This window comes from Lactuca saligna, chromosome 6 (assembly GCF_052625555.1).
Source record: "Lactuca saligna cultivar CGN05327 chromosome 6, ASM5262555v1, whole genome shotgun sequence".
Classification (NCBI taxonomy): Eukaryota; Viridiplantae; Streptophyta; class Magnoliopsida; order Asterales; family Asteraceae; genus Lactuca; species Lactuca saligna.
Genome location: NC_136422.1, coordinates 154,915,633 through 154,987,721, shown reverse-complemented (window position 1 = coordinate 154,987,721; position 72,089 = coordinate 154,915,633). Strand labels below are relative to the sequence as shown.

The 72,089-nt window shown below is 39.8% G+C and overlaps 1 protein-coding gene across 1 annotated transcript; it reads right to left on the bottom strand.

Moving 5' to 3' along the window:
- Positions 1–35,856: 35,856 nt before the first annotated feature.
- Positions 35,857–36,375, bottom strand: LOC145003048 (uncharacterized). The gene has a single exon (XM_078962208.1). The coding sequence runs from the start codon at positions 36,373–36,375 to the stop codon at positions 35,857–35,859; it is 519 nt and encodes a 172-aa protein (XP_078818334.1).
- Between the last annotated feature and the right edge of the window lie 35,714 nt (positions 36,376–72,089).

Here is a 72,089-nt window from a genome sequence, read left to right as displayed (position 1 = left end):
CATTGTAAGGACAAAATTTTCCACAATAAAATAAATTTTGATTTTATTTATTTATTTATCCTTGCAATGGCGTGTATGAAAAATTGATGTTTGTTTCTATTAGCAATAATGGATTTGATTCTTAATTATGTTATTTGTGGAAAGGTCAAGAATTTACTAAATAGGGAAAGTTTCTCATCGCACAAGTTTCAATTGGACAGAAACTTGGAATCATACAACTTGGTTGTATGATGAATGAGAAATTTCATATTTGGAAATTAGACTAATTCGTTGACAAAGTGTCAAGTGAAGGACTAGGAGATCGAGTACACAAGGTTGTGTGTTGATCAAGTCCACCACAAGAGTAACAAAGATATTTGTCATGATTTACTAAGGTTAAGTAAATATGATTATACTTATGAGATTAAGTGTAATTCTCAGTTAATTGAAAGAGTTTCAATAAATAGCAGAACAAATAAAAAAGAATCAAGTAGGCAGAAAGATAAAAGTTTCACTATTCTAAGAAGAAGAGAGAGTACCTTTTATTATGTTTTATGATAGGTCTTACTGATTAAGAACCACATCTCAATTGATCCTCTAAGTGAGTCTTAGTGCAATTGTATGTCTAAGAAGAGGAATCGAGAATTGAAGAAATGGTTAAATCAAGAAGTCAATCATACTTCGTTCCAATATCAAGTCTTAGAGTTATACTCCAAGATTGTGAAATTGAGTAACAAGTCTCAAGAAGGTTTATAACATTCATCAAATGTGGAATTTGGAAAAAGGTTTTCTTGTACATTTGAAATTGGAAAGTTGTGATGTCTTGGATAAGACAAAGACCAACTAGGACCAATTTTGTAAAGTGTTTTGTCTTGATAAAAGCTATACTAACTGTTGAATATTTTTTTGTCAAGAAATGTTTATTGACAATACAATCTTATATGTTAAGGAGTCAGTGGGAGTTTTAATGGTCTTGAAAGGTTTCAAGAACAAATCAAGAATAAACCTTACCAATCATCACTAGCACACGACTTGAGGTTTATGACATATCGTGTTGACATTATTTTGTTTCTGTGCCATTCCAATTGAGTTAATTATGGACATGATTTCTATGAGTTCTCATTTGAACGCATAAAAGGCAAGCACCTTGATCAATGAAAAGTACATTGATATGAAAGGGTGAGCTGCTTAACTACTTGGAAGATATGGTGGGCACTCGTGTTACCATAAGGCAAGAAATCAAGATTAAGAAAGTTCAGTTCATATGAGTTTGGATTTGTCGCAAAGTTTGGTTTTGACAAATTCACATGGATAGGAACACATACACCATAAAATCTAAATGTCATAAGATTCCCTCCTTCATGAAAATGACTATGAGGAAATGCTTTCACTAAGAGAGATTTAAAGAAAATAGTGATTGTGAAAATTGTATTCTCGAATTCGATTATAGTAACGGTATCCCTTTCCATATTTTGAATTGTGAGATTTGGCAATTAGTCTGAATTGTTTAGACACACATATGAGCTATCTAAGGCAAAGGTGTATAAGTTTAAGAAACTTAGATAAAGGATTATCAAAGCATTAGGTATTAGAAATATGAACTTCAGAAATTCAATAAGTATTGTTTTCTAGAAGTTCAGTTGTTTTCTAAAACATGTCAAAGCTAGTGGGAGCATAAGTGTTATGCTTATATGATAATAAAAGTGTGAGCATAAATGTTGTGCTTGTATGATTATTAAGGAAAGTATTGCAAGTTAGCAATATTAATTATAGAAAACAAGAGATATACTTTGCAAAGTCGTAAGGGTTGAAAAGTTGTTTTGCTATAATCAAGGGAGAGAATATTGTACTTCGTTTCAAAATCTAAAGCTTAGATTGAGAAATTTTAATAAATTTAGTCAAAGGATACATAGTGTGTTCTTAAATTTCGATTATGATTACGGTATCCCTTTTCATAGTTCGAATTGTAAGAACGAGACACATAAAATATTATGGCAGAAGATTGATAAAGTATCATATCTTTATGTAAGACATTATGCATCGTGTCCTATACGCTTCGGGTATAGGATTGATTGCCAGTGCTCTTATATTTGACCATTCTAAAATTTTCCAAATGTCTAGCATATTTAGAGGGAAAAAGGACTAGAAGCAGTTTTGACTAAAATAATTAAACAGCTATCAAAGGATGATCCAAAGCTCGCTGAGGATTGGTTGCTTGTGAGTAGTTGGAAGTATGGTATTGGATGACATTATTATGAATAGATAAGATTCTATTAAGAATGAATTGACAAATATGGAAATGTTTCCATATTGGGAGTTGGATATTGAGAATCTATATCTAGATTAGAAACTTTTATGCAAGAAGGATGTTAAAATGAATGTACTTTGAGTGAGAGACATCATACCTATAGTATTGTTTCTGATAGAGATTGACCAATTCTTGATGATTTTGAGCTATGACTTTACGAAATAATCATTGCATAAAATGTTAGAATCTAGCATAAGTAAAAAGAATTTGATATTCTTGTACTTATGATAAGGATAGGGAGTTGTGAAATGAGTATGATTGGAAATGTGTTCATTTGATCTATTTCACAAAGTAAGGACCGTAGGTAAACATTGTGTGCATGCTGAGAGCATGGGACAAGCGTAGTAATAATTCAAGTAGGAAGTTGATTACCCGAAACAACAAATAATGAGTAATCAATATGGTGAGTAAATAAAATGTTTTATTTATACCCAGAGTTTGGGGTCCATATGCGATTAGTATTATTCTTGTGTTTCATTTTGCATGTTTTGACTTACTAAATAATTAAATTGGTCTAGAACAAACAAATTATTCGAACGGACCACAGTCGTTCATATACTGGAAGTAGGTATGAATGAAGGCTGTCGTGAATTGGTGTGTGGATTGTCTAAAGTGTATTAGACATAAGCAAATGTTTTCTGCAACATTCATGAGTGCTTATGAATATGACTTTGAGCATTGGATTAAACCCACGCTCACTTGGATTACTTCATTGATTTTATCACGAGTGATTCGTGAGACGATAATATCTTATACTCTTGAAACCGAGATGTGTGAGTGGTATCTTGCGAGTCGGTTACACATTGACAATATGTAAACGCACCAGTAACTTGGTGTCATTAAACATATTGTTTTGTGTGATTCGGTGAGTGGGTGCAAGCAAGCATTGAATCAAAGTTTATCCATTCCTTTTATCCAAAGTGGGATGAAAGCGATATATGTGGGCCACTCGATGATTTAGTGATGACACCCTAAGCGCTTGGCCAAGCCAGGACTAATTTGATGTGTTCAATTGTAGTCTGTTGCCAGTCATCATAAATCGGAAATCGGGAAAACAATATAGATAGAATGATTTCAATCCATGTCTTAGTCTATACGATGTCTAGAATGGAGGAATATATGATCCCTTATCTAAAGGATACGCTTCTGATTAGATCAGAGTTGACAGTAGCTTTTGAAAGCTATGATTGCGGATCAGGATCTGAAGTCATACGCAGAATAGTTATTAGACTTATCCAAGTGGGAGACTGTTGGATTAGTGTCTAAATCCATAACTATTTTGGTATGTACTTGACCCGATGGTGCATGGTCCTTTTGGGATGCCTTCACCAAAGCAACTTGATAGGATGAATAATAGAGAGAGAGGAGTAATTATGATTTAATAATATTTTATGAAAATAATATATATTAAAGGAGAAATCATATTGTTTAATTAATATTAGTCAATAATTAATAAGAATTAATTTTGTGGCTAAAAGAGATTAATTAAATAAAGGGGACTAGAGTTTAGAACCGTTAATTGTGTGATAGTTGGATATTAGGCTAATGGACTCCATAGAGGATGGAGTGGACGAATTCTATGGAGAAACCCATTAGAAATCGTCCAAGGCCTCTAAGGAGGGAGTCTATGGGTTGCTTAGGGCCTAAGCAATCAAATTAGGGTTTCCTTGTTAGATAACTCTAACAGCCTCACTATTTAAGGACCCCCTAGGGCACCAAAAACGTGGCCAACTAATTCCTTAGGGTTTCTACACATTTTTGGGTGCCTCCTCTCTTATCATTCTTCATCCTCTTGCTCTTGGTGTTTGTGAGCCATTAGAGGAGTGACACTTGTGACTCTAAGCTTTCTAAATCCATTACAAAGGAGGATTTGAGATTGTTATTGCTACATAACAATCAAGGTAAGATCTAAACCCCAATCTTATGTTAATATGATTAATTATATGCTAGATCTAGGGTTTATAGCTTTGGATATTCAATTGCATGTTCATTAGACAAACTAGATCCAAAAGCTATTAGGGTTTGCATGTTCACCATAGGAATGATGTTTTGATCATAACCCCTCATTTATGCCGATAATCGAATTCTCCTAGAAACTATTTGTCCATATACCCCACAACAAAATGGGATTGTAGAATGGAAGAATGTATACTTACACGAAGTTGCTCAGGATTTAATGGTTTAGGCAAATGTTTCATCAAGGTTTTGGGGTAAGTGCACATCGACGGCCTCTTATGTCATAAATAGGATATCTTCGAAATTGATAGTAGATAAAACACCATACGAGTTATTATATGGTTATAAACCAAATTATGATTACATAAGGGTTTTTGGTTGTTCGGTTTACTATTGAAGCACAAAAACAAAAGGTGGCAAATTCAAAATTAGAGGAAGACCAAGAGTGTTTGTGGGTTATCCACATGGAACAAAAGGTTACAAAGTTTATGACCAAATCCGAACAAAATCATTGTTTCAAGGGATGTCAAGTTTGCTGAAAATGCTTTCCCTTTTTCATACAACTATGAGTGCAAATAAAGAAGCAAGTAAGAGTAAGACAGAGGTTCCATATGATGCTGGATATATATGTATTGAACCAAGTGAAAATAATGATGAAGAGTCAATGAAAAAGGATCAAATGATGATGAGCCATCAATTGACTTCACAACTGAAGAAGAAAGACAGTGTTAGGACGAAATTATTATCAAAAGTGAAATTGAGCATGTTGAAACGAACACGAATCCTCATATATAATGAAGGAGATGTAAATGAAACATCTCAAAAATATGACCCAAAAATTTTGTTTTTAAATAATGATAAAAGTCATAACACTGAATGTCATATAATAAAACCATACGTCGGGTATCTCAAAAGCCATAATAAAAATGTCATATCAAGAACTGTATCAAATCATATCTAAGTATCTGAACAAAACTCCCAGGAATAAAACTAAAGTTGTGGTGTGTGCGATGCCATCAACCCGAGCCCTTCCCCTTACTTGCAGAAGTACTTGAAACCAAAACTAAAACTGTAAGCATGAAGCTTGGTGAGCTCCCCCAAACTACCACATACCATACAACAACATATAAACACATATTGGGCCTTGCCCTCTACATCAGACCGAAGTCCGGAAACTATATCGGACCGAAGTCCGGAACTAACCAGGGCCTTGCCCTCTACATCGGACCGAAGCTCGGAAACTGCATTGGATCGAAGTTTGAAATTGACTGGAACCTTGTCCCCTGCATCGGACCGAAGTCCGGAACTAACTGCATCAGACCGAAGTCCGAAAACTGTCTGAGCATAACATAGCATGGCATAAACATATCAACTAGCATGAATACATCAACTACATACTGCATTGGGCCGTAGCCCGGAACACATAACACATAAATCATGTCTAAGCCACGAAGGCATCAAACATACTAAAACTGCATCGGACCGAAGTCTGGAAACTACTACTAGCTAAACGGGCCGGCATGGTGGCCTTAGACCCATTCTTACTGGAAGGAAACTCACCTCGTAAACTGGCTGGTGAATGAACCGCTCTGGAAACTGTCTGTTGTTTCTCACATATCTCCCGGCTACAATTTCCATAACACACTGAATCAAATACTGATAACTATACTGAGGGTAAAATGACTACTTTACCCCTGGTCAAAGTCAACCATATTGGTCAAAGTCAACATACAGTTGACCTGACTCGTCGAGTTAAGTCACCAACTCGTCGAGTCCTCACCCTCACTTCTTGCTTCTGATCGCTACTACTTGTCAAGTTTGGCGTAGACTCGACGAGTTCCCCTTCTATGCTATCTCTTAGTCAATCTGCATCCGAATCGCCGAGTTGTATGAACAACTCGTCGAGTCCTCCTTCAACGTATGAACACTCTGGCTGTGACTTGCCGAGTTCTATGAACAACTCGTCGAGTCTGATCTAGAGGTATGAAGACTGACTTGGACTCGCGATTCGACTCGCCGAGTCCAAAGAATGACTCTTCGAGTCGCATGCACGCAATTACTATTCAGACGATTCTACTCAAAACCAACGCATCCAACTGATAGATCTGGGCTCCTAAGGCCTGGTTTGCACGTAAAGGTTCCATCTTTACGTGCACATATACTCCTAAAAAGGTTTATAGGCTTAAGATGCATAAATAAGGCTAGATCTAGGGTTTATATGCAACAAGGTTCAATAAAGGCATTAGATCTGAGCTTCTAGAGCTCATTTATGGATAAATCCAGTGGCTATTCAACCCATTATGATCCCAATACTACTATCAGTCTTGGAGGTGGATAAAGATGGCTAAAATGGGGTTTCTAATAGAAAATAATCATAGAAACAAATTAGATCCGAATTGTACCTCAATGAACTCTGGATCAGGTTCTAGATCCTTTCTCTTCTCCTTCTCCCTGGTCTTTCCTTCCTTCTCTTCTTCAAACTTCAAAGAACAAGCACACAAACACTCAAATCACAAGGAGAGGATTAGGGTTTGGTATAGGATGCTCTGAGGGTAAATGAGACTAGCTTGGGGCACATAACATGGTTTAAATAGGGTGCAAACCCTTGAAATTAGGGTTTCTTCCAGAATGGCGGACTCGCCGAGTCCAGGATATGGACTCGTCGAGTCGCCCACTTACACGTGCTGGAAATCCCGCCTCTACTCGACGATTCGGGAAACAGACTCGTCGAGTCCCTCTTGAATACTTAGAACAATAAACATTAAGTAACATACCAGAAATGGGGTCGTTACAACTCTCCCCCACTTGTCTCAGACTTCGTCCTCGAAGTCTGCTGTTGCTGCATCTACGAACAACTCTGGATAGTGCTCCCTCATTTCCTCCTCTGCCTCCCACGTCCACTCAGATCCCTTCCGGTGTTTCCACTACACCTTTACTAACCGAACAACCTTGTTCCCCAAGGCTTTCGCCTTCCGATCCATGATCGCTATGGGTTTCTCAATATAATTCAGGCCGCTATCAACCTGAATGTCCTCCAAGGGTACTACTGTTTTATCATCCACCAAGCACTTCCTTAGCTGAGAAACATGGAAAGTGTTGTGGATCTGACTGAGTTCTGCCGAAAGATCCAACAGATAAGCAACACGTCCCACCCGGGCCAAAACCCTAAAAGGACCGATGAACCTGGGGACCAACTTGCCCCGCTTCCGAAACCTGATTACACCCTTCCAGGGTGATACCTTCAGGAGGACCATATCGCCCACTTGGAACTCCAAGTCTGAATGCCTCCTATCGGCGTAACTCTTCTGCTGACTCTGCAATCTGCAGTCTGCTACGAACCTACTGGATCAACTCTGTCGTCTTGAGCACCACTTCGATGCTCCCAATGACCCTCTGACCGACCTCGCCCTAACAAATCGGGGTCCTACACTTCCTCCCATAGAGCATCTCGAAAGGAGGTCGATCAATACTCACATGGTAATTGGTGTTATACGAAAATTGCGCTAACGGAAAATACGTATCCCAACTGCCACCGAAGTCTAGAACACATGCCCGCAGCATCTCCTTGAGAGTCTGAATCATTCTCTCGCTCTGTCCGTTCGTCTGAGGATGGAAAGCGGTGCTAAAATGGAGACGAGTACCCATCTCGTCGTGAAACCGCTTTTAGAATATGGAAGTAAAACGGACATCTCGGTCTGACACCACTGAAACAGGCACTCCATGTCATGCCACCACCTCTCGCACATATATATTGGCTAGCTTCTCAGCCGATATGCTCTCCTGGATCGGTATAAAATGAGCACTCTTTGTCAATCGATCCACTACAACCCAAATCGAATCTACTCCACGTGTGGTCCTGTGAAGTTTAGTGATGAAATCCATAGTGATATCCTCCCATTTCCACACTGGTATGTCCAACGGCTGCATCTTGTCGTGAGGCCTCTTGTGCTCCGCCTTAACCTTCCTGCAGGTCAGGCATCTTTCCACTTAACAGGCGACATCCCACTTCATGTAGGGCCACCAACAGTCAGGTCAAAGATCCCTATACATCTTCGTCGCCCCTGGATGGATGGAAAATCGAGACTTATGGGACTCCTCCATCAACACCTGCCGCACTCCGCCCCAGTACGGTACCCATACCCTCCCATGAAGGGTCAACAATCCTCGGCTATCGTAGTCAAAAGAAGCTACTCGGCCCACGATCCTCTCACACTTCTGCCTCTCCTCCTTAAGGCCCTCGGCTTGCGCCTCTTTGATTTGCTCCAATAATGGAGTAATCACTGTCATCCTCAAACAAATGTCTCTGATCGAGGCTGCTACTGCCTTGCGGCTCAAAGCATCGGCCACCACGTTGGCCTTCCCTGGGTGATAAAGGATCTCACAATCATAATCCTTCAACACATCTAACCATCGCCTCTGCCTCATGTTCAGATTCGGCTGGTCCATGAGGTACCTCAAGCTCTTGTGATCATTGTAAATGGTACATCGGACCCCATAGATGTAATGTCTCCAAATATTGATGGCAAACACCACTGCCCCCAACTCCAAATCATGCGTAGGATAGTTAGCCTCATGAGGCTTCAACTGTCTCGAGGCGTAGGCTATCACACGACCTCGCTACATCAACACTGCTCCCATACCTGTGATCGAGGCATCACAATATACTACGAAATCCTCTACTCCTTCTGGCAAGGTAAGAATCGGTGTCTCGTACAATCTCTGCCTGAGAGTCTCAAACACTACATGCTGCTTAGGTCCCCAACGAAACACCACCGACTTCGTGCTCAGTCGGGTGAGTGGTACTGCTATCTTGGAGAAATCCTGAATGAATCTCCGGTAATATCCTGCCAAACCTAGGAAGCTCCGAATCTCGGATGGAGATCTCGGGACCTCCCACTGCATCATGGCCTTGATCTTGGCCGGATCTACCAAAATACCCTTCTGGTTGACGAGATGTCCAAGGAATTGCACCTCACGCAACCAGAACTCGCACTTGGAGAACTTTGCGAAAAGTATCTCCCTCCTCAAAATCTCTAGCACCTCTCTTAGATGCTCCTCGTGCTGCTCCTGAGTCTTGGAATACACCAAGATATCATCTATGAATACTATTACAGACCGATCTAGCATTGGCCTGCACACGCGGTTCATGAGATCCATGAACGCTATTGGAGCGTTGGTGAGCCCAAACGGCATCACCACAAACTCATAATGACCATATCGGGTCCTGAAAGCAGTCTTCTGCACATCCTCTTCTCTAACTCGCATTTGATGATACCCAGAGCGTAAATCGATCTTGGAAAACCACGATGCTCCCTGCAGCTGATCAAACAAATCATCTATCCTCGGAAGTGGGTAACGGTTCTTCATCGTTACCTTATTCAGCTCCCGGTAATCTATATACATACGGTGCGGCCTGTCCTTTTTCTTTACAAAAAAAATCGATGCACCCCAGGGCGAACTGCTCGGCCTGATAAAATCCTTGTCTAGCAGCTTTTGTAGCTGCGTAGATAACTCCTGCATCTCCGGGGGAGCCAACCGATATTGTGCCTTAGCTATCAGAGCCGCACTAGGGATTAGGTCAATCCCGAACTCAACCTACCTCTCAGGAGGTATTCTTGGGAAATCCTCAGGAAATACATTCGGGTAGTACCGTACCACCGGAACATCATCAACTATCGTCTTGCCCTTCTCCCAGGCATCCAGAACATAAGCAACATAACCGACACAACCCTGTTGAAATTAACGCCTCTCTCTCACAGCTGTACACAAAACCGGTCCGCGTTGTGGCCTCTCGGCATGAATCACCAACTCTCCCCCACAGGGAGTGCGAACTCTCACTAACTACAGCTCATAATCTATCACCGCCCCATTGGGGCTCAGCCAATCCATGCCTTCTATAACCTTATTCCCTCGTATGGGAATAGGGATAGGGACCAAGTCCACTGGAAACCGCTCATCGAATAACTATAGAGAACATCCTTTATGTACCCTTGCGACCCTAACGGTCCTATCAGCTAATATCTCAACCTCAAGTGGACAATCTAGCTCCCTAGGAGCTCTGCTGAACCTCTTGCTAAGCGCAAGAGAGACGAATGACCCGGTAGCCCCCGAATCAAACAATAATGTAGCTGAAATGTCGTTCACTGAGAACGACCCTATACAAAACATATAACCATAAGTAACAATCAATAATAAATGCAGAGTTAAGGGAAAAATACATACCCATCACCACATCAGGAGTCGCTCGCGCCTCCTCTGCTATTAGCGGAAAAGCCCTACTCTTTGCCACCGACGTCTCAAGTCGGCCCTGACGGCCATCTGTAATCCTCAAAGTAGCAGGAGCAGGTGCTGACACCTTTCCTGTAGTAGCTAAACTCGGACACTAGGACTTTTTATGTCCCCTCTAATTGCAATGGAAGCAAATCAGATCTGATACCGCAACGACGACAGTAGTGGCTGCAAAATCTCTGCTCATATGCCCAGTTTGACCGCACTTGTAGCAGCCGGCACTCCCTGCCTTGCACGCCCCATCGTGCAATCTCCCACACTTTCCACACCGAACGTGGCTCTGCTGACTCCCAGCTCTGTGATCTGAACCCTTGGGTTTTTTTCCCGCTCTCTCTCTCTCTCTCTCTCTCTCTCTCGCCCTAGCAATCATGTCATCTAGGGTTTTACAGCTGGACCGGCTCACAAACTGGCAGATATCACTCCGCATCATCTCATGATAATAAGCCTTCTTCATTTCCTCATCAGCCGCATACCGAGGAACAAGAAGAGCCCTCTCCCTGAACTTAGCGATAATCTCCGCCACTGTCTCTGTAGTTTGGGTAAGATCTTGAAACTCACGTGCTAACTGCTACACCTCAATAACCGGTGAGAACTCGGCTCTGAACCTGGTAGTAAAGTCTGCCCAGGTCATGGCATCCAAAGCTGCGTCATCCTCGATGGCATGACCAATTTCCTCCCACCAATCCCGTGCCCTGTCCTTCAGAAGACAGGATGCCAATCTGACCTTATCCCCTTCGGTACATTAGCTAGTGCGGAAGGCGTTGGCCACGTCTGCCAACCATCTGGTGCTCACTATAGGGTCCCATGCCCCGTGATAATCCGGAGCCCCGCATGCCCAGAACTCCCTAAAAGTAAGTGTGCTTGACCCCATCATGGCCGCCATCTGAGCACGGAAGGTGCTCAACCTCTCATCCATCATCTCTAAGATACCCTCCTTGATCGAACCGAAGATCACAGGAGTTTGCTCAAGTATGGTGCGAGTAATCGCTGAAGAGAGAAACTCCCTAGTCTGCTCATCCAACTGCCCGACCTCCGGGCCTGATCCTGATCCCCCTCCGACACCTGAACTGCCGACTTCCTTTCTAGGGCGTAATACCACCATTCTGAAACACAACATAATAAACGTCAGGAACACTGATATATCTCGAGGAATCACTACTACCACAAGTTTCCTGGTCTCATCTCAGCTTTCCTTGATTCGAGTACGGATCCTCTGCTTTCAGTAGTACGGGCCCATACTACCTTCCACATATATCCGTACTTTCCTCAAGTACTGCCTTGACTCCACCAAGTTACTATTACTGCTAATAATCTCTACTGCTCCCATCCTAGGCTTGCCCTAGGGAATTCACTGACCATACCCGATTTAGTCCTCAGTTGCTGAAAGCCTCCTTGTGATGCCAATTAGCCATCACCTGAATACCATCACATGCGGCGAGGCTCAGATAATCCTTCAAGTAAAAGACTTGTCCCTACAACGGTTAGACTCAGACAAGAGTTGCGCAATAGGTCCAAGTCTAGCACTATGAGATTATATAACCATGGTCACATGTGACGTGACGCATTCACCTAATGGCTAACACTCATCACTCAGATTCCCACAAAGCACAAAGCAAGCATCATTCAGACACATGAGACTACTCAAGCAATTCTATCCTCAAAAGGGGAAATTGTAGTAGCATACAATGCTATGCTCATGATATCAGGCATAACCTAAATAGGCTATCCTACTGTTGACTACTCAATGCTAGCATGCAATTCTTATAAAGCTGAAACACATAAAGCAGGCATATAAGGCATCTTCCTATATCCTCAGTCCTATACTAGCATGCTGTTCTACTGAAACTGAAATTGAACATTAACTCATACATACTGTTGTATGGGTAATTTGGGAGTACTTACTTGAGCTCGGCTGATCGCATGCGCCACACCCTTTTCTCTTTTCAAAGTTCTTTTCTTTCTAAAATTCTTTTTACTTTTCTAAAACTCTTTTCTTTCAAAAAAACATTTTACCATTTCCTTAGTTTGAGTTCAGACACACCCAGAAGTGTGCCCGAATCCCTTAAACCAAGGCTCTGATACCAACTTGAAACATCCCAAAAAATACGACCCAAAAATTTTGTTTTTAAATAATAATAAAAGTCATAACACTGAATGTCAGATAATAAAACCATACGTCGGGTATCTCAAAAGCCATAATAAAAATGTCATATCAAGAACTGTATCAAATCATATCTAAGTATCTGAACAAAACTCCCAGGAATAAAACTGAAGCTGTGGTGCCGAGCCCTTCCCTTTACTTGTGGAAGTACCTAAAACCAAAACTGAAACTGTAAGCACGAAGCTTAGTGAGCTCCCCCAAACTACCACATACCATACAACAACATATAAACACATATTGGGCCTTGCCCACTGCATCAGACTGAAGTTCGAAAACTGCATCAGACTGAAGTTCAGGACTAACCAGGGCCTTGCCCTCTCCATCGGACCATAGCCCAGAAACTGCATCGGACCGATTTCCAGAACTAACTAGGACCTTGTCCCCTTCATCGGACCGAAGTCCAGAACTAACTGCATCAGACCGAAGTCCGGAAACTGTCTGAGCATTACATAACATGGCATAAACATATCAACTAGCATGAACACATAAACTGCATACTGTATTGGGCCGTAGCCCGGAACACATAACACATAAATCATGTCTGAGCCACGAAAGCATCAAACATACTGAAACTGCATCGGACCAAAGTCCGGAAACTACTACTAGCTAAACGGGCTGGCATTGTGGCCTTAGACCCGTTCTTACTGGAAGGAAACTCACCTCGTAAACTGGCTGGTAAATGAACCGCTCTGGAAACTGTCTGCTGCTGCTCCGGTATCTCCCCGGCTACAATTTCCATAACACACTGAATAAAATACTGAGGGTAAAATGACTATTTTACCCCTAGTCAAAGTCAAACCTATTGGTCAAAGTCAACATACAGTTGACTTGACTTGTCGAGTTGGGTCACCAACTCGTCGAGTCCTCACATTCACTTCTTGCTTCTGATCGCTACTACTCGTCGAGTTTGGCGTAGACTCAACGAGTTCCCCTTCTATGCTATCTCTTAGTCAATCTGCATCCGACTCGCCGAGTTGTATGAAAACCTCGTCAAGTCCTCCTTCAACGTATAAACACTCTGGATGTGACTCGTCGAGTTGTATGAACAACTCGTTGAGTCTGATCTAGGGGTATGAAGACTGACTTGGACTCGCGACTCAACTCGCTGAGTCCAAAGAATGACTCACCGAGTCGCATGCATGCAATTACTATTCAAACAATTCTGCTCAAAATCAACACATCCAACTGATAGATCTGGGCTCCTAAGGCCAGGTTTGCACGTAAAGGTTCCATCTTTACGTGCACATATACTCCTAAAAAGGTTTACAGGCTTAAAATGCATGAATAAGGCTAGATCTAGGGTTTATATGCATCAAGGTTCAATAAAGGCATTAGATCTGTGCTTCTAGAGCTCATTTATGGATAAATCCAGTGGCTATTCAACCCATTATGATCCTAATACTACTATCAATCTTGGAGGTGGATAAAGATGGCTTAAATGGGGTTTCTACTAGAAAATCATCATAGAAACATATTAGATCCGAATCGTACCTCAATGAACTCTAGATCAGGTTCTAGATCCTTGCTCTTCTCCTTCTCCTTGGTCTTTCCTTCCTTCTCTTCTTCAAACTTCAAAGAACAAGCACACAAACACTCAAATCACAAGGATATGATTAGGGTTTGGTATAGGATGCTCTGGGGGTAAAGGAGACTAACTTGGTGGCGCATAACATGGTTTAAATAGGGTGAAAACCCTTGAAATTAGGGTTTCTTCCAGATTGGCGGACTTGCCGAGTCCAGGATATCGACTCGTCGAGTCGCCCACTTACACATGCTGGAAATCCCGCCTCTACTCGACGAGTCAGGCAACAGACTCATCCAATCCCTCTTGAATACTTAGAAAAATAAACATTAAATAACATACCATAAATGGGGTCGTTACAGTAGATTTTGACCAGATAAGAGAAAAAAGAAATAGTCCAAGACCAAAACACTTAGAAGATTACGAAGTGAACCTCCCTACATATATAGACCATTTGCAACCCACTCCATGTCAAGAACACTCCACGGTATATCCTTTGGCCAAATTCGTTTATTTTGAAAAGTTTTCAATATCTCACAAAGCCTTCATGGCAAAATCACTTCTAATGATGAGCCAAAGTCTTTCAATCAAGTTACGCATGACCTAAATTCGAGAACTGGAATGCAAAGGGAAAAAAAGCTTTAGAAGAAAATGAAAGATGGTCCATTGAAGAATTACCAAGTCGCAATAAACCTATTAATTCCAAGTAGGTTTGCAAGATAATGTACAAGCCAAATGGTGAAATTGACAGGTACATGTCCTGACATGCAGCAAATGGTTTCACTTAAATGGAAGGAGACGATTATCATCAAGCTTTTGCACTGGTTGCAAAGTTGGTTACTTTAAGGGCTCTCCTTATTGTTATTGTTGTTAAAAGAGATTGGATCATCCACCAGTCAGATGTTGACAATACATTCTTACATGGTTAGCTTAATGAAGAGGTTTACATGAAGATATTGGAGGGTTATAAGAAAGGGGGAGTGACCAAAGCATGAATGTTAAAGAAGTCACTTTATCTTAAACAAGCTTCAAGAAACAGGTACCAAAAACTTATTATATCTATCCTCATGCCTATCATTCTCTCTTCATATACAAAGAAAGAAAAGTCATCATTTCTATCCTTGTATATATTGATGACCTTATCATAATGGGAAATTACCTACATAAAATTAAAGAAGCCAAAGTTTCCTTGACAAGCAATTCAACATAAAGGATTTGGGACCTTGAAATATTTTCTGGGTATAAATGTTGGAAGGAAAAAGTATGGTTTAGTTTTGAGTCAGAGAAAATATATTCCTGACATTCTTGAAGATATCAGAATGTTGGGATGTAAAACATGTTCCTTCCTGATGTAACAAAACTTGAGACTTAACAACTAAAATTGAGAATCATGTGTCCATGCAAGTAAGTATTATCGATTAGTTGGTAAGTTGTTGTATCTATAACCTGATCACTTAGATGCTGCAATGAGGGTCTTAAGATATCAAAAAGCTACTCTTGGACAAGGCGTCCTATATCCCAACAAATGAGGAACAAATCTCATTACATTTTGCGATGTGGATTGGTTTGGATGTCCATATACTCAAAGGTCTCAAGCAATATATGTTCTACTTTTGGGAGGAGCTCCAACGTTATAGAAATCAAAGAAGAATGTGGTTATTTTTTGATCTTCTGCTAAAGCAGAATACCATGAAATAGCTACTATAGTTAGCGAAATAATCTGGATGCGGTGGCTTCTAAACAGACTTGATGTCAAAGAAATTGATCTGACGCCTATATACTATGATAATCAAGTTTCTTGCAACATTGCCACCAATCCATTCTTTCATGAAAGAACTAAACATGCTAAGATGGATTGTTACTTTGTGCATGAACAAGTTGTCTCACTAGAAGTTCCTTTTCCCATTCACAGGAAGATGGCAGTAGTAGACTTCTTCACTAAGTCTTTGGGTATACAAAAATGTGAGTCATTAATTGGCAAGTTAGGCATACAAAATGTAATGTACCAAAAATTACTAAGTTCAACTTTCATTCTAGAAACAAAAAACATCATTCAATCATTTCAAAAACCGATCAAAATGTGATAATGTATAAAATAGTTATTAGAGTACAAATAACGTCATAAAATGTGAAATGTCTGTGCATGTGGTGCGATCATGTCGGGCCCTTCCCTTTCGAACTGGAATTACCTAAAACCATAAACATAAAATTGTAAGCAAAAATATTAGTAAGTTTCCCCAAAATATCCATACGATGCATACATAGCACTTCAAAACTAAATTGTGTTTACTTCACCCCCTTCTGTATCTGCCAACCGGTACTAAGTGTATTTCACCTCCTTCAGTATCTTTCAACTGGTACTTGGTTTTTTTCATCCCATTTGGTATCTTTTAAACGATAATGGGTCTATTTCACCCTTACGGTCACTTTCAACCGACAATAGGTCTATTTCACCCCTACAACTTAGCTCACAATCGTATAAGCAAGAGCCAAAAAGTCAACAAGCACATACAAGCATATCAGTAAGTGTCACAAAGACAACTATCATCCTACAAACATACTACATTGGGAAGGAATTGGTGCCTTCAACCCCCAAGTATAGCGAAGAGAGTCAGCTAACAAACGATGATGAAATATTACTATTCTTACTATTGCGAATACATATAATACAAGCTACCTAATCATCCATAGAAAGTAAAACCATAGCTTCCCTTCCAAACCTAGGGATCTGATCAAAACTCAACGCAAGTCAAAATTCAAATTCAATGGTCAATGTTGACCCTCAACGTCTTGGCTATGTCGTGGCCTTTAAATGACAAAACATATGTGTTTTCCTTAGTCTCTATGCCGAGGCAACCTACGCCACACCGTGGGCACAGGGTTCAGAATGTCTTAATAGGTTAACTCGAATCCTCTAATTGAAAAGGTTCCAAAGTCCAGATCTGTTCATTTCTAATGTGAAGATGGATAAAACTTCCATCTTTATCCCTCGATACTCACCAAGAGGTGTAAATCTCAAGTCTTAGATCCAAAAAGGCTAAAAATGGAAAGGAAATAATCGAGAAGCACTTCATCCCTTAAGTCTCAAGCTTATTTGCTCCAAAAGAGCTTATGATACTAAAAATAACCTAAATATTGGTACTTTTTAGCAAGCATATCTAATGCATGTCTTAGATTCAACTTTGGTCAAAAGGGGGGTTTTATGACTACAATCTTATGCCTGGATCAAAGAGTCATCCAAGGTTTAGATCTAGACCATGAACTACTCCACAAGATACGGAGATTCATAAAGTTTCAACCTTTATGAACTCCTACCACCCCAACTATAAATATTAAGATGAAAATAGCACATATTTCAAGATCTAACATCCTATCATCTAAAATCGAACTATGATGGTAGATGGAGCTTTCTTGTAGATCCTTGGCTTAATGCTTCTTGTTTCTTCCTTTGAAGTCTCTTAGAAGCACTCAAGAAAGCTTCAACAATGGCAGAAAAGAGCAAGTGTTATCCTCTGGATAAAAGTGGGTGGTGGAAGCTGAGGGTGATCAAGCCCTAGCATCCTAATACCTTTAAATATAGTGCAAAACTGAAAATTTATTGTTCAAGACATCAGCAATGACCACATCGTGAGCTTCCTTTCCACTTCGTGGCGAGTAAAAAGTGACTCGCGACAAAAAGTATATCTCCACGTCGGGCCTATCTTCCCTGAACTGTGGCACCCTAAAACTCTTGAATTTAAATTAAAACAAACTTTACCTCCAAATACATGATGTTACAATTCTCCCCAACTTGAATCTGACTTCGTCCTCGAAGTCCGTTGCTACAAAGAAGTGTGGATAGTGCTCTTTCATCTCCTCCTTGGGATCCTATGTCCACTCTGAGCCTTTCCGATCTTGGCTTTTCACATTCACTAGACTCACAACCTTGTTCCATAAGGTCTTCGTCTTTTTTTATAGAATCGCAATCGGTCTCTCAATGTAATTCAGGCACTTATCCACTTGAATTTTATCCAAAGGAAAGACTATATAATTGTCAACCAATAGCTTCCCCAGTTTAGAGATGTGAAAGGTGTTGTGGATCTGATTGACCTCTTCGGGAACCTCCAAGCGATATGCAACCCAGCCGACCCGGGCAATAACCTTGAAATGACTGATATATATTAGGGACCCAACATATCCCACTTCCTAAACCGGATGACACATTTCCATGGTGACACCGTTAGGAGTACCATATTCCAATTTGAAACTCCAAATTAGATCAAAACCTATATGCATAGCTCTTCTATCGACTCTGCATGGGTTACAATCTCTCGTGTACCTATTGAATCAACTCATGACTCGAAGCGTATCCTCTATAGTCTAGATAGTTTGCTCACTCTGGCCATCGGTTTGTAGATAAAGAATCATGCTAAAGTGTAGACGAGAACCAAACTTTGATGGAAATATGGTGTTCAATATTATGTTTTAAAACATATAACTTTTAGTTTGGAAACAAAGATATCTAATATAAAACATGAACATCAAAAAATCCGACAATGGATCACATTACATGAAGATGCAAGATTTAAATCAACAACCATAGAAGAATAAAATTAACAACCTTTGATGTCCTTTAATCCTCATGGGAGGTTAAACGATGATAATGATGGAAAGAATCCAAAGTAGAATCCCTCTAGAGAAAGTTCTCCAACATGCTCCAACACTAGATGAAAGCTAGTTCAACTCTTGAAAAAACAATATAAAAACTAGCTCCCGATTAATCTCCAATTAATCCCTAGGCGCTACTCGACCGATTACAGGGCGCCTAGCGATTAATCTTTGCATACATAATGAGTGAAACATTATAAAACGATGAAATTTTAACATTTTGAAGAAATTTTATCTCAATGGAAACTATTTGAGGCATGATTAGTGTTGTATTAATCATATTAACCTATTTTGTTATCAAATTAATGGTATTTATGAACTTTGATATGATATTAGTCATATTCTTTTTTCTAAAATTCAACAAATTAGCAATTAATGGTACCCGATTAATCCCTCGATTAATCTCCGCCTAGCCGATTAATCCCTTGACCCCAGTCCACCGACTAGCTAACGTCGAGCGATTTTTCCAACCTTGATATATATATATATATATATATATATATATATATATATATATATATATATATATATATATATATATATATATATATAGTTGTGACATTATCTACAGGGAACTGGTCTTTTGAAGTTGGGTGTGTCCTGGAGGTTTACTTGAGGACATAACACATAAGAATTGTTAAAGGATGATCGGGTGTTCTCCCGAGATGTCGCTCTGATGATCAAGTTAGTCTTTATTCAGAGAGAGATTACGGTAAATTCTATGGAGGAAGAAGATGGATCCTTGCCTTGGACAGGAATAGATCCTTTTATACCTGTTACTAATGGAATAAGGTGACTCTCCCATGTAGGCATGACACGTGGCATCCTCTTACTGGGAGAAGTATACACATCCTAACTAACTATCAGGTGATGTCAGTTCTAGGCTTCATTAGGCTCCTTGTCTTGACCTGATTGGTCACGAGACACCTAATCATAAAAATATAACCTGCTTTATTGCACTAAAACTATAAAATAAACTGCTTTATTGCACTAAAAGGTAGTACAGGTAAGCAGGGTCGGATCCTCAGGGACACGTCCTAATGTTTACACCTCTTTGTGTAAGGTATGAAGTAATTCTTGATGAATGCAATAAACATAAAAAGGGGGTTTTATTTCTAAAAATTAAACTAATAGAAATTTAAAATGACAAGAAAATGACTAAAATTAAAGTGATGGAAATTTAATTAAGAAAAAGCAATTCCAGTTTCTCGGTGACTCCCCTAATCATATAAATAATTTTCAACACAATATTCGACTATGAACTTGTTCAAACTGGTACTAAGGTTCATTAACAAGCTCTAATGACATTTATTACAGAAAACCCTTTAATTAAAATAAGCTATTTGAATTAAATCTAACTTTTTACTACATTAACTAAACAAGATCTTGACTACTAAAGAAAAGTTGCATTAGACACAGTGTAATTCTGTAATGCCCGAAAATCCGGGCTAGTAAATTTAGAGACAATAAGTGTCGAAAACGTCTTTTCGACAAATGATTATTTACAATAAATAATCTTAACCAAGTTGTAGAATATGTCTCAAGGTTTCCGTACATATAAAGAACATCGAAATCCGAGTTATAACGAAGAAGTTATGACGCATCGAAGTTTCGCGACGGAACCACCTCGGCACCGGGAAGCGTAAATAGTGAATTTACGATAGAGAGAGATTTAGCCTTAGCGATCTAAAAAAAAATCGTAGAATATGTTAAACTAAAAATATCGATAAAAAGAACGCCCAAATCTGACTTCGTATGAAGAAGTTGTGATTTTTCGAAGTTTCAGATTAGCAGTGTAGAGCCCGAAATTTGAATATTAGATCGAGTGAGTTTTAGCCGACACAACCTCAACGAGAATCGAAGATCTCGTTAAGAGTAGCGTAACGAGAAACAGATGGGTGAAAATGGATGTCGAATAAAGAAGTTATGAGGATTTAACGGACCAATCCTGTCTCGGTCTGTTAATAATATAAAATTTAAAATCGGGTCAAAATTAGCCAACGAAGTCTAAATGAAAGTTGTAGAATATGTTCCCACCTTCGTGTGGATATACAGAACGTCGAAAACGGAGCTCGTATGCGAGAGTTACGAATTTTTAAAGTTAGAAAGTGAAATTGCGAAGCTGATGCATAAACCGATGATGTGGCTTAATCCTGACCGTCGCTTGCGGCCCACAGACCTTACTTCAAATGATGACGCGTCACCCTCGCTATTACGCCCCGCGTACGAAGAATTTACGCCCCGCATACGAAGAAGTTACGCCCCGCGTAACTTCGGTCTGATCCTTCCGAGATAAGTGCGAGACAGCTGGCTTCGGCTGGCATCCGTACCCCGAGGAGTACGCCTAGTGTACCCTCGGTACACCTAGCGTTCGAGAAGCTTCGCCCCCTATAAATAGATGCGAACTCTTCGGTATTTTTCACACCATTTCTCATTCTCTCTCTAAAATCTTTCTCTCTCTAGGGTTTTGAACCCTCCCTAAAGTCTAGGTGAACCCCTAGCACCCTAAGGAAGCCCAGAGGCTTCCAGATTCCTGAGAAAAAAGAGTCTTTCGGTTTCAAAACACTGCTCCTATTAAGTTCTGATTTTCGATAAAATTCCCTGTAAGTGTGCTACGCTTACGCAATTTTAAATATAGATTTCAAATAATTATAAGAATGTTAGTAGGTCCTTAAAATAATTATTTGGGCTATTATTATGAGTTATATTGAGTGTTATTAACGCTTGTATAATAATAATAATAGTCAAACTAATTAATTTGTCGTGGTTATCATTAGACTAAACCCTAGTGGTAGTGATACTAGGTTTTATCAAAGGAAAATCGTTTTGAGAGTATCGAAGCGTTGTCCGAGTGTTGAGTCACCACCTTTCAAGTGGGTGCATGGTCCCTTTCATCTTACACATAAATATGAAGTATTTTATATAAATTGCGTGCTATGTGTACATATTATCTTAATACTTGTTGTCTATGATGGAGGAATAATTTTATACATGTTTTAAATGATTTGAACTGTATATTTATTTTATATCTACATAATATGTTGGGATAAAACATGGGTAGATGAAATAGTTGATGTGTGAAGAAATAAAATGATGAGAGATAGGTGATGATAGTTAGGTGAGGATAGATAGGTGATGATGAATCAGTGATGTACGATGAAAACCTTGTTTGACGATTTGGAGATGTAGTCATCTACCAGAGTATAGATGGCAACCACGGACTATTATAGACAACCCTGTGGAAACACTAGCAGGCTCATAACCTGTAGGTGATGAATTACGTGTTCAGGCGATCTTGTAACTATGTATTCATGCAATGATACCCTAACCCTTGGTGGGAACGTATTGAGGGGGTAATCCCTGAATCAATACTGTCAAGGCGATGTAGGCGATGATCCTTATGGAGAGTCCTTAGGAACAAACATATAAGGAGACGCAATGTAAGGAGATGAGAGGTAAATATGATGTAGGAGAAGACCCTTAGAAGAAATCCTTAGGGGGAGTACTTAGGAATAAAGAAGATAATGGGGATGGGTAAATGGGTTAATTTTTTGATGATTGAACATAATAATTATATTATTGTGGGTTGAAAACCCTATGTACTCACCAGGTTTCGCAACCTGACCCACTCAGTTTATTTACATCACAGGTGTTGATATGAAGTCACATTACACTGAGAGATTAAACAGATGTAGATCACTAGTCTAAATAAATGTAAGTTTCGTTTACGCTTATGTTTCTGTATTGACGATGACATCCCAAACATTTTAACATAAATAAAATACATTTCTTCGAAAATGTTTTGATAACATATTTATCGTGTTTTTCTGGGAACAAATTCCGCAACATTTTTTTGAAAAGAATTACTCTGATTTTTATAAAGCATAAACAAAATCGATCTAACCTGGCCGTGAAAATGGGGATGTCACAGTTGGTATCAAAGCATTAGTTTAAGCGAACTAGGAATATGGATTTGTTTCTAGACTTAAACTTAGAATGCTAAGCGATGATTGTGAGGTTTGAGAACTAGATTATTTTAGGGATTGTGCCTAAAATGCTTTTATGTGCTAAATGCTTGTGCCTAATATGTTGTTATTTATTCGGTGCCGACCGGATCTGGAAACCTTATGTGTTTAGGATTCTAAGCGTTTAACTACGATATTAGAACTAGCATATAAACGTTTCGGAGTGATAAGGATGATTTAAGACGTCAATCCTAAATTAAGATCTAGATTCACCTTATTCGGTGTATAGATCAAAATGGCAAGAACCCACAGTGGAGCTGGGAATGCAAATGGGAATAGGAAACAACCCCCGGTAATTCAGCAAATACCTGTTGTAATAGAAGATGTACCCGAGCCAATCACCATGGCTGGAGTACAAGCCATGATTCAGACTATGTTGCCTGAACAAAGGGAAGAAATGAGATGGATGTTGAATAGGGACGAACCTACTATGCCTATTGAACAACCCGTATTGATTCCCGAGCAATCAGAGGCTGAGAACTACAGCCGCCAAGTAAGTCAAGTGGGGACTCAAGGTGAACGAAGGGATGTCCCAGAGAGGGGAAACGACAAGGATGGATGAATGTACAAGAACTTCTTGGGTGCGAGACCACCAAGTCTCTGAGGAAGCCCAAAGTCTGTTGAGATTATGGACTGGATCTCCGAGATGGAGATGGTGTTTGAGAGTTGCGACTGTAGCAACAAGCAGAAAATCGTCTTTGCGATCAGGCAACTAAAGAGTGGAGTATTGAGTTTGTGGAAGATATTGGCAGAGACGCTGCCGAAGGGAGAAGCAAGTAAGATGTCTTGGGAAGATTTCCTGGTGCAACTGAAAATGCAGTACTGCTCTGAGTAGGATCTACTAGAGATCAACAACGAGTTTCGAAACCTAAAGAAAGGAAAAATAAGCGTCACCGAGTACGCTGCAAGTTTTACGGAGAAGATGAAGCTTGTTCCTTATCTAGTTCCAACAGAACTTTCCAAGGTCAACAGGTTTGCCAATGGATTACCAGCGGACTTTGGTCCAATGGTCAAACAAGCAACCACTTTGAAAGTCGCCATCTGGGCAGCCAAGAATGTTGAGACCCAAATAAGAGAAAAGGTTCTGGAGAAATTTGAAGTTGGCGAGAAGAGGATGTTGGAAGGATCCTCAAGACCTGATAATAAGGGAAAGTTCTCGAAGTCTAACCTGGACGACTGAAGGAACGGAGCCACGTGGTGTGTGAAGTGCAAGAAGAAGCACTTTGGAAGATGCGATGGTGAAGTGACGTGCTATAAGTGTGGTAGGACCAGTCATTATTCCAGAGATTGTACATTCGACAACAAGAAGTGCTACGAATGTGGAAATGATGGGCATATTTCAAAGAACTGTCCAAAGAAAAACGAAGCTGCAATACCAAATGCACCGCGGAAACCCATGGCATTCCACATGATCCTCGATGAAGCAGACAACAACGCGAGGAATCAAGAATGAGGACTTCTTACCTGAAGATCAGATTATGCAGTAGCCATAGTTTCGTATGATGTAGCCTATTAGAGGCATAGTCTAGGGTGAACTTGATCACCTATGTAATCGTTTCAAGGAATAATATAAAACCTTCGTTTTGATATTTTATGTGTTAAGTTTTATGTGATTTTCTTGTATGGTGACTTGGAGACTGCGAGACAATACTTGGGATAAGTATGAGTAGGTGTGAATGGTAGTAGAGGCCTATACTACCGGAAGTACATGACTTACACTTGGATCAGGGAAAGTCACAAGGTTACCAAGAAACTAGTAATTGATTTTGTTTTATTCAAGTATGTCATTACCATTATTTCGGTAATGACTAAGAAGATTTTTGTTATCCCGACCCTAGTGGTCATATCACATTGAGTCCGACTACGATGAGTAGGTTACGTGGTTCAGAGAACCCAGTTTGATGTAGCGTCCGACTTAAACCAAATAATTGAAATCAAAGCGACCAATAGAAGTATCACGCTCGATGCTAAAGAAGTTGGTAGATAGAAATTCTACATGTTAAAGTATGATTATATCACATTAGAACATGAAGGAAGGCATATTCCATTCCAGAATTTGACTCTAAGAGACCTGAGTCTAAGCGTTGTTACATACGATAATAGGTGATTAGAATATGACACATCGGTCAATTGTAGTAATCAAATTAACTTATCCTATGTTTATTAAGAAGAATAAGGATTCTCTGATAAAGACTGAGATTGTAACACGAAGGTCATCATTGAAAGTCTAACGAGCAGGTGCAAGACCGAGCACCGCCTCCAGTCAAGGAATCCAAGAGTTAGATACTCGTTCATAGCAACATAGAAGTTACAGTTATTACCTAGGATGTAGATATAACGTATGGAGTCATTATACAATCATGCTTCGTTGATGATTCTAGGACGTAATCATCCTAAGAGGGAGATAATTGTAACTCCCGTAAATCCGGGCTAGTCAATTTAGAGACAATAAGTGTCGAAAACGACTTTTCAACAAAGGATTATTTAGAATAAATAATATTAACCAAGTTGTATAATATGTCCCAAGGTTTCCGTACATATAAAGAATGCCGAAATCCGAGTTATAACGAAGAAGTTATGACCCGTCGAAGTTTCGCGACGGAACCGGCTCGGCACCGGGAAGCGTAAATAGTGAATTTACAATAGAGTGAGATTTAGCCTTAGAGATCTAAACAAAAGTCATAGACTATGTTAAACTAAGAACATCAATAAAAAGAACGCCCAAATCTGACTTCGTATGAAGAAGTTATGATTTTTCGAAGTTTCGGATTAGCAGTGTACAACCCGAAATTCGAATATTAGATCGAGTGATTTTTAGCCAAAACGACCTAAACGAGAATCGAAGATCTCGGTAAGAGTAGCATAACGAGAAAAAGATGGGCGAAAACGGATGTCGGATGAAGAAGTTATGAGGATTTAACGGACCAATCCTGTCCCAGTCTGTTAATAATATAAAATTTAAAATCGATTTAAAACTAGCCGACAAAGTCTAAATGAAAGTTGTAGAATACGTTCTCACCTTCGTGTGGATATAAAGAACATCGAAAACGAAGCTCGTATGCGAAAGTTACGAATTTTTAAAGTTAGAAAGTGAAATTGCGAAGCTGATGCATAGACCGATGACGTGGCTTAATCCTGACCGTCGCTTGCGGTCCACAGACCTCGCTTCAGATGATGACGCATCACCCTCGCTATTACGCCCCGTGTACGAAGAAGTTACGCCCCGCGTAACTTCGGTCTGATCCTTCCGAGATGAGTGTGAGACAGATGGCTTCGGCTGGCATCCGTACCCGAGGAGTACGCCCAGCGTACCCTCGGTACGCCCAGGGTTCGAGAGGCTTCGCCCCCTATAAATAGATGTGAACTCTTCCGGATTTTTCACACTGTTTCTCATTCTCTCTCTAAAATCTTTCTCTCTCTAAGGTTTTGAACCCCCCGTAAAGTCTAGGTGAACCCCTAGCACCCTAAGGAAGCCCCGAGGCTGCCGGAGTCCCGAGAAAAGGGAGTCTTTCGGTTTCGAAACGCTGCTCCAATTAAGTTCCGGTTTTCGATAAAATTTGATGTAAGTGTGCTACACTTACGCAATTTTTAATATAGCTTTCAAATAATTATAGGAATGTCATTAGGTCCTTAAATTAATTATTTCGGCTATTATTATGAGTTATATTGAGAGTTATTAACGCTTGTATAATAATAATAGTCAGACTAATTAATTTGTCGCGGTTATCATTAGACTAAACCCTAGTGATATTGATACTAGATTTTATCAATGGAAAATCGTTTTGAGAGTATCGAAGCGCTGTCCGAGTGCTGAGTCACCACCTTTCAAGTGATTGCATGGTCCCTTTCATCTTACACATAAAAATGAAGTATTTTATATAAATTACGTGCTATGTGTACATATTATCTGAATACTTGCTGTCTATGATGGAGGAATAATTTTATAAATGTTTTAAATGATTTAAACTGTATATTTATTTTATATCTACATAATATGTTGGGATAAAACATGGGTAGATGAAATAGTTGATGTGTGAAGAAATAAAATGATGAGAGATAGGTGATGATAATTAGGTGAGGATAGATAGGTGATGATGAATCGGTGATGTAGGATGAAAGATATTATAACCTTGTTTGACGATTTGGAGATGTAGTCATCTACCAGAGTATAGATGGCAACCACGGACTATTATAGACAACCCCATGGAAACACCAACAGGCTCATAACCTGTTGGTGATGAATTACGAGTTCAGGCGATGTTGTAACTACGTATTTATGCGATGATACCCTAACCCTTGGTGGGCACGTATTGAGGGAGTAATCCCCGAATCAATACTGTCCAGGCGATGTAGGCGATGATCCTTATGGAGAGTCCTTAGGAACAAACATATAAGGAGACACAACGTAAGGAGATGAGAGGTAAATATGATGTAGGATATGCCCCTTAGGATAAATCCTTAGGGGGAGTACTTAGGAATAAAGAAGATAATGGGGATGGGTAAATGGGTTAATTGTTTGATGATTGAACATAATAATTATATTATTGTGGGTTGAAAACCCTATGTACTCACCAGGTTTCCCAACCTGACCCACTCAGTTTATTTACATCACAGGTGTTGATATGAAGTCACATTACAGTGAGAGATTAAAGAGATGTAGATCACTAGTGTAAATAAATATAAGTTCTGTTTATGCTTATGTTTCTGTATTGACGATGATATCCCAAACGTTTTAACATAAATAAAATACGTTTCTTCGAAAATGTTTTGATAATGAATTTATCGTGTTTTTCTGGGAACAAATTCCGCAACATTTTATGAAAAGAAGTACTCTGATTTTTATAAAGCATAAACAAAATCGGTCTTTTCTGGCCGTGAAAATGAGGATGTCACAAATTCCCAGTAAAGTTCAATACCTCTCATAAGCTCGGAGGCATTAAAACTTGTTTGATCATTTCATATTATAGTTAACACTAAACTCAGAATTAATCTAATATATGTCACTTTTTACTAATTAATCTAGAAAATTACGGATCTAAACAATTAGATGACTAGAAGGATTCACAAACAATTTAAGTGGCCAACAGAAATTGAAATCAAATCAAACACTCAATTTAACACATAATTGATCAAACTAAACAGTAATCATAGTCAAACATTGTGCCTAATGATTAATCAGACGAATAGGTTACCTCTTGCGAAACTGAAATCTGAGTTTTCAGCCTGACATGGCTAAAAACGGATTACAAATGGTGAAAATAGAATCTAAACAATAAATCATACTTAACTATGACTTGGAATTGAATCGTATCCTTTAGATCTGTGTTCTTCACTTGAAACCCTCTGAAAATCGCCTATGAGTCGCCAGGAATCGCAAATTAGGGTTACTGGAAGAGTATGGGGCTGTATTTATACGTCTAGTTGTCAAAACACCGTACCTACAATCGCAAAGGGACAACCTGCGATCGCAGGTTTTATCCAAAACGAGTCATGGGACTTTTTAAATGAAGTATATTGCTATTTAGACACAAACTGAACAACCTGCGATCACATGTTTCTTTTTTTCTAAGCTAGTGAATTTATTTTGCTTGACAAAACCTCGAAAGCAACCTGCGACCCAACTTGCGATCGCAAGGATGAACCTGCAATCTCAAGGAGACAACATGTGATTGCATGTTACTTTTTTTTGGATCTTTTGATCATCATTCCTCCTTCCAAGCAGATCCTGATCATTTCCCAGGATCCCTCCTTTGTCTAGACTCCAATTAAGCTCCAAAGCATCCAAAAACGCATCCCGAACTTGCGCAATCATCAATTTGCTCCAAATGGCCATGAAAAGTAATAACAAATGTGAGCAGTACGACCATTCTTCAAAATAATCATGAAACATGAAATACATAAAAATAATCAGGAACTAGTTAGCTTATTATAATGAAATATGTAGGAAATTGTGCTAAAAGATGCATATAAAATGTATGTAACAAACCTCTCCAAGCTTAGACCTTACTTTCCCTCAAGTAAGGAAACGATAACTTTCGAAATGTAAGTAAGGCTAAAGGCAATAACAGAACGACCTAGACACACGTCAACTAAAAAAATGAAATCCTAAATAATAAGGACTACCAAAGCTAAACATAAAACATGCATGCAAAGATAAAGAAAGTGAACAATGAACTAAAATAGTATGCGAATGACAAACGAACATTTAAAATGAAACATGCTCTCTTTCTTTTTATTTTTTATATTTTTTTTCTTCTTACATCAGCCTTTACATTGATAATGGGCTCCAATCACTAACACCAACGCAACCATCCTACTATCTTTCATGTATCACAGACTCCCAAAGTAAAGAAGACCACAAAACGGTGTAACCCATTAATCCAACTCTAGCCTTATGAGAGAAAATAGCATAGTCCGGATCTCATGTCCTTAAGACTAGATGGCCAAGAATCAGAATCGACGCATCCTTAAGAACCCGCACGACCAAATCAGCTTTCGCCGAAACAGCAAGGGCCAACCCACGTAGGAGCCCGAGCTCTATGCTTTCACTTTTCGAGAGCCACAAGTATCATATCACACAGTTCTTTATTCGCCAGAAGTATCTTTGGAACGGCTTCTAACTTGATTGAACTTTGATTTACACTTCGTTTTGAGATTGACTTTTCAATCTCTCTCTCTCTCTCTCTCTCTCTCTCTCTCTCTCCCTCTCTCTCTCTCTCTCTCTCTTTTAGAGTTTCTTGAGTTTCTTCAATTGAGCGCTTGAAATTCTTTGAATTGGGTACTAGATATGACGTTGTACCCTTTCTTCATTTTGACTGTGTAGATCTGATACATAAGCTCTGTGCTACCACGAGAGGTAACGCATGTCAACAAATAGGGCCATGTTCTGTGGGTTCAGAGTTACTGATAAAGATTCTTTTTAAACATTAATAAGCAAATCATCCTAGAGTTGTTATTACCGCCCAAAAAACATTTAAGTATGCCATTTTTTTATTATCTAAGATCGGGGTCTCGAATTACGGTGTCTTGGATCCCCTGGTTATGACAGCTGATTCTACACTTCGAATAACAATCAAGTTGCTTCGGATTTTTTCACTTTCAATTCTTAATAGCCAATTTCATGGAGCTATCGTATGTATAGAGTGTCATCATCTCGTGAAATTATTATTATTATTATTTTGAATGCAAATGCAAAATGCAACAAAATGAAAATATTTTTGAAAAACTAGGAAAAAAATAAAATGACAAATAAAAGAAACATAAATGAAAATATTTTTTTTTATTTTTTTTTAAATAAAAATGATAAAATAAAAACTTTCTACAAGAAGATAGGAAATCCCCTCCCCAAGCTTAAAATTAAGCGTTGTCCTCAATGCTTAAGGAGGAGTGGAAGATGACTACTCGGACGGGGGTGCATAGCGACGGAAGAAATCGTCACGGAAAGTGTCGAAATCGTCACGCAAACCTAACAACTCGTCACAATAACTGGTAACCTGAGTTCTCTGTAGCTGATAATCGAGGCGGAGACTAGTCATAGTCTGCTGAAGAGAAGAAATATCCTGACGGAGGCCAAGATGATGTTGGTAAGTGAAGGGGGAGTTGGGGTCAGGGTGAGATGGCTGGGTGGGTGGGGGCTGATCCTGAAAGTCAGTCTGCATAGGATCATGTTGGCTAAAGGAAATAGGTGTTGTGTATGCATAGTCTGGGTGCTGAGTGGATGAAGATGGTCGATCAAACTGTGGTTGCCGTACTTGCGGTGCCCTTCGTGGGCGAGGAGATGGTGGGATGTTCGACAAAAGAACCCACATAGTGTCGCTAATGGGGTCTACTAGGGAGACGACATCAGGGCCAGTGACCTTGAAATAAGTGTAGCGACCCCGCATCCAAACATACCCACCTGGGGCAGTACGAAGCATATGTATAGACCAAAGGGTCTGCAGGGACAAATGGAAAGAATCACCTGCAAAGAAAGTGTACCCGGGACGAGATTGCACCGCGAGGGAGCGGGAAATTACAGAAATCAGACCACCACAACGAATTTCACCGCCGATGTGAAGGGCTATAACTCTATGGAATCGTTTGATGATAAGATCGCCAAAATGCGGGCAGTGTGAACCGGTGACCATGCACCACAAAAGAAAAAGCTTGTCTTTGCCGACTTTTGTAGTCTTAGTCTGTGCATAAATAATATTGCATATAATTTTCATTGCAATTTTGAGAATAGGGTGCACAATACTGGTTTGTACGGATTGGACTGAATCATAAGACTCCAAACTAGTGATCGAGTACCAAAACTCGCATACATCAAAAGCTGGGGTGGGCTGGGATAAACTGGTGATGGGGGTATGGAATATCGCACATAACTAGTCCACGTGAATAGTGTGAGGGGTGCTAAAAATGCGAAAAGAGAAATTTCGCTCATGATTTATCTCGCTAAGCGTGGCTAAAAACTCTCGGGCAAATAGGGGACAAGTGCCAAAATCTGCAGGTAATAGGCGCTCCCAGCCGATATTGGCAAAAAGAGCGTGAGCACCATCATAAATATGGAGTTCCCACATTAGTGTGTGGCTAGGGGCCTAGGCTTGTGGCATAATCTCGGGGTCAAGAAGCCACTGGTAACAGTTGAGTGCACCCTGTGAACCTAAATCCACAGTGACATTGTCCACCTGGATAGTGTATGACGGCTCTGGAGCGTCAACCTGTCTGCGTGACGAGATGTTCTAGGGGGCATTTTTTTTCTAACTACTCCCAAACGACTACACAAATATATAACAAAAACAGAGATTCAGTTTCAGAACGAAAATACCTGACTGTGCGCTAAGCAACAATATATTTTTCGTGCCAAAAAATTTATTGATTTTTGAAATTCCGTTTGGATGAATCTCTTCTGAATCACGTCGTGATCAAACGTTTCTACTTTTTGTGGCATGTGGATGACTAACGGAACGTAGATCTGAATAAGAAACTCACAAAAATTCAAATTTCAAAATGAACAAAATGAGTTTTTTTGGAGAATTTCAACCGCGAAAACATGATTTCGTTACCGTATACATGTTGTAGGAGTAAAATAGAAGAGATTGATACCTTATTTGCTTGATTTGGATGAAAAATGAGCGATTTGGGTGTTTTTTGGTGAAAGAACTCAAAGTATAATGGATTTCAGAGAGAATTTTTGGAGTGTGGTGGTTAAAATGAGGCTTGGGATTAGTATATATAGGGAAAACATAACCTGCGACTGCAAGGGGGGAACCTGTGATCGCAGGTTTCAAAAATTTGACCGTTGGCACTCTCTTCGATGCAGGTTAATTTCTAGATGTGAAAACGTAATACATGTGATCGCAAGGGCTTAACCTACGATCGCAGGTTTTGAGATAAATGCAAGAATCAATGTTTTAACTTTCAAATATGTCGCAGATACATAAAACTGATACATGCAATTGCAGGGGCTGTACCTGTGATCGTAGGTTTTGAAGAATGTCCTGAAATCTATTTTTTTGTTCAAAAGTGAGCCACGAACAACAACGAGATACATGCGATCACAAGGGGGAAACCTGCAATTGCAGGTTTTTTCAATTAAACTAGAGTCGATTTTAAAATTGTTCAAAAATGTTCCAAACCCTAAAAATTGATATATACGATTGCAAGGGGGAAACCTGCGATCGCAGGTTTGTTCAATTTTGTGAAAATAGTTCCAAAAAATCCTTGATGATTACCTGCGACCCTAATTGTATAACCTGATATTGTAATGACTGGTTATGCGATCGCAGGTTCCACCACACTGTATTTTTTAAAAAAAATTCACATTCTCTATGTTCCTTCTCATTTTAAAAAGACTATTCAGATAAAAAGAGACGACCTAAGTTTCTAAAAACACACAAAAATTAAAAAGAAGTTGCAAAAATGAAAACCAAAACAAACGTCGGGGTTGCCTCCCAGCAAGCTTCCCGTTTTTTTTTGTCGTTGGCTCAACATTGTTCCTTGGTTTCCTCAATTGAGGTAAGTCGGGACCGCGACTACCTCCACTTCTTCATTTGTAACTGGAAACCCTTTGTAAAATGGTTTGAGACGGTGACCATTTACCTTAAACATCTTTTTGTGTTTGTTCACTCTTAATTTCTATAGCACCATGATCAAACACGTTAGTAACAACAAAAGGTCCCACTCAACGAGACCTTAATTTACCAAAAATAAGTTTAAAACGAGAGTGATATAAGAGTACCTTTTGACCAGTAGTGAATACCTTTCGTGAGATCATCTTGTCGTGAAAGACTTTCGTCTTCTCCTTATAAATTGCTTCGTTCTCATAAGCGTCATTCCTAATTTCTTCAAGCTCTTGGATATACAATCTTCTTTTCTTGCCAACTTCATCCATGCTCATATTCAACTTTTTGATAGCCCAATATTGTCTATGCTCCAATTCACCCGGTAATAGACAAGGTTTGCCAAAAACAATTCTATATTGTAACATAGCAATAGAAGTTTTGTATGCTGTCCGGTGAGCCCATAACACATCATCCAATCGAATACTCCATTCCTTCTTAACTTGATTGATGGTTTTCACTATAACTCCCTTGATCTCTCTATTTGAAGCTTCAGCCTGCCCATTGGTTTGTGGGTGATATGCTGTGGATACCCGATGTGTGACACCATATTTCTTGAGGACCGCTTCGAGGGTGCGGTTGCAGAAATGCATGCCCCGATCACTAATAATGGCCTTTGGTATCCCAAACATAGCAAATATATTTGTCTTGACAAAATCGACCACAACCTTGGCATTATCCGTTTGTGTAGCTTTTCCCTCGACCCATTTGGACACGTAATCCACAACAAGGAAGATGTATACAAACCCAAAAGAAGAAGGAAATGGACCCATGAAATCTATACCCCAAACATCAAATATTTCACATATTAAGATCAGAGTAAGTGGAATTTGATTACAAGACGTCAAAGACCCAGGCATTTGGCACCTTTCACAGGTTTTGCAAAATAGAAAAGAGTAACGAAAAATATGAGGCCAATAAAGACCATTGTCCAAGACCTTACGTGCGGTTTGTTGTGGACCATAATGCCCTCTACAAGCTTCTGAATGGTAGAAATTGAGGTACACATCTTCTAATCATCTGATCAACACAATGTTTACATAGATATGGTTCGTCCCAAACATATCTTTTCGCCTCCTTCTTTATTTTATCTTTCTGGGCCCGAGTGAGATCTGAAAGGAGTTCTTTGGAGACCAAGTAGTTCACAATATTAGCAAACCAAGGAGGGTTCTGAACAATGAATAGATGCGCGTCGGGGAATGTTTCGCGGATCAGTGTCGGGTCTTCAAGTGGGGTGAGTCAACTCAAATGATCAGCTACCAAATTTTCTCTCCTACTTTTGTCCCTAATCTCTATGTCAAACTCATGTAGCAGCAAAATCCATCTAATCAACCTTGGTTTTGAGTCGTTCTTGGAAAGAAGGTACCGGATAGCTGCATGATCAGAAAATATTATAACTTTTGTGCCCAACAAATATTATCTGAACTTTTCCAATGCAAAGACAATTGTCAGCAACTCTTTTTATGTGGTGTAATAATTTTCTTGGGCATTATCCGAGGTTTTTGATGTATAATATATAACATGGGGAAACCGATCTTTTCTCTATCCTAGAACAACTCCAACAATAGTGTTACTGGCGTCACATATTATCTCGAATGGTAAATTTCAATCTGGTGGCTGAGTGATGGGGGCAAAAGTAAGAAGGTTTTTCAGCACATCGAAAACCTTCTTGCAATCTTCATTGAAGTCAAATCCATCATCTTTTTGCAATAGTTGGCATATGGGAACTAATATCTTTGAAACATATTTTACAAACCTCCTGTAAAACCCTACATGACCAAGAAAGGAACGCACTTCCCGAACATTCTTTGGGTAGGGTAAGCTCTTTATAACATCTATTTTTGCTTTATCGACCTCTAAACCTCTTTTTGAAACAATATGTCCAAGAATCAGACCTTGGTCAACCATCAAGTGACATTTTACAAAATTTAAGACCAGATTGTTTCTATACATCTTCGTAAAATTTTTGTAAGGTTTTTTAAACAAATATCAAAGGAGTCTCCATAGACGGTGAAATCATCCATGAAGACTTCTTTGATATTTTCGACATACTCAGAAAATATACTAACCCTACACCTTTGAAAGGTAGCGGGTGCGTTGCAGAGTCCAATAGGTATACACCTATACGTGAATGTCCCAAAAAGGCAGGTGAAATTCGATTTCTCCTGGTCTTCTGGAGCAATTGGAATATAATGGAAACCTGAAAATCCATCCAAGCAGCAGTAGTGGGATTTTCCAGCAACCCTCTCTAGCATCTGATCTATGAATCGGAGCGGAAAATGATCATTTTGGGTGGCTGCGTTTAATTTTCTATAGTCAGTATACATGCGCCATCCGTTCTGAACCCGAATTGGAACCAACTCTCCTTCTTTGTTCTCTACCACTGTCACCCCAACCTTCTTGGGAACAACTTGAAATGGGCTGACCCACTTGCTCTCATAGATTGGGTATATCATCCCACCATCTTGTAAGTTCATAACTTCCTTTTTAACCACCTCCATCATAGTTGGGTTTAATCTGCATTGGGCTTCTCACGACGGCTTAAAATCCTCTTTCATCAAAATTGTGTGCAGGCAAAGAGATGTGCTGATTCCTTTGATGTCTCCAATAGTCCGCGCAGTTGCGGTTTTATAATCTTTCAGAATTCTAATTAGCTCTTACTCTTCTTCTGACAGCTTGTTAGATATGATAACTGGTAAAGTTTCTTTTTCTCCAAGATATACATATTTCAGGTGTTTTGGAAGTGTCTTCAGCTCCAAGATGGGAGCTTGCACTACAGAAGGGAAAATCTTGGAGTTAGAAATAGGTAATTGAAGAGTTTGGATACCATACCTCAACTTTCTTTGCTGATCCATATGAGCTACCATTTCCTAAACTTCTCTACCAACCACATAATTTTCTGGTATAATCTGAGCTGCATTAATAGACAAATTTCTGTGGAGCACTAATGCTAGTGACTCACGGTTAGCAATCTCAAAATATTTTGCAGTTAGTGGTTCAATAACATCAATAAAACCGAGGGCTAAAACATCGGCAGGATAACACATGGCATCATAGATATTGAAGTTGATAACTTCACCATCACATTCCATTGAAAAGGTACCATCATAAACATCTATTTTGGTTCTGGCAGTTTTTAAAAATGGTCTCCCCAAAAGAATGGAAGATGAATTTGGTGAGTCGTCATCTCCCATATCCGAAACATAGAAATCAGCTGGGAATATGAGTTCATTCACTTGAACCAAAATGTCTTCCAGTACACCTTTTGGGTACACCACGGAACGATCAGCTAACAGAATGATGACTCCTGTTCTTTTTAAAGGCCCTACCCCGATCGTTTTAAAAATTGAACATGATAAAACATTTATAGAAGCTCCTAAGTCCAACATAGCTCTTGGCACTGAAAGGTTCCCTAACTTGCAAGGAGCTATAAAAACTCATGGATCTTACACTCTGGGGGTAGCCTTTTTTGTAAAACACCTGAAACATTCTCACTTACTTTAACTGTTTCGTTTCCTTTTAATTTTCATTTTGAATTACATAACTCTTTTAAAAATTTAGCATATCGGGGTATTTATGTCACACCCCGAAACCAAGGATGGCGGAAACGTCCGGCGGTGGAGGACTTCATGTATATTATCACAACGAGTATAATAGTGCTCAAAGTGCAAACAACCAACATATATATAATTGAAAAACTTTCACCGTATTATAAGTTTACATGTTTCTAAATCAATTATATTATGTTGACAAAATGAAATGCTTGACGCCTTAGCGTTCCATCATCAAAAGCCACTGGTTACCTGTTTTACTGATTCCCTGAGAATACAAGTAGTTTTGAAAAAGGGTCAACAATTAAGTTGGTGAGTTTACAAACTTTTGAATGAAATGTTGAAATCCTTTCTTTGTAAAAGTATGTTTGTTCCAAAAACTCCAATATTTTCACTTTTAACAATGTAATGTAGCCTTAAATGCCAAGACTATTAATTTACTAGTATTTTTCATAGAAATTTTAAATCATGCAAGTTTAAACTCACATTAAACTCGTTTGTTTAAATGGAATCCCGTAAATCTTATATTTTGTTAATACCCCGTGTGATTTATTATAACCATACTATGACTTAGTCGGCCTTGTATACGACGTTCTTCAGGCGTCAGAATGTTAATGACATTTGTCACCACAAACCTGCCGGTCTAGCTGTTGCATGCAGCTAAGGTGTGGATTTGTCAGACCCAATATAGATCTATACACAAGTATCACGCTGTCCCTAAAAGATATTTTGGTTATAATTACACGACTTTTCTTGCGTTACTATGGAAGTAACGTGAAGCAAATGTCTCACAAATTTATTCATTAACAGATTTACGCAGTGTGAAATTGAAAACCCCTTTTTTTAGGAAAGTACTCTTTCGTAATGTATATGAAACATAAACTATACCTATTATAGTTTATCAAAATATTTGTAATGTATGGTAACCTTTTCTATGTAAATAGAATATGTAGCAAAACATAACTATGTTTATTATGTCTCATCATGTGTTAATTGTAATAATAAAGGCTCTTACAATTTAGTTAACATTTTTCTTTTATATATTTATATCTCAACAGAAATCTCATGCAAAATATGAAGTCATCAAGGATTAACACTTTGCTCAACATGTTACAAAGTGTTATGAAAATTGTAATTTATAAATTTCTTTTTTTTACCATTTCTACACTGAGTTAGAAAAATCACATAAAATTCATACGAAATTAAAAACTAAATCCGTAAAGTCTGGGAATTTAGAAAATATGTCTAGTTTTTTCATAAATTTTATCATGGATTTTATAAGCCTCTAACTGGTGTGAAAACATTCATATTCACAGTCTGGTCCGAATTCGTAGCTATAGTGATAGGGAGTTTTGTAAAAATCACCATAAATTGTAGAAAAATCGTATGTACATGTGCAAGTATTCATTTTAAAGGTATCTACCTGAAATATTTGCACCTAATATAGTTTTGAAAACTATAAAGTTTAAAATGTCCAAAACAGTTCGTGAATGAACATTAACTTTTCTGTTGAAAGTTGATGTTTGAGTTTAGTTATGTTGTTGATGTTTTTACTTATATTCCCCCCCCCCCCCCCTCCTAAAACTTGAATAAAATATGAAAATGTGGGGGTATGAACTCACCTTGAGTGAATTTAGTAGATGGATGATTAATAAGATGAGTTTCCAAGTTAAGAATACTTGGGAGATACTTGAGGATTCAAAGATCTAGTAACAAATATGATGATATTTGTGTAAGGAATCCATGATTTGAGTGAAAGGATGCAAGATAATGAAGTGTAGGATTAAGTTACTTACCAAATTTGGAGGGAAATGCTCAAGAACAACATTCAAATTCGAGTTTAGAGAGAGAAAGTGAGAGAGAGAAATGGGTTTGATTCCTCTTGAGAAAGAGTGAATAATGTGGGAGGAGAGATAAGAACTTCCAGCATGTGATCTGATTATGGGCTAGTGAAACAGGTTAAAAGGACAACTAGTTGACTAAGTATGGATAAATAGTGGCTGAGTATGGCCCAGGAGTGGGTGTGGTGGGTTGCTTGTGTCATGAATTAAAGGTAAGGTCAACACTCCAGCTCAATACCTTACCCACTAGATTTTATTCTTAGGCAAACTTTTCCCTTAAATTGTGTTTAAATTATGAATATTTAGGGTCTTATATGTCAAAATATGAGTTTGGGTGAAAATCCCACATCAAAATCATGAAAATCGGGCTTAAAATGTGAAAATGGTCGAAATCCGGGAAAAAGATGTGAAATCTGCGAAGTTTGGATTTGGAGCCGAGGGTTCGGTCTTCAGGGGTTGAAAACCGAGGGTAGGTTCAGTCTTGGAAGGTTGAGGAACGAGAGGAGGTTGGGCCCAAGAACTTTCGCAGGTGATAAGGGAAGGAAGCGAAAGAGACTTTCGATCCTCTGGGACCTTTGGGTTCGGTCCTCATGAGTTTCGCTTCTCAATCTCGGTTTCGATCCTCTGTCTCGGTTTTGGTCCTCTTACTTTCGATTCTTCATAGATTTGGTTCTAATAGGGACTTCGGTCCTATAAGGCTATTCTCGGTCCAAGAGGCTTCTTAGAGGTTTCGCTTCTTTATTTGTGAACTTTTAGGATGTTTAGCTTCGCAACGCAAGGTTCGTACACCCCGCTAAGCCTCGTTATGATTGTTATATGTACCCAAGGGGTATGGAATAATGTTTTATCGAATAATTTCATTTCTTACCCTGATTAGGGTTTAGAATTTCTGAACGTACGAACTTTCCAAGTGATAACTTCTTATTAACATAACGATTTTTACAATAGTAACATATTGTAAACCCTAATATACAAGGGTTAGATGAGTTGACCGGTTTGACCTATTGACTTTATTTAACTTTTACTTGACCGGAAATTAATGGTTGTCACATCATCCCCTCGTTAGAAGGAATTTCATCCCGAAATTAGCTTTTTGACTGGGACTTCAAGAATTTGGGAAGAGATGTGGATACTTTTGTTTCATTTGATCCTCACATTCCCAGTTGAATTCAGGTCCTCGTTTAGCATTCCAATAGACCTTCACGATAGGAATACGACTTTGCTTTGTTCTTTTGATCTCCCGATCCATGATTTCAACCGGTTCCTTCACGAAGTGGAGGTTATCTTTAACTTCAATTTCGTTGAGTGGTATCACGAGGGTCTCGTCGGATAGACACTTCTTTAAGTTCGATACATGGAAGGTAGGATGTATGTTATTAAGTTCCTGTGGTAGTCAGAGTTTGTACGCTACGGGGCCAATCCTGGAAAGGAATTCGAATGGCCCAATGTACCTAGGGTTTAGTTTCTCACGTTTACCAAAACGTATCATACCCTTCCAGGATGAGACCTTCAATAACACACGGTCTCCAACATGGAATTCCAAAGGTTTGTGTCGTTTATCAACGTAACTTTTCTTTCGGTCACGAGATGCCTTCAACCTTTCCCATATCTGAACGGTCTTCTCCATGGTTTCCCTTATGATTTCAGGACCAGTGAGGGTGCTATCAAGGACTTCTCCATTTGCTAATTGAGTGTCCCCCACCTCAGCCCAACACAAGGGTGATCTACACTTACGACCATATAGAGCTTTGAACGGGGTGACTTTGATGCTAGTATGATAACTATTATTGTAATAGAATTCGATGAGTGGTAAGTGGATATCCTTGCTTTAACAAAGTTTATTACACAAGATCTCAGCATGTCCTCAAGTGTTTTAATGGTTCTTTCGCTCTGTCCGTTGGTTTGTGGGTGGTAAGTTGTACTCATGTCCAGCCTAGTCCAGAGATTTTTGTAAAGACTGCCAAAACCTTGAAGTAAATATACTATCTCTGTCTGAGATAATGGATATCGGAACTCCATGCAGTCATACAATATCTTTAATGTATGTTATGGTCAGTTTCTGCATCTTGTACGTCTCCTTGATCGGCAGGAAGTGCACGGATTTGGTCATCCTGTCGATGATTACCCAAATGGTATCCAGTCTGCCCGTTGTCTTGGGTAATTTGGTTATGAAATCCATGGTTATCCATTCCGACTTCCACTCGGGTACTTCTAATTATTGAAGTAAGCTTGATGGTTTTTGGTATTCTACTTTAACCTTGGCACAAGTCAGACACTTGCCCATGTAAGCAACAATCTCTGCTTTCATGTGCGGCCACTAGTATAACTTCTTGAGATCCAGATACATTTTATCTAAACCTGGGCGGATAGAGTATCGAGTTTTGTGGGCTTCGTTCATGACAACGTTTCGGAACACACCGAACTTCAGGGTCCAAATATGATTCATGAGATAACGAGCTCCATCGTTTTTTACTTTAAGGTTCTTATCCATTCCATGCAGTGCCTCACTCTTCACATTTTCTGGTTTCAAGGCCTCTAGTTGGGCCTCTTTGATTTGTGTGAACATGTGTGAATGGATTTTCATTGTTAGTGACTTTACTTGGCGCCCCGAGTATTCTTTTCTGCTTAAGGAATCTGCTACTACATTGGCCTTGCCCGGATGATAGTGCACTTTTTGATTGAGGATATGTTGGAGACTCTTATGATCTGTGAAGATAGTGCACTTTGTGCCATAGAGGCAGTATCTCCAGATCTTTAAGGAAAACACTACTGCTCCTAACTCGAGGTCGTGGGTAGTGTAGTTAACTTCGTGCGTTTTGAGCTGTATCGAGGCATAGGCGATGACCGAGCTCTTTGCATGAGGACACATCCAAGACCTTGATTTGAAGCATCGCAATAGACCATGAAATCCTCAGTCCCTTCTAGGAGAGACAATATCGGTGTGCTGCACAGGGCTTGCTTCAATGTTTGGAATGTCGTTTCTTGTTTAGTATCCCAAGTAAATGTTACACCCTTCTGAGTCAGGGTGGTGAGTGGTTTTGTGATCTTAGAGAAGTTTTGAATGAATCTTCGATAATATCCCGCAAGCCCTAAGAATTCTTGGATTTTCGTTGGTATTATCGGTGTAGCCTAGTTTTCGATCACCTTGATTTTTGAGGGATCCACATGTATCCCTTTCTCGCTAACTACATGGCCAAGAAAACTACTTCTAGGAGCCAAAATTCGCACTTAGAGAGTTTAGCATAAAGCTTCTCAGTTCTTAGAGTCTCCAATACTAGTTGCAGATGCTGGCTGTGCTCTTCTTCGCTTCGTGAATAGACCAAAATATTGTCGATGAATACGATTACGAATTTGTCTAAGAAGGGTCGGCACACTCTGTTCATTAGGTCCATGAACACCGCAGGTGCATTTGTTAGCCCAAAGGGCATCACCACAAATTCGTAATGACCGTAGCACGTTCTAAAAGATGTCTTGGGAATATCATCCTCTTGAACTCTCAATTGATGGTAACTCGACCTCAAGTCGATTTTTGAAAAGTAACTTTCTCCTTGTAGTTGGTCGAAGAGGTCATCGATTCGGGGTAGGGATATCGATTCTTGACGGGAAGTTTGTTTAACTCCCGATAGTTGATGCACATGCGAAAGGATCCATCCTTCTTCTTCACAAATAGGACTGATGCTCCCCAAGGTGAAAAGCTCGGTCTGATAAACCCTTTGATCAATAGATCGTTCAGTTGACTGGACAGTTCTTGCATTTTTGCCAGTGCTAGAGGTTATGGAGCTTTGGCTATGGGGGTAGCTCCTGGGACCAAATCGATTCGGAATTCGACTTGTCGTGCAAGTGGTACACCTGGAAGGTCTTTTGGGAACACGTCAGGAAAGTTACAGACCTCCGGGATGTCTTTGATGTCCTTCGTTTCTTGTTTCTTATCTACCACGTGGGCTAAGAAAGGGTGGTATTCCTTTCGGAGATACTTTTGAGCCTTGATGCAAGAGATGATTTGTAGATTTGTATTAGGTTTATCGCCGTAGATAAGAAGGGTTTCGCCATTTGAAAAATAAGGCAGACGGCCTTTTCGTAGATCTTGGAGTAGTACCAGCTACTAAGGAGCCTATGGAGATTTTCTATGACAGCAATAGTGTGGTTGCCTTAGCCAAGGAACGAAGAGATCATGGAAGATCCCAACATAATGACAGAAAATATCACTTCATAAGACACAAGATAGAAGAAGGACTCCTCGTGGCAAAGAGGGTATCGTCAGATGAGAACCATGCGGATCCCCTTACAAAGGGTCTGACGAGGGTTAAACATTTGCAGCATGCGAGGCGCATCACGCTGAGGGATGATATTAGTTGTTGCCTATGAGTTGGTTGTGCATTGATTGCACGAAAACGCATCAGTAACTTGATGTTATAAAACGTGCCTTTGTGTAAAATTCAACAAGAAGTAGAACAAGCATATGAGTCGAAGTTTATCTGTTCCTTCTAGAAATAGAAGTGATATATGGGCCCCTCAACGATTTTGTTTTCACCCATGTACCGGGCCCGGTCAGAACTAAATCGATGTGTTCTATTAAGTTCTTTATCAAACAAATCGGAAATCGGGAAACAAACTGTTGGACAATAATAAATACATTGTTCCATGTATTTGTGCTGCTAATATCACGAGAATAGAGGATTATATGATCACTTATCTAAAATGGCACTTCATAGTTCAACAGAGTTTTCGAGAGCTACGATTGTCGATTGGTTCCTAAAGTAATATAAGCAAACACAGTTATCAGACTTATCCAAGTGGGAGTCTGTTGGATAAGGTGTCTAAGTCCATAACTTATTTGGTATATACTTGACCCGACCCGACATAGTCCATTTGGGTTGCACTTCACCCGAACTATTTATATAGATAATATTTATGAGAACAGTATGTTTATGATTTATTAATATATTATAAGTTATAATATATTAATATGAAATCATATTATTTAATTAGTATTAATCTTAAATTGATTATGAATTAATTTAGTGATAAAAAAGGTGACTAATTAAACATGGGCTATTTTATTTATATAGTGTGGGCTAACACTCATTATGGAAATGAGCTAAGCTTAAATGGGAGTCCATGGATGATCCATGGAGCTTTTAACCCATGGATCCTTGGAAGAGGAAAAGACATGGGTTATTAGGGTTTACTCTAATCATCTACACTATATAAAGAGGCTTGTGATGCTTGAAATGACACTAAGTGTTTGTACATAAGAGTGGCCTATTTCTAGAGAAAATACATACTCTCTCATAAAGTTTTTCCAAATTTGTGGTGTTTTGTGATTTCCATTTGAGGCATTCACATTATTGGTGCTTGGCTCTCAAACTCCAAAGGAATCAAATCACAATCAAAGGTATGTAATTCTTCTTGTCCTTTATGTTTAAAAGTACCCCATGCCATGCTAGATAGGTTATGAACCTTGGAAAAATTATTTTGCATGTATTATAGTCAAACATAGATCCAAGGTTTCTAGGGTTGCGTGAACACCTTAGAAGTTTTAGTTTTCTCAAAAGTTAGGCCTCTCACAAAGTTAGCGAGTGCACTTCTGAAAAGAACTCTATTGCACTGACAACATCATGAATCGTAATGATATGTGGATCAAATAGAGAAACTTTTTGAACTGCCTCCTGATGACTGTAATAATATCCTTTCCTAAGTTGTCCTTTACAAATGCGTTAGTGTATATTGCGTACATTTTTGCTATTTTTGTTTTAGGGCTTACTGTATGTCCTAGTTTTAGGGTAAATAGCATATTTGATATTTAGATAACGGCTGCTCAAGACATATGAACGGATGCACGTCTTTCCTGGAAGATTTCATAAAGAAGGATGGTCTGACTATTACATATGGAGAAAATGGCAATGGAGCTAAAAAGGGATATGGATCCATCAAGTGCAACTCTGTTGTTTTCAAGAATGTCTCTTATGTGAAAGGTCTTCATCACAATCTCATTTCTATTAGCCAACTGTGTGACGTTAGCTATGAAGTTCTCTTTAACAAGAGAGAAGGAAAGGTGGTTGATCAAAAGAGTGTCATTGTTCTTACTACAAATCAACAAAACGACATCTATGTTTTGGATATGTTTTCTACTAGAAACAATCTTTGTCATTGCTTCTTCTCTCGAGCTCAATCTCATCTAAATTAACTATGTCACAAGAGGCTATCACATATGATCTTTAAGAACATTTCAAAGATTGCAGGGAATCAGCTCGTAAGAGGAATTCCTAAAATACAGTTTGTTAGGGATAAGTTGTGCTCGACGTGAGAAAAGAGGAAGAAAACCAAGTCATCCTTTAAGACAAAGTCTTGCTCGTCTATTTTCAAACTTCATCATCTTCTTCACATGGATCTTTTTGGACCAGTTCTGGTTATGTCAAGGGCGGGAAAGAAATATACTCTCGTCATTGTGGATGAATTTTCAAGGATTACATGGGCAGTCTTTTTAAGAAAGAACAGTTATGCCGCTGATGAAATCATTTCCCTCATTAAGTAGTTTGAAGTCTTCTATTACCACAAAGTAAGGAAATTACATAGTGATCATGGAACTGCACTCATAAACTCTTCTTTGGAAGAATTTTGCTCAATCTTAAGAATTTCTTAGAACTTTTTGGTAGTTAGAACTCCACAGCAAAATGGTATTGTATAGAGAAGAAATAGAACTCTCATTGAAGCTAGAAGAACTATGCTCGTTCAAGATGGTCTTTCCTTGTCATTTTGCGCTAAAGCTGTCAATACAACATGTTATACCCAAAACTGGTCTATCATAGTTAATCGTCATGGGAAAACTTCTTATGAGACACTAAAAGGAAGGAAATCGTGCATCTAGTATTTTCATGTGTTTGGATGTGTTTTTTACATCTTAAATCAAATAGATTAACTTTTGTAGTTTGAAGCTAAAGCTGATGAAGGAGCATTTCTAGGTTATTCCAGCATATCTAAAACCTTCAGGGTATAAAATCTTTCAAGGCAAACTATTGTGGAAACAAATCATGTCACCTTTGATGAACAATCGTTCATTCATGATCGACTTGATCACCCCTCATCAATTATAAATGAACTTACTTACAATCCTTCAGACCCTATTCCTGAGTATTTTCAAAGTGACGTTGAGCTTGTTATACAAAATTTTGATCAATTAACCAATTCACAACCTATCTCTGAAGATCAAGTTGTCATCCCTGAAGAAGATGAACCATTAAATCAGGAAGACTCTAATCAAAGTAATACAAATGAAGGTTCTAATCGAAGAATTCTTTGAGATCATCCTGAATCTCAAATCATTGGAGATGTAAATTATGGGATTCTCACTCGCAGTAGAGTCAGCAACAACTTCTACATGTTTGTCAACTTCGTCTCTATGACTACACCAAAGAATGTTGCTAATGCATTAAAAGAAGCTCACTGGATCAAGGATATGCATGATGAGCTGAAAGAATTTGAACGTAATAATGTATGGACTCTTATTCCAAAACCTCGAGGAAATACTATCCTTGGCACTTGCTAGGTTTTCAATAACAAAATGGATGAATATGGAATTCACATAAGAAACAAAGCTAGGCTTGTGGCTTAAGGTGTCCGTCATCTTGAATGGGTTATAGTATTATGAATAATTTTCGAAAACTTAAAAATATATCAAATGGATATCAAGACTTCCTTCTTGCATGGAGATATTTAACAATAAGTTTTTCTAAAACAACCTCCAGGATTTGAAAGTGAAGAGTTTCCAAATCATGTGTATCGTCTTTATAAAGCTGTCTATGGCTTAAAGCATGTGCCTAGGGAATGGAATGACACATTTGCAAGTTATCTTCTTTCAAGTGGATACAAATGAAGGGAGAATGACAACAGTTTGTTCATAAAGCATTTAGACTCCCATATCATTCTTGCCTAAGAGTATGTGGATGATGTCATCTTTAGATCCACTGATGAAATGCTAAGTGCAGAATTCTCAGAGATAATGTGCAAAAAGTTTGAAATGAGAATGATGGTGAACTAACCTTCTTTTTGGGTTTGCAGGTCGAACAAGTAACTGATGTTATTTTTTTTTGCTAAGCTAAATATATTGCATATTTCATGAAGAAGTATGGATTTTATGATTGCAAACCGACAAAGACTCGGACATCCTCATCAGCGTCTATTAGCATTGATCTAAATGGCGCTGATGTGAATGCAATTATGTTTCGAGGAATGATATTCCCTACACTCTATCTTATCGCTAGTCACCTTGACGTTATTGTTGCTACTATATTGTGTTCTCTTTATCAAGCTAATCCTAAGGAATATCATTTTCTCGATGTGAAAATGATATTTCGTTACTTAAAGTATACAACTAATCTTGGTTTATGGTACCCTCATGATACTGAGTTCAAGCTAGCTTTGTTACACTGATTCTGATCATGGTGGTTGCAAAATTGATCGCAAAAGCACTTTAGGAGGAGTTCACATGCATGGAAATAGATTAGTAAGCTGGTCTGACAAAAAGCAGACATCAATTGCTTGTGTTACTGCTAAAGTTGAATATGTTGCCACTGGAATGTGTTGTGCTCATATTCTATTGATTCAGAATCTGCTCTTAAATTACGGTCTAAACATCTCAAAGACTCCCATATGCTATGACATCATGTAGCACCTGGTTCCTGGTACGTAAAATTTATCTAACCATTTGTCATTTTTAGCCTTGGACTCGGCGAGTTGTAGGTCCGACTCGCCGAGTAGAGACGTGATCCGGAACACGTTTAAGTTGGAGACTTGGCGAGTCCATATTCTGGACTTGGCGAGTCCCCGCTGTCTGATGAAACCCTAAATTTCAAGGGTTTGCACCCTATTTAAGCCTTCTTATCCGCCCCAAGCTCGCCCCTTTCACCCCCCCCCAGAGCCTTATACTTCGTTTAAGCTTGTTCCTTGTGAGATTAAAGCATTTTCGTGTGTTTTGTTGAAGATTTGGAGAGGGAAAGAGAGTAGATCAAGAAGAGAAGAAGGAGGCCAAGCTTATTGGTGTTATATCAGTGATTTCCTTGAGGTATAACTCGTTTTCCCTCTGTTTTCATGCTTGTTGTCCCTTGTAGCTCCATGAAAGTCCTTCCTGAGCCATTCCCCAAGCTTGTTTATGCATTGTGGGTTGTATTAACTTGTCAGCCTCTAGATCTAGGCATGATTGAGTCCCTGGAGCTTGGATCTACTGCTTTATGGAGTCATATTACATGAAAGCCCTAGATCTACTCTTTTGGTGCATTTTGAGCCCCATCATTGGTGATTATTTACACGTAAAGTTGGAAACTTTACATGTAATTCATGCCCTAGAAACCCAGATCTATGAATGGCATGAGCTAGATTCAAGAAAAATCGAGTGTATAGTAATTGCATGTGGCCGACTCGGCGAGTCGGGTCAACTGGAAGTTGACCATGACTTTGACTCATGGTTTGGTTAAGGGTAAATGGTCAGTTTACCCTTAGGTCGGTTAGTAGTATTTGACTAAGTGTTTGGTGGGAATTGCAGCCAGAGGATTTCCGAAGCAGCAGCAGCAGATAGTAGACCGTTCCCACACATATCAGCAGCTACGAGGTGAGTTACCTTGCAGTAGCGGTGGGTCTACGGCCATAATGCTGGCCCACCAGTAGGAATTGTATGATAGATGTTTGTCTCTGTGGTATTCATCTAGGGTTGCTACTACCTGTGATATGTTATAGTGACAGTAGAGGGAGATTGTCCCCCAGAATACCGGTCGATAGTACCGAAGGGGCGGTCATGCCCAGCCATGCTAGATAGATTATGTGATATACGTGTTATGTGGTAGTAGTAGGGGTGAAATAGTCCCCAGTAGCCGATCCAGAGGACCGAAGGGGAGGCCAGCTCCCAGATATGCTACTTATTATCTGGTCGAGAGGACTGAAGGGGAGACCAACACCCAGATATGCTAGTTAGTAACCGGTCGAGTGGACCGAAGGGGAGGCTAGCTCCCAGATAGACTAGTCTGTATCCGGTCGAGAGGACTGAAGGGGTAGGTCGGGCACCCAGATATGCTAGAAAATATATGTATGTTATGTGATTGTATGGTATGTGGTATGTTGGGGGAACTCACTAAGCTTCGTGCTTACAGTTTTCAGTTTTGGTTTCAGGTACCTCTTCTTCGAAGGGGAAAGAGATGGCGCGGTAGCGGCCCATCACACACATGCTCCGTATTCCGCACCATGAGAACTTCCTGGGGATTTGTACTCTGACATTATTATGTTTTATGAAAATGTTTTTCCAGACATGCAATATCTTTATAAAATGTTATGATCGGTAAACGTTTTATTTCGAATGTTTTGCTAAGTATATGTTTTCAAAAATGTAATTTTTGGCTCGTATTTTTAGGTCGTTACAAGTTGGTATCAGAGCCCTGGTTTGAGGGATTCGGACACACCTTCGGGGGTGTTTGAACTCAAATCGAGGGATTAAAAGATTTTGGAAAAAGAAAATGTTTTCTAAAAGTCTAAGTAAAGGGTTTTAAGAAAGAACAGAGTGTGCGATGTGAGCGACTGGCCAAGCTCAAGTAAGTATTCCCCAAAGTACCCATACAAGCTTATATTATGCTTATCAGTTTCAGTAGAGCAGCATGCTAGAATAGGACTAAGGATCTAGGAGTGATGCCTTATGTGCCTGCTTTATGTGCTTCAGTGTATGAAAACTTGCATGCTAGAAGTGAGTAGACAGCAGTGGGATAGCCTGTTTAGGTTATGCCTGATAGTACGAGTTATCATTGTATGCTAGTTTAGTTTTTCTCTACGAGGATAGAGTTGCTTAAGATTGTTTCCTTTTTGTCCAAATGTTGTTTGCTTTGTGCTATGTGGGTTTTGAGTGATGGGAGTTAGCTGTTAGGTGAATACGTTAAGGTCATATGTGATCAGGGTTGAATAAACTCAGAGTGTTGGATTTGACCCTATTGCGTAGCTCTTGTTTGAGTCTGAACCGTGGTAGGGATGAGTCCCTTACTCGAAGGATTATCCGAGCCTCGTCGCATGTGATTGTATTCAGGTAATAGCTAATTGGCATCACAAATAGACCTTCAGCAGCTGAGGACTGGGTTGGGTGGAGTCAGAGGTTTCCTAGGGAAAGCCTAGGATAAGAGTAGCAGTGATCAGCGGTAGTGGAAGGGACCTGGTAGAGTCAAGGCAGTCTTTGGAGAAGGTACGGATAGATATGGAAGATAGTATGGGCCCGTACTACTGAAAGCAAAGGATCTGTACCCGAACCGAGGAAGGCCAAGATAAGACCAGGGAACTTGTAGTAGGTGCGATCCCTCCAGAGGTATCAGTATCGCTAACAGTTGTTATTTCTTTTGTATTCTAGAATGGTGGTACTACGCCCGAGGCCAGCGGTTGGCAGTATAGGAGAGGGATCAGGTTCGGGATCAGGTTCCGAGCCAGTAGATGAGGGGCTACGCGAGTTCATCGCGTCAGAGAGCATCAGAGGCATCCTTGAGTCGACCCCCATTATCTTCGGGCCGATCAAGGAAGGGATATTGGAGATGATGGAGGATCGCCTCAGGGCATTCAGGAGCGACATGGCATCTGGCCAGTCAGGATCCCGCACACTATCCTTCAAGGACTTCTGGGGCAGTGGTATGTCGGATTTTCACGGGGCGAAAGACCCCATAGCTGCCAGACGATGGATTGCAGACATTGAGTCTGCACAGTTGACTAGCTCCTGCCCTAAGGGGTCGAAGGTGAGATATGCAGCAGGATGTTTGAGGGATCGAGCTATGGATTGGTAGGAGTCCATTGGCGACTCGTTGGGAGCCTCGGCTATTGAGGCTATGACCTGGTCGGACTTCGTGACCAGGTTCAGGGTAGAGTTTGCACCGGCTGTCAAGCTTCAACAGCTGGCCAGGGAGTTCCTCGATATGAGACAGACGACGGAGACTGTGGTGGAGATCACTGCCAATTTCTGGGAGAGGGTGTTGATGATGCCCTAGTACGCGGGTGACAAGGATATGAGGAGGACCCGCTATCATGACATGCTACGAGCTGATATATGGGAGCATGTCAGTTTTTCAGCTTGCCCTGCCTTGGACTCTATGATTGCCAGGGAAAGGGAGAGGGAGATAGATGTGGAGCACATTCGGAAGAGGAAGGTGGAGGAGGGGCATGTTATGGGGGCTTCGGGGAAGAAGCCCAAGGGATCAGATGCGGGGCCGAAAGGCCAATAGGGGCGGGGTCGCTGCAGGAAATGCGGCAAGACGAACGAGGGAGCGTGTAAGTTGGGATCGTCAGGCTGCTACAAGTGTGGAAAGTTAGGGCACTTCAGCAGGGATTGTACCTCCCCTGCACCTGTGATTCAGACATCGGAGTTGCTGTGTTTTCATTGCAACCAGAGGGGCCATAAGAATGTCAATTGCCCCCAATTGACAGCATCAGCGCCGGTTAAGGCCCCGACTCCAGCTACCCTGCAGATTACAAATGGTCGGCAAGGTAAGGTAGAGGCTCCAGTGGTGAGGAGTCGATCATTTCAGCTGATGACAGAGGAGGCACGCGCCGCACCCGATGTGGTGACAGGTATGATTCTTTCCCTCTATCTTTATTTTTATGATATTGTGTTATTGATATCCCCCCTTTAGAGGTAGAGATTGTCGATGATCGATCGGTACGAGCAACAATGGTGTTCAGGGATTGTGTTCTGAGGTTATTCGAGGAGCGCTATTTGGTGGATTTGGTTCCCATCCCGTTGCGGGGGAACAAGGTGATTATAGGCATGGATAGCTTGAGCCCTAATGGGGCGGTGATAGATTGCGCATAGCAGCTAGTGCGGATCAGGACCCCGAGTGGGGGAAAGTTGGTGATCCACGGCAAGAGACTATAGCATGGACCTACAGTATGTTCGGCAGCGAGGGCTAGGCGCTACCTTCAACAGGGTTGCGCGGGATATGTCGCCTATGTTATGGATACCCGGGAGACGGGTAAAGCGATGGTGAGCGAGGTTCCAGTGGTGCGAGACTAAACTGATGTGTTCCTGGAGGAGCTTCCTGGAATACCTCCGGAGCGTCAGGTAGAGTTCAGGATCGACCTAGTTCCTGGTGCGGCTCCGATAGCTAAGGCACCGTATCGGTTGGCTCCTCCCGAGATGCAGGAGTTATCTACGCAGCTGCAGGAGCTTCTGGACAAGGGATTTATTCGACCGAGCAGTTCACCCTGGGGAGCCCCGATCCTGTTTGTGAAGAAGAAGGACGGGTCGCAGCGGATATGCATAGATTACCGGGAGCTGAATAAGGTTACGGTGGAGAACCGTTACCCACTCCCGAGGATTGATGACCTCTTTGATCAGTTGCAGGGAGCATCTTGGTTCTCCAAGATCGATTTGCATTCAGGTTATCATCGGATGAGGGTTAAAGAGGAGGATATACAGAAGACCGCGTTTTGGTCGCGTTATGGTCATTATGAGTTCGTGGTGATGCCGTTTGGGCTCACCAATGCTCCTGCCGCGTTCATGGACCTCATGAACTGCGTGTGTAGACCGATGCTGGATCGGTCTGTGATAGTTTTCATTGATGAAATGTTGATTTACTCCAAGACGCAGGAGGAGCATCTGAGAGAGGTTTTGGAAACCTTAAAGAGGGAGAGCTTGTACGCCAAGTTCTCCAAATGTGAGTTTTGGTTGCACGAGGTGCAGTTCCTTGGGCACCTCGTCAACCAGAATGGGATTTCTCTAGACCCGGCCAAGGTGGAGGCCGTGATGAGATGGGAGGTTCTGTGGTCTCAATCCAATATTCGGAGTTTCCTAGGATTAGCAGGCTACTATCGGACATTCATTTAGGATTTCTCCAAGATAGCCATACCCCTAACACGGTTGACTAGGAAGGTCGTGGTCTTTCGATGGGGGCCTGAGCAGCAGGCAACGTTCGAGATTCTGAGACAGATTTAGAGTTGGGGGAGGTGGTCTTCGCCCTCAAGATGTGGCGGCATTACCTCTACAGGGTTCGATGTACCATTTACATGGACCACAAAATTTTGAGGTACCTCATGGATCAGCCGAATCTGAACATGAGGCAGCGTCGATGGTTGGACGTGGTGAAGGATTATGATTGCGAGATCCTTTACCACCCGGGGAACGCCAACGTGGTGGCCGATGCGCTTAGACGCAAGGCAGCGCCGATCAGGGATATTTGCATGAGGATGATTCTAGTGACTCCCCTGTTAGAATAGATTCGGGATCTTCGCCTAGACTATTGGTGGCCCTGCATGAAGCGGGATGTGGCGTGGTACGTCGAGCAGTGTTTGACCTGCAGGAAGGTCAAGGCCGAGATTCAGAGACCGCACAGCAAAATGCAGCCGTTGGATATCCCGTTGTGGAAATGGGAGGATATTACGATGGATTTTTATCACGAAGCTTCCCATGACGACGCGAGGAGTAGATTCGATTTGGGTCATCATGGATCGGTTGACCAAGAGCGCCCATTTTATTCCGATTCAGGAGAGTATCTCGGCCGAAAATTTGGTCGATATCTATATCAGGGAGATAGTGACACGGCACGGGGTGCCAGTGTCAGTGATATCAGATCGAGATGTGCGGTTCACTTCTAGGTTTTAGAAGAGGTTTCATGACGAGTTGGGCACTCGTCTGCATTTTAGCACCGCCTTTCACCTACAGACGGATGGTCAGAGTGAGCGGACCATCCAGAATTTGGAGGATATTTTGCGGGCATGCGTGTTAGACTTCGGTGGTAGCTGGGATACGTATCTTCCCTTGGCTGAGTTCTCGTACAACAACAGCTACCACACGAGTATTGACCATCCCCATTCGAGATGTTGTACGGACGGAGGTGTAGGACCCCAATATGTTGGGGTGAAGTTGGCCAAAGGGTCATAGGGAGCACCAAGGTGGTGCTCAAGACGACCAAGAGGATCCAGCAGGTCCGAAGCAGACTTCAGACTGCGCAGAGTCGGCAGAGAAGTTATGCTGACAAGCGTCGATCAGACCTGGAGTTCCAGGCCGGGGATATGGTTCTCCTAAAAGTGTCGCCTTGGAAAGGTGTCATCCGATTCAGGAAGCGGGGCAAGTTAGGCCCGAGATACATTGGTCCGTTCAGGGTTATAGCCCGGGTGGGCAAGGTGGCATATAGGCTGGATCTGCCAGCTGAGCTCAGTCAGATCCACAACACTTTCCATGTCTCCTAGCTGCGGAAGTGCCTCGTGGATGATTCAGCGGTGGTGCCTTTGGAGGATATACAGGTTGATGATAGTCTGAATTACATTGAGCACCGAGTCGCAATCCTCTACCAGAAGTCGAAGGATCTAAGGAAAAAGAGGGTGGAGCTAGTGAAAGTGTAATGGCAGCAATGCAAGGGTTCGGAATGGACTTGGGAGCCGGTAGAAGAAATGATGGAGCATTACCCCGAGCTGTTTCAGGATCGAGCGGCAGACATCGAGGATGAAGTCTAAAATAAGTGGGGGAGATTTGTAGCACCTGGTTCCTGGTACGTAAAATTTATCTAAGTATTTGTCATTTTTAGCCTTGGACTCGGCGAGTTGTAGGTCCGACTCGCCGAGTAGAGACGTGATTCGGAACACGTTTAAGTTGGAGACTCGGCGAGTCTATATTTTGGACTCGATGAGTCCCCGCTGTCTGATGAAACCCTAAATTTCAAGGGTTTGCACCCTATTTAAGCCCTTTTATCCGCCCCAAGCTCGCCCCCTTCACCCCCTAGAGCCTTATACTTCGTTTAAGCTTGTTCCTTGTGAGATTGAAGCATTTTGGTGTGTTTTCTTGAAGATCTGGAGAGGGAAGGAGAGTAGATCAAGAAGAGAAGAAGGAGGCCAGGCTTATTGGTGTTATATCAGTGATGTCCTTGAGGTATAACTCGTTTTCCCTCTGTTTTCATGCTTGTTGTCCCTTGTAGCTCCATGAAAGTCCTTCCTGATCCATTCCCCAAGCTTGTTTGTGCATTGTGGGTTGTATTAAGTTGTTAGCCTCTAGATCTAGGCATGATTGAGTCCCTGGAGCTTGGATCTACTGCCTTTATGGAGGCATATTGCATGAAAGCTCTAGATCTACTCTTTTGGTGCGTTTTGAGCCCCAAAACCTTCATTGGTGATTATTTACACGTACAGTTGGAAACTTTACGCGTAATTCATGCCCTAGAAACCCAGATTTGTGAATGGCATGAGCTAGATTCAAGAAAAATCGAGTGTATAGTAATTGCATGTGGCCGACTCGGCGAGTTGAGTCGCGAGTCCCCAAGTTTTCCCCCTTTTCGTGTTTGCGGGTTGGAGTAGTGGGTCATAGGGTGTAACTCAGTGGGTTGGAAGCCAGACTCACTCATGTAGTCACTCGGCGAGTCAATGCCATGACTCGGCGAGTTCAGGGCAACCTTCTTGCCTCAAGAACAGACTCGGTGAGTTGTTCATACAGCTAGGCGAGTCTCAGCATAGAGTGTTCATCGGATGAAGAAGAACTCGGAGAGTTGTTCATACAACTCGGCGAGTAGGATGAAGGACTATTGGCCTTTAGCTTAGAAGGAAAACTCATCGAGTCAATGCCAAACTCGACGAGTAGAGATGGGATAATGGTCAGACAAAGGGATACGGACTCGCCGAGTTGACAGGCCAACTCGGCGAGTCGGGTCAAGTGGAAGTTGACCTTGACTTTGACTCATGGTTTGGTTAAGGGTAAATGGTCAGTTTACCCTGAGGTCGGTTAGCAATATTTGACTAAGTGTTTGGTGGGAATTGCAGCCGGAGGATTTCCGGAGCAGCAGCAGCTGATAGACCGTTCCCACACAGATCAGCAGCTATGAGGTGAGTTACCTTCCAGTAGCGGTGGGTTCTACGACCACAATGCTGGCCCACCAGTAGGAATTGTATGATAGATGTTTGTCTCTATGATATTCATCTAGGGTTGCTACTACCTGTGATATGTTATTGTGCTAGTATGATATGATGTTATGTGCTAGTGACAGTAGAAGGAGATAGTCCCCCAGAATACCGGTCGATAGGGCCATAGGGGCGGTCATGCCCAGCCATGCTAGATAGATTATGTGATATACGTGTTATGTGGTAGTAGTAGGGGGTGAAATAGTCCCCAGTAGCCGGTCGAGAGGACCGAAGGGGAGGCCAGCTCCCAGATATGCTAGTCAGTATCCGATCGAGAGGACCGAAGGGGAGACCAGCACCTAGATATGCTAGTCAGTACCCGGTCTAGAGGACCGAAGAGGAGGCTAGCTCCCAGATAGACTAGTTTGTATCCAGTCGAGAGGACCGAAGGGGTAGGTCGGGCACCCAGATATGCCAGACAATATATGTATGTTATGTGATTGTATGGTATGTGGTATGTTGGGGGAACTCACTAAGCTTCGTGCTTACAGTTTTCAGTTTTGGTTTCAGGTACCTCTTCTTTGAAGGGGAAAGAGCTGGCGTGGTAGCGGCCCATCACACACGTGCTCTGTATTCCGCACCATGAGAACTTCCTGGGGATTTGTACTCTGACATTATTATGTTTTATGAAAATGTTTTTCCAGCCATGCGATATCTTTATAAAATGTTATGATCGGTATATCTTTTATTTCAAATGTTTTGCTAAGTATATGTTTTCAAAAATGAAAATTTTGGCTCGTATTTTTAGGTCGTTACAGAACAACAATGCCATCAGATGATACAGAATCCAATACAGCATTCCAAGACCAAGCATATTTATATTCGTCATCACTTCATCAGGGAGATCGTTCGAAAGGGAAAATTAGTGTTGTTTTACATTCAATCCATTGGATCAAAGGGCATACATTTTCACCAAGGTATTGGACAAAACGAGTTGAAAAAAATAATTACAGAACTTGGCATGCTTCAATGAATTGATCATTTTCTAACTATTTTATGCCTTATTAAAAACACAAAAACAAGTGCTTCTTTTATTATGTTTGAAGATTTTTACATTTAGTATTTACATGTATTTTCCTTCAAGCCTATCTATGATTTATTTTCATCTTATTCCTTCAGAATTTGTAAGGACTGGAGCCTTCTTGAAAGATCTTAGCGCTCCCAGTGTTGAGAAAAAGAATGGCATCATGTCCTTTTCTTCTTAAGATCACTCTCCTTCTCCTACACTCATTTTTGTGGATGCTAAGAGAAACCATCAATGAAATAAGTCTTGTTTTTTATTTATTGACACATAATATGATAACACATTGAATTCCCTCGTGTTGATCTTGAAGGCACGATGGTTTTATAGATTTCAGTCAGTTATTTCGTAGGTTACAAAGATTGGTTTCTACTATTTTTTTGCTCCTGCTGAACATGAAGCCTGGAAAGCATTTGCAACACTTTAATGATAAGTGGCCTCATCATTCTTGATTTATAGTGAGATGTTTTGTGTACTAATGAGTTTATCTTTATTTGTGCTCACTTTTATACTCAAAATTTAAGGAGTAGATATCTCTGAAAATGGAAGTATATTTATAACTATTCCATTCGAAAGATTTGATGGATCAAGTCATTATCACCTTTCTAAAAAAGTTGCACATAATTTGATGTTTAAACTATTTTTTTTGACAATCTCGTTTGTTTGTATTCTTATATTTTTTTTATTCTTTTGTACCATTTTTAAAAAGAATTTGACGGTGGAAACTCTAAGCCTAGTATGCAACTTTTGACACATCATCATCCCTAGAAACATGTTGTTGTATATTACTAAATCTCTTTATGTTTCTCATCAGCGAGACCGTCTGATGAGAACATTGAGTCACCCACTTATGCTGACTATCTAGCATTGTCTAAACTTTCTAAGTTAAATTGGCTGGTCCAAATAAAAAAATTTATAAAAAAGGATTGGGTGTTTATTCTTAGTTAACTATCCAACCTGACCCTATCCTTGGAAGCTTGCTTGTTATACACATCAAGTCTCATGTTCTGCTAAAACATTGAGCATAACCAATGGCTTACCCTGACTGCATAGTGATTACTGTAAGAGTTAAATGTTTACTCCTAAAATGACAAAGGGTTGTTCATGTCCATGACCTCCTAGTCTAAGGTATGACATGGTACCATTATGAGTTAATGCTGAATTATTGATTCTAGAATGCAACTTACTCTATGATACAGAAGTCTAAAAAACTTCTTGTTGATAAGTTAAACTGTATCTGGATCACACGTATTTTACCTCAGCTTGATTGAAACAAACCATTCTTTACTTTATATTTTTATTAAAACATAATGAATCACTGTGTTATATCACACATTTATGAAAGTTTGAAGCATTGTACCAATGGTTACTTTATATACTATAGAAATCACACACACCAACGCATTCTTGCCCTTGTATTCTTCTTTAAATTTTTATGATTCAGCGTAATGTACCATACATTGATGAGAGCTTAACAATTCTATGTCGATGCTTAAGCTACAACACGACAACTTATCACACGCATTATACCACTCTTGCCCTTTTTCTTCTAATAAAAGTGATTAATGAATCAACAAATGAAACCACACACTGATGAAATCTTGCAATACCATGTTAATGAATCATAGTTTAAGGTAATCCTATAAAGAGACATCATAGTTTTAGTAAACTATAAGCTAGAAGAATTCTAATTCTATGTTTACTGCTGATGTCAAAAGGGGGACAGAATCTAAATCTACATAGAAAAGCACAATCTAAGTGGAGTCGAGTCAAGCTAATAGTAACATTCTCAGCTAGTTGAGACAAGCGAAAACACAGTCTAAAGGGGAGTCAAGTCAAGATGATATTAACATTCTGAGCTAGTTGAGTCAAGCTGACCCACATTTTCAGCCCAAGTCGTCACCTTCACCTATTGATCCGTCATCTGTAGTGATTCATAAATGTTTCCTCAACTGCTTGATAAGTCATTCATCTTCTCAAGGGGAGCATTAGTTAAAGTTGAAACATCAAAACTTTATTGTTACTCTCAAGGGGAGCACGAACTGAAGAAGTCTGTGAAGATTAATTTTGACATCATCAAATAGAGGAGATTATAAGGCCACATCTTAAGATCTGATGAGTCAAACACTTTACACATCTGTCAACGTCAGTGCATACTCTACAACCAACACCAACGTATAAAGCTTATCAGTGTCAGCGCATAGTGTAGTTATTCTATGTAATCTTTTGTATATTAGGTAATGATATAGATAAGCATAAAGTAGATCACAGATCTGATATCTTTGTGATAAGATAGGTTCTTACTATAGATTAGACGAAAACCCATCAATAAAGGCATATACTTGTATAAATTAGTATATATACAACACTAGGGTATACCCTAATGTTGAGAACACGACTTGGTGATGTAATCATCTTTGTGACAACCCGTCTTCTGGGTGAAGACAAAACACTTTCATGATGAAAGACAATTTGGAGAACTCCTTATGTTATTTACTTTGTGTTCTTTATTTTCTTTATATTACTTTACATTTGTTCTTTATATTTGAAGTGTATCCGATCGATACAAACATTTATATATATATATATATATATATATATATATATATATATATATATATATATATATATATATATATATATATATATATATATATATATATATAAAATCTTGTGCATATAGAGGTATTAAATTTTTTTTTTAAATGTCTAGTAAAAATATTGTCTATGATTTAAAAAAAAAAATAAAAGAATTACAAAACTAAAAATAGTTAAAAAATAGAAAAAATTAAAAAAACTAAAAAAAAGTTTTTTTTTTCAAATATGTTAAAATATATCTCATATTTCAAAATTAAGATTCAAAAAAAGAATTTTTTTTAAATGCATTTTTAATTAGTATTCATATTTTTTTGTGCATATAAACATTTAATATATATATATATATATATATATATATATATATATATATATATATATATATATATATATATATATATATATATTTGCGATTCTCATAGAAATATGTATTTAAATGTACATGTGAAATTTGGTATGTAAATTCATTATAAATAAAAATTTTATTAGTTCTCTACCATTTTTCTATACACCAACTAATTATATATACCAAAAATGAGAATATATCATATGTCTAATGTCACTGCAACAAGTACGTGACCAAAATTTGAACATGGTTATATACAAAGGAAAATGACTTACAATGGTAATCATCTTTGTGGATTTGTTCACATTTAGGTAATTTTTTTATTTTTGTACACATTTGATCATTTAACTTGTTGTATGTGTTCACATTTTGTCATTGTCACCAACTATAACATGTGAAAATTGTAAATTTGAACAAATTAATAATTTAAATGTTTAAATGTGTACAAAAAAATTGTTTAAATGTTAACGAAACAAAAACTTAATTACTCTGATAAATCATTTTCCCCTATTTTTAATAGCGATTTTTTTTCATATTTGTTTGTATTATTTTTTCAAACACAATTTTAAAATTATCCATAAGTTTTTAAATATTAATTAAATATTGATCAATTTTAAACTTTACTTTTTTATTAAAAAATATGTTTTTGTTTTGTAAAATATTTTATATAATCTTTTATATGTTTTTTTATTTTCTTTTTAAGCATATACAATATTTTTAATGTAAATGGTATCTAACAATAAATTAAGTAAATTAAATATGTAACAGTAAGTATACAAATAAAAAAAATATTACTTAGCAAATAAAAAAACAAAAAAAAATCTATAGAATTTAAAAGTTTTAAAACTATTGCAACTTTTTAATACTTTTTAATTAGAAGTTTATAGACTTTTCATTTTTCATTTATAAAACATTTTAAACTATTATTTAAAGAAAATATTTTAAAATGTTAGAAAAAAATATATTAGATTGTCATACAAAATCTGTGAAATAATTTAATAATATTGTAAAATAAAATTTAGAAATAAATGTATGAAAATTAGAAAAATAATTGTTTGAAAATGTTAAAAAAAAAAAATTAAAAGCAATATAAAACTTTTTGTTTAAAAGCATTTGTATTTAATTTCTATGAAAGTATAAAAATAGATTAAAAAAATTATAAGCAAAATTTAGAATATTATATTAAAAAACATATAATAAAAAATATCATACAAATACAGTAAGAATTTATGAAAATTGTTACGAAATTTGTAAAAAAATATTGTTCATAGTAAACAATTTTTTTTTTCTTTTTTTTTTTGTAAAGTTGCCTATATATAAACAAGATGCAAAGGAAGAGAAAATATTAGGGATAAGCAAAAACCGAACCGAAAACCGAAAAACTGAAAAAAAACTGATAAAACCGAAACCGAAAAACCGAAACCAAAGCAATAACCGACGGTTTAAGTTTGAATTTTACAAAAACCAAAAAATAACGGTTTGGTCCGGTTTTGACGTATAAAACCGCTCATAAAAACCGAACCGACCCACATATACATTATTTATATTATGATTTAAACTTTTAGTTTTAGACTTTAGACTTTATCTTTTTAATAATTTATGTTTATTTTCAACAAACTGTTAATGGTGTTAAACTTTGATCTTTTGAACACTTTTATGCTTTTATAATACTAGAATTCGTACTATTTATTTTAGTATATTTAAAGTAGATACAATAATATTTATCGCAGCGTATTTTCACTAGGTTTGAACCCAAAAACTAGAAAAAAAAAAACAGGAGCACATAAACCCACGGTTTAAAACCGAAAACCCGGAAAACCGAAAAACCGACCCATGCAAAAACCGAACCTATATGGTTTTAAAAACCGAAAAACCAACTTTCTGCGGTTTGGTTTGGTTTTAGCCAAAAACCGACTCAAACCGACCCATGCTCATCCCTAGAAAATCTCCTATCTTAATAAAAGAAACCTTTTGATGACATGTCATTCCCACAATTCATTTTTGATTGATTGTTAAATTACTTTAATACCCTCACTTATTTTACATTTCGTATTCCTCTATTGCATACCCTCTATCTTAAATCAATTTTTAAAAATCCATTTGACCTTTTGAATTTATGTTTAGAAAGGTCGTAAATACGAATCCCATAAATTTCTTTCCATTCACTTCTCAAAGTTTGTATTCTTTTCTTTCATCTCCATCTTCTATCTCGCGAAACCCTAAACCACCACCGCCACCATCCTAAGTTTTCAAAGAATTGAAAAAGGAAATTGCTTCCATTTTATATATCTGTTTTGAGGTTATTTGATTGTGATTCTACCCCCCATCTCTAAAAGTCATTGTTGGACAAACTATTTGAAATTTTTTGCTACATGGAAGGAATTTATTCCATTATGATGAAAAATCAGCAACCAATCGTCTCTTATTTTTAATATGATATATACATATATGCCTACGAGTTCTAGATGTGTATTATCGACAACTTGTGTTTATTTTTATCAAGCATTGTCGATTTCAATATTTGAGGTTAGTATATGTATCTTTCGTTTTCTTTGATTCATATGTATGTCTCTGTTTCTCCAGTTATATATATATATATATATATATATATATATATATATATATATATATATATATATATATATATATATATATATATATATATGCTCTATCAATTTACCCTTTCTTCCTTCCTAATCTTCTTAAATCGGTAGTTTTAGGATCAGGTAGTGTAAGGTATTTCCTGATCCATCTATGATATTCTTCTCTTCTTCCTTTCAATAATTTTTTTTTGACATCTCTTTGTACGAAACCTGTTATGTGAGAGTTGAGATTTGATTTGTGTTGATAATCCACAAACCAATAAGTTTGGAAAGGTGTCTACTATTTTCATCACTTTTGTAGTGTTTTAAAGAAAAACTTTTTTCATCCGGTTATAAGTTGTAGATCTGAAGTTACTCAAATTCTCTTGTAACACCGTAAATTTCAAGACAAAATTTTCATTTAAAATAATCATTTTATTCTTAGAAACACTTGTTTAAAATCTCATTCATAGTCGATTTACAAAACATGACTCCATTTTCACTTGCATAGAAAACCAGGATCCTCCATAAATATGACTCTTTCTCTGGTGTGTACAATCAAGCCGGTGCCGTCCCGTGATACTGAAAGAAACCTGAAAAAAACATCACACAAAACACTGTAAGCACGAAGCTTAGTGAGTTCCCCAAAATACCACACATAACACATATTAGTCACTCGAGGCTATAACTCTATGGGTCCATGCACCCAAACTCTGAGAACCCTCAGGTTCTAACTCGGGGAACCTTCCGGTTCCAACTCTATAAACATGCACATCATAAATCACATAGAAATAATGCAGTACCACACATCACATACATATAGCATACAAATACTCTGATCACATAACTCTGGTTACCTACTCAAGGTAAAGTATAGTGAGAAGACTCACCTGGCAAGCAGAAAACAGATATCCCCACACTTGAATCTCGAACCCGCCACCGCCTAACACGTAAGGCAAATACTCTCATGAATATAACACTCGAGACTAGAATCAACCGTATCATGGCACCCTCTTAAGGGTAAAGGACTATTTTACCCCTCTCTTGGCCCAAAGGCCACATCGCTGACCAAGCCCTAAAAGTCAACGGTCAACTCTTGGTTCTAGTCAAAGTCCTCCGTCAAAGTCAACCCTCCTGGTTGACCCTGCTCGCCGAGTCAACCCATCGACTCGTCAAGTCCCCGTGCTCAGAACTTCCCCAATCCGCGACTCAACTCGCCGAGTCACCCCGAGACTCGCCGAGTCCCACAACTCTGAGTCCACTCACACACAACTCACCGAGTCATCCCTTGACTCGCCGATTCTCGACTCAACCAGGAAATATTTGGGACTCTTCGACAAGACTCGTCGAGTCCAAGAACAGACTCGCCGAGTCTACGGCTATCTTCAACCTACTCGCCGAGTTGTTCATACAACTCGCCGAGTTCCAGGCCATCTTCATCCAACTCGTCGAGTCCACCCATGTGACTCGCCGAGTACCACCGGTCTGAATCCACTCAGAAGCACTCCATGCCATGCAATTGATCCAAAACATAGATCTAGTCTCCTACAACCCATCCATCATGATGGGATTAACAAAAACTATTAATCTATGAAGATCGATTAGATCTTGAACAAGTATATGAATATAAAACAGTAAGAACGCAATAATTAGAACAAGACAAGATTGAATCAAACGTGTCGAATGATTTTGAACAAAATCCTCAGAAGAGCTCGATAAAGAACATCAACTGTAGAGGATTTTAGGGTTTACAAAATAATCAATGAGAATGACAACTCCCCTGTTTACGCATACATGCATGCATATATTTATATTACAACCCTAACAGATTTTCTAATAAATGTAAGGCTAACAAAGTTAAACACGGATTGACAGGCCCAATCCGGTTGTAAAACAAAAGGGCCCAAGACGCAACACAATTATCTTCAACAATCTCCCCTTTTGCGTCTTTGGCACAAAATCTTCATTCTCTTTTAACAGCAGAAGGCTTCTTTACCGTCTAAAAAATTCTCGGTATTATAGCCAGAATATGTTGCCTGAAGGTAATATACCAACGAAGCATATCAGTGAAGTTCTTCTTATCTGTTGTGGAGTTCTGCTTGCAGCGGTGAATGATGTTTATGATATGCTCCAGACAGTCTGTTGAAAACAGATGCTTGTCGACCAGTGCAAACAAAAACTTGTGCCTGTCGCCTCTTGTGAACATGACCGTCAGATTAGAAGAGTCAATTTGGCCTAACTTCATTTTATGAACGTCTCCTGTCTTGGAAGTTGGCTTGACGGTCGGTTTCTTGTTCATGATTTTAGCTATTTCCTGATCCATAGTGGCGAGCTCATGGATATAGGAAGCCAACATTCTTTTAAGATGTTTCAGAATCGGTTCATACTCTCTTTGATTAGAGAGAAGAATGTTGTATAGCAAAATCCAATCGTGCGGATTCAGACTGGGAAGATCTGCCAGAGAAATAAAGTGTTCTGTGTTGGCCGATCCTCTGTTGATCTTGAAGTTAACGTTCACAAACTTCCCAGCCTATGTTGGTTTCAGTACTTTGACTTTGATTATCTTCTGTGCACTCCAAGTCAAGTACTGCGGTTGACCATACTTCAAATAGAAGTCTATTAATTCCCTATCAACCTTCAAGTTCGGATGAGGGACATCAGCAGTGACATCAAAGCAATGAAATGTAAAAGCTTTTTGCGTGATTGGCATGTCGAACTACGAGTCTTTTGTATTTTCACACTCAAAGGATGCAATCGGTTCCAACCAATATATGGAAGGAAACTCAATCGCTTGAGTGATGAGTGTGTCTCTGTCCCAATCTGGGAACAGAGTCTTCTTGGCTTGAATGGCCTCCTCATCCTCCCTGATCTTTCTTTCCCTGGCCTCGGCCTCTCGAGCTATCCTTAGAGTTTCATCAAGCTCATTGTCCCTTTTCTTGTGTTGAAGAGCTTCAGTGATAGTTTCATATGAATCTGATTCACTCTCAACAAGGACTTGTTTCCCAGAACCCGAAGCTACATTAACCTTCGGTTCTGTCTTGGACACACCTTCCTCTCCCCCTTGTCTCGGAAGAACAAGCTTCTCCGAGACACCCTTCATTTCACTTAAGATATTAATAGCAGGAAGGAGTTTCGCCTGGAGATGCTGTCTAATAGTGAGGGTTAGGAAGGGATCATGGGTGTCAAGAACATTTGTTAGCATATTCTTGACATCGCCAGCGCAACTTTGAAGAACTGCCCGCTGAGTCTGTAGCAAAGTAATTTCCTGTTGTGCCTGGGCCAGTTGGATCTTTTGTAGATCGATGGTTGCCTGGTGCTTGACAAGATCTTCCTTCAGGGTGCTCTCGGCTGCCAGATAGGCAAAACGTGAATCCAAAGATTTGAGAAATGAAGTGGATTCAGTTTTGAGGTCAGCGCGCAGAGCCTCAAATTTGGTGGTTTCACCCTGAAGGGTAGCCGAGAAAGAGTCTACAGACACTTGAAATTTGGCCGCACTAGAGTCAGCGTGAGCTTTTAGAGAATCAAGAAAGATCTGAGTTGTGTGAACAACCTCAGAAACTTCCTTGGTGGCTTTTGAGCATGAAGCAGCTGAGTTATCTATGGCGTCAGTTGAACGATCCAAGGCGTCAGTGTACGTCTTGATCGCAGACTCTATGAAGGCTTTGAGCACAACACCCCCGTAGGCTTTATTGTCAGCCAGCAGACTGTCAAGTTTGGCGTGAATTTCCTAAATCTGTTGACTTGAAACAGGGGTATCGGCATCTGTGTCTATAGGGATCCGGTAGGGGCTATAATAGATAGAGTCGAACTCTTCATCAACGCCCCCCAAGGTAGCACTGGAGTTGGAGGATGGAGAAGGAGATGGGGGAAGGTTGATGACCGGGGTTTCAACCACAGTAGCAGCCCCTGTATCAGATACATTGACCGTTACTGGTGGTTGGGAAGAGGTGATGGTAACAGATTCGGTGATAATAGGCGTGGAGATAGAGGATGAAGGTTGAGAAACGGATAAGGGAATGTTAGGTTCTGTTGTGGTTTGAGGGATAGATATAGGAACAGAAAGTGTGACCTTCTGTGTGGGTAATTGGGGTGGTGTTGGAATTTTTGGAGAAGTAGGAGGAGTGGGTGATTTGGTAAGTTGGGGAGATGTAGGTGGAGAGGGTGATTTGGGAATTTGAGGAGATGCTGGTGGAGAGGGTAGATGAGTGCCTGCTGGAGAAGATGGTTGTTGAGGAGACTGTACAGGTGTTGTTTCAGTTTGAGGAGCAGCAGCCTCTGTGTCTGATGGGACATTCGGAGCAGATTCAGAAGTAGGAGACCCTTTGGCTCTTTTAGCCATCTTCTTTACCTTTTTCGATTTTGACTGAGAAGGTGCCTCTGCCTCAGATTTACGTTTGGAGGATCTTCTCTTTCTCTCCTTCTTTGGTGCGGTTTCTTTCTTCTCCGCTTTCTCCTTTTTGCTCGCCCTCTTGCCACGGTTGGCAGGTTGATCAAGGGCATCAAGAGCAGCACGTTGTTCCTCGGACAGAACCCTAGGAGGCAAGGGTGTTCTGGTGCTGTAGTCAACCATGATTTTGCTGTGTGGCGTGACGCACCTGTACATGGACTCAGGGATCAGTCCATAGTGAAGAAACTTACTTGGGTCGGAGACGATGATCTTCTTGGTGTGGAAAGAGGCAATTGAAGCCGTAAGAGCATCCTTCATTACCGGGATGTCAAGGGAATCCATGGCCCTTCTGGTAATAAGCGTCCAAAACCTGCCGCATGATATCTCGGAGTACCTGGCAGTTGTGTTGAGACTTTGAACAACTTGAGCCCAGATTACGGACCCATAATCGAGATTAATGCTGTTGTAAAGACCATACATGATGGTCAGAAACCCTTTGCTTGTGGTGTCAGAACCACCATATCTCTCCGCTAAACCCTTAATAAGAAGGGTAAGCAATCCGTTCCATTGAGACGGAAGACAGGATTTCTTGACTTTGGCAATGGTGGTAAGAACATCCGTATACCCCATCTCATACATCATTGAAAAAAGTTGCACCGTGGTGATGAAGTCGGGTGAGATGACGGAGGAGTCGACGGCAAGCCCTAGAAGAGAGCAAAACCGTGTTTTGGACACCGAGGTTGTCTTGTCGTGAATGGTGAAGAAGATGTGGTCTTTATGTTTGTCGTAGTTGGCCGTTGTGTAGACTTGGGAGAGCAGGGACATGGGAACGGCCTCCACTTGCGTAAGTGCCAACAACAATGGGGAATATTTGAGGCATTCCACCACGTGTAGCATGTATGAGTCATATAGGAATGGGGTCATCTCTATGATCAAATTCTGATTAGGTTTGATTGAGAGCAGAGAAGAGGATGCAGTTTGATCTTGTGCAGAAGAAGAAGTCGCCATTGTTGAGTTGTAGAAGAAGATGAACAGTGGTAACTTTTTCAGAGAGAGAATTCTTGAGAGGTAAATGCCAAAGAACACGATCACGCCTTATTTATACCGTTCACAGGAGAGAGAAAATCGTGATGATGATGAAACCAAAACGTCGCCTGAAAAAGCGCGATTGTAAGTTATGGTGTATCCCAGGAATACGTCAGCACACGTGGGTGGAAACGAATTATCTGCACGCGCCCAAATCATACTTTTGTACCGTTTGAAATCCCTTGCGCCCTTGTTTGATTGCATCTGTAACTTAAACCTTATACCAAACACCAATCAGAATGTTGAAAAAATTAATTTTCGTGCATAAGAGTGTGGAAAATAGAGAAATAAAGCAAAGGTGTTTGGGATGTGAGTGTTGTCTTTGAAGAAGACAGAAGGCGGAAGATTCCGGGCAAGAATCACTTCCTTCAAAGTCAAGAGAGACTTGAAGTGCTTGTGTGGTTTCCCTGGAAATACGATCAATTGTCTGTTAAGAAACAATGAAAGGCATCTTTTGATCATAGGCTGGGGGTGACTTTCCTCGAACCGAACCGCAAGTTTCAACATAAAACTGAGGTTGGCAGAGGTACCTGTGAGATCGATGTGATCTGTTGAACAGGTAGGAGGGAATTATTTAGTGACAAGCATGGGATAAAAGAGAAATCTCAAAAAAAAAATTAAACTGGACCTCTTTGGGAAGAAATATCTTAGGAGGAGACGATTTCATGAGAGATCACACAAAAAAATGAGATTTCCAAGTAAAATCTTGAGTATATCACTCATCGTCAATTCATTTCAGGTATTGGATTTTGGGTTTCACGAGGAACGTGGTAAACGAATCCAAGATCATAAACACAGAGGTTGTGTAACCATAAGCCTCAGTGGTAAAGACCGAAAGCATCAAGGGTTACTTTAGGGAATCGAAGATAAATGGAGAATTTGAGGAGGTGGTTAAGAAACCGAACGTACCTTCTGCTACAAAAGAGGGACAAAGCAGAGCAACTCATGTATCAAATGAGTAGAGTAAGGTAGCTCTAGACCGAGTATGAGAGAATAGCCTAATGGGGAAGAAACGATAGGAATTGATCGAATCATTAAGGCGTACTCGAGGTCATAGAGGCTTGCGACAACATACAGCAGCATGCTTCTAGGGACGGCTAACTAGTCTGATAGTAAAAGAAAACAAACCTGGGTTGAACACGATCGAAGGTGATACTTGAAGGGACCTGCACAAATCAAATAACAACAAGAACTTGCGAGTATATGAGAACAAGTAAGAAAAACGGAATACAAGCAGAAAGAAAAAATGTTTTTGTGATTTTGGAATTTTTCTGAAAAAGAAATAAAAACAGAAAGAGAAAATATTTTTGCGATTTTGGAATTTTTCTGAAAAAGAAATAAAAACAGAAAGAGAAAATATTTTTGCGCTTTTGGAATTTTTCTGAAAAAGAAATAAAAACAGAAAGAGAAAATGTACAACAAAAAAAAAAAATAGAAGCAGAGATAGACCGAGCGATCTGTGTATTTCGGTGAAAAAAAATGTTAGAACGGAGAGGAACCGAGCGTTCTGTTTGCGTCGGGTACATTAAGTCTTCAGAACAGAGAGAGACCGAGCGGTCTATTTGCTTAGGGTACATTAAGTCGTCAGAACAGAGAGAGACCGAGCGGTCTGTTTGCTTCGGTTCCGGATTTTTAGTTGGAGATTTGAGGATTTGGGACCGACTCTCCTACCATCATACCTAAGCCTTGTAGAATTTTATTGAAAGACGCCTCAGGAAGAGCTTTGGTAAAGACATTAGCCAACTGATCAGTGGTTCGAACAAAGTGTACTTCAACGTTTCCATCTTCCACGTGATCTTTGATGAAGTGATACCGCAGTGCAATGTGCTTGGTCTTGGAGTGTTGCACTGGGTTATGACAAATCCTAATTGCACTTTCAGAGTTACAATATAGGGGAATCTTTTTCATATTGAGGCCATAGTCTCGGAGTTGACTCTGGATCTAAATCACTTGAGAGGTACAGGAAGCAGCGACGATGTATTCTGCTTCAACAGTAGATAAAGAGACACACGTTTGTTTCTTTGATTGCTAGCTTACCAACTTCCCGTCAAGGAATTGACAGCCACCAGTTGTGCTTTTATGGTCGAGTCCACATCCTCCAAGGTCAGCATCAGAATAGGCTTGAACGAAGAAGCCTGAGTTGGATGGATACCATAGACCTAAGGAGGTAGTTCGCTTGAGATAGCGTAAGATGTTCTTCATTGCAAGCATATGAGGTTCACGTGGGTTTGCCTGAAATCGAGCACAATAACACACAGAAAACATGATATCAGGCCTGCTAGCAGTTAGATACATCAGTGAGCCTATCATTTAACGATAGAGCGTGATATCGATAGCCGATTTGTCTAGAGATGGGGTAAGCTTGGTGCCGAATGCCATTGGGACTTTTACTTTTGAGTCTCCCATCATGCCAAACTTTGCTAGGAGAGTCTTTGTGTAAGCTTCCTGATTAATAAAGATGCCTTCGGGTCCCTATCTTATGTTTAAACCAAGGAAAAAGTTAATAGGACCCATTGAGCTCATTTCAAACTTAGTCTCCATCAACTTTCTGAATTCAGTTGTTAAGCTAGGATTCGTGGAGCCAAAGATGATGTCATCGACATAAATTTGAACTATCATAAGGTGGTTACCTTCCTTTTTGCGAAAGAAGGTTGGGTCAACCGAACCTTGTTTAAATTTAGACAATTTTAAAAATTTTGTAAGCGTTTCATACCAGGCTCTCAGAGCTTGTTTGAGGCCGTACACAGCTTTATCCAGAATATAGCAATGATTTGGATACTTTTCGTTCACGAACCCTGGAGGTTGCTCTACATACACAGTTTCTTCAAGTTCTCCATTGAGAAATGCACACTTGACATCCATTTGGAAAACCTCAAAGTTTTTGTGAGCAGCATAGGCAAGAAATATTCTCACTGATTCCAGCCTAGCTATCGGAGCGAATGTCTCTTCATAGTCAATGCCTTCTTCCTGACAGTATCCCTTAACAACCAGACGAGCCTTGTTCCTTATGACATTACCTTCCTTGTCCATTTTGTTCCTAAAAACCCATTTGAGACCAACAACCGAAGCATCTGGAAGGGTTGGAATTAGGTGCCAAACTTTTTTCCTTTCAAATTCGTTCAGTTCGTCTTGCATTGCTTGGACCCAATCAGAGTGATCGAGGGCAGTGTTCACTGTCTTCGGTTCAACTTTTGAGACGAATGAATTAAACATACAAAACTCAACCTTTGAAAATAATGATGTCTGTTTTGCCTTCAGTTGAGATCGGGTCAGAACCTTTTCAGATACATCACCAACTACTTGAGAGATTGGATGATCTCTGGTCCATTTGGTAAGAGGAGGGTAATTCGGATCAAAGGTTGGGTCTAGTTCAGCGTTGATCATTTCTTCTGGCTCAGATTGGCTATCGTAATCAAGCGTCATATCATCATGCTCCCCCTCAATTGATGAGTCTTGAGAAACATGAGTTTCAGGGGTTTCTTGTGATGTTGGACTTTCAGGCATTGAAGCACCTTCGTTTGGAGGGGTATCTTCGGTTGGAGAAGCACCTTCGGTTGGTGAGGGACCTTCAGTTGAAGTTGTAGAGCTTGGCTCCCCCTGGACTTGTGAGCTTGGCTCCCCCTCAACATGAGAACTTGGCTCCCCCTCGACTGAAGCTTTGTTGGATGGAGATTCATCAGTGGGCGATTCTCCTTCATGCATTCTTCTTGCAGCATCTTCGACAATCTGCTTCATATGATCAACTTTGTTGTCAGCTGCACCTGCTTCTGAGAGAGAAGCTTTTTCCGGTTCGTCAAAGAGTTCCAGAAATTTCTCGTATAAATTGGCGATTGAGACTGTGACTTGGCTAGTTTGAGGAAAGATTTCCCCAGTGGTGTCTTCTTTAGCCTGTAGCTTCTTGATATAGCTATCATCAAAGGTCACGTAGTATGTCTCTTCGATCCTTCTCGAACGCTTGTTTAGGACCCTGTACGCCTTGGATGTGAGCGAGTAACCCAGAAAAATTCCCTCGTCGGCTTTGACATCAAACTTGTTGCGGTGTTCTTTAGAGTTAAAGATGAAACACCTTGAGCCAAACACATGCAAAAATTTCACATTGGGCTTTCTATTGTTTAATATCTCATATGGTGTGAGCGTGAATCGCTTGTTGAGATAGGACCTGTTCTGTGTAAAACAAGCAGCAGAAATAGCGTCAGCCCAAAAATACAGAGGTAAGGAGGCGAAACTTAGCATAGTTCGGGCAGCTTCACACAAAGACCGGTTTCGCCTTTCGACTATTCCGTTCTGTTGTGGTGTGTAGGGAGCTGAGAAATTGTGACTAATTCCCTTTTCTGCAAGAAACTCTTCAAACTCCCTGTTCTTGAATTCAAGACCATTGTCGCTCCTAATGTTGCGAACGACCTTCTTGAGCTGGACTTCAATTTGCTTGATAAACACTTTCAGCTTTTGAGTCGCTTCAGATTTGAGCTTTAGAAAGAACACCCATGTAAATCGTGAAAAGTCATCAACAATAACAAGAATATACTTGCTACCACCGATGCTTTCGATAGATGAAGGACCACACAAATCGTTATGAAGCAATTCAAGTGGTTCAACAACTTTTGTGTTGATTACAGATGAGTGACTTTGACGACTCTGCTTCCCCATTTCGCATGCAGCACACAAATGCTCTCTGTCGAACTTGAGCAATGGAAGACCCCTAACATGACCTCCAGTGACAAGACGGTTGATATCTTTAAAATTGAGATGAGAGAGTCTTCGGTGCCACAACCAGCTTTCGTCGGATTGAGCTTTTGATAACAGGCAT

What these genes read in the sequence shown, in the direction of transcription:
- LOC145003048 (XM_078962208.1), bottom strand. Translation starts at nt 36,375, where the DNA reads ATGTTGGACTTAGGAGCTTCTATAAATGTTTTATCATGTTCAATTTTT.